The sequence below is a fragment of the Lolium perenne genome, chromosome 2, assembly GCF_019359855.2.
Source record: "Lolium perenne isolate Kyuss_39 chromosome 2, Kyuss_2.0, whole genome shotgun sequence".
In the NCBI taxonomy this organism is placed as follows: domain Eukaryota; kingdom Viridiplantae; phylum Streptophyta; class Magnoliopsida; order Poales; family Poaceae; genus Lolium; species Lolium perenne.
This window is the reverse complement of record NC_067245.2, coordinates 322,821,716-322,893,436: the sequence shown is the minus strand read 5'-3', so window position 1 is coordinate 322,893,436 and position 71,721 is coordinate 322,821,716. Positions and strand designations below refer to the sequence as shown.

General features: G+C 44.1%; 3 protein-coding genes across 3 annotated transcripts; 2 read left to right on the top strand and 1 right to left on the bottom strand.

The window, feature by feature from the left end:
* The first annotated feature begins 25,763 nt into the window (after positions 1–25,763).
* LOC127337105 (general transcription and DNA repair factor IIH subunit TFB2) lies at positions 25,764–31,059 on the top strand. The gene is made up of 16 exons (XM_051363982.2): positions 25,764–26,069; positions 26,763–26,886; positions 26,961–27,128; positions 27,657–27,725; positions 27,922–28,015; positions 28,182–28,282; positions 28,755–28,800; positions 28,879–28,938; positions 29,020–29,088; positions 29,465–29,548; positions 29,623–29,706; positions 29,852–29,937; positions 30,062–30,152; positions 30,230–30,310; positions 30,399–30,473; positions 30,569–31,059. Exons 2-16 carry the CDS (start codon positions 26,774–26,776, stop codon positions 30,701–30,703), a joined length of 1,356 nt encoding a protein of 451 aa, XP_051219942.1. The 5' UTR covers positions 25,764–26,069; positions 26,763–26,773; the 3' UTR covers positions 30,704–31,059.
* Positions 31,060–31,304: 245 nt separating this feature from the next.
* Positions 31,305–34,827, top strand: LOC127337106 (bystin). Its single transcript, XM_071826826.1, has 10 exons — positions 31,305–31,767; positions 31,850–31,976; positions 32,143–32,194; positions 32,294–32,621; positions 32,815–32,894; positions 32,975–33,022; positions 33,733–33,879; positions 34,183–34,255; positions 34,353–34,425; positions 34,557–34,827. The coding sequence occupies exons 1-10, from the start codon at positions 31,378–31,380 to the stop codon at positions 34,634–34,636; spliced, it is 1,398 nt and encodes a 465-aa protein (XP_071682927.1). The 5' UTR covers positions 31,305–31,377; the 3' UTR covers positions 34,637–34,827.
* Positions 34,828–35,226: 399 nt separating this feature from the next.
* Positions 35,227–37,984, bottom strand: LOC127323134 (uncharacterized). The gene is made up of 5 exons (XM_051351326.1): positions 37,706–37,984; positions 37,539–37,592; positions 36,827–36,930; positions 35,672–35,710; positions 35,227–35,543 (listed from the first exon to the last, which is right to left on the bottom strand). The coding sequence occupies exons 1-5, from the start codon at positions 37,779–37,781 to the stop codon at positions 35,400–35,402; spliced, it is 417 nt and encodes a 138-aa protein (XP_051207286.1). The 5' UTR covers positions 37,782–37,984; the 3' UTR covers positions 35,227–35,399.
* Between the last annotated feature and the right edge of the window lie 33,737 nt (positions 37,985–71,721).

Here is a 71,721-nt window from a genome sequence, read left to right as displayed (position 1 = left end):
ATTTGATATACATGTTATTGATGTCTATCTTATTGGTTCTCGTAGTAGTGCCTGGGTATTTGATACTGGTTCGGTTGCTCACATTTGTAACTCGAAACAGGAACTGCGGAATAGATGAAGCCTGGCAAGAGACGAGGTGACGATGCGCGTTGGAAATGGATCCAAAGTCGATGTGATCGCCGTCGGCACGCTCCCTCTACATCTACCTTCGGGATTAGTTTTAAACCTTAATAATTGTTATTTGGTACCTGTGTTGAGCATGAACATTATATCTGGATCTTGTTTAATGCAAGACGGTTATTCGTTTAAGTCTGAGAATAATGGTTGTTCGATTTATATGAGTAATGTCTTTTATGGCCATGCACCTGGGACGAATGGTTTATTCTTGTTAAATCTCGATAGTAGTGATACACATGTTCATAACATTGATGCTAAGCGAATTAAATTGTGTAAGGGTATATTGCCCCTATGTGTGGTTTTGGTAATTAATGACAACCTCTATGGACTAATGTTTTCATTGAGTTTATATGAAGGAATATTCCATAAGTACTACTTGCTCTCCATGTGTTGGATTCAAGTATGGATGCCATGAAGATAAAGATATACCTTGTGTATTGGCATCAAGATCATCGGTATGAAGATATATATGTGATATGATCAAGAAGAAGAAATGAAGATGGAGTTCTTATGTGGAACTCAATATTATCCATGCTCTATCTTAAGTGAGTATGAGAAGATACAAGGTTGAGTTGGGCAAGTTCAAGATGAGCATCTTGAGTGGATCACATGCTTGAAGCTTGCCGTCCATTTGGTGATAGTGGACATATGAAGATGTGCTTCAATGAAGCTTTCCCATCATAGTGTATGGGGGAGCATTTGTGAGTATACACGAAGCGACAAATGATCAAGTGATGGGATGCGCAAGGCAAAGGTATGACCTCGATAGGTTTTCCTTTTACCGGTCTCGTGGTGGTTGATGGGAGACCGGATTATAGGATAGATAGCCGCACTATTAAGAGGGGCTTTCGGTTGGGTAACTTGACCACATCGTCTTAGGGAGCTCAATCCTTTGCATATTTTGCATATCCTTATTGCTTCTTGGTGTTTCTCTATGTGAGGTTCTTGAGCTTGTTGCTAGCTTTACAACAAGCCCAAGTTCATCGAAAACGGAGTTCGCGTGCATCTTCTATTGCGTTTTCGAGGTTGGGTGATTTTACCGGTTATTCATGATATAAGGTTCTACCTTTTATATTCATGATAAAATCCCCTCCTACAGATTCTTGGGTTTTCACTTTCTATTAGATAGCATTCGTTGTTATCTTCCAAACAAAATTGGTTTCATGTTAATCGGAGTTCGGGAGCAATAGTTATTAAAGAAAAGGTAAAAGAAGAAAAAGAAAAAGAAAAGAAAAAAGGGGGACGGCTGCCCGGTCTCCGACCGGTCGACCGGGCCACACACCGGCCCACCCGGGACAGCCCCGGTCTCCGACCGGCCAACCGGCCCAGACGCTGGCCAGCCCAGCCGGCTCTCCGGTCCGACCGGACCGTGACTGGGCCACCGTCCCATCCAGCCCAGCGCCCGGCGCCCCACCGGGCCGCCCGGTGCTCACCGGCCCGACCAGGGCCTGCTCCGGACCGAGCGCCCCTCCCCTTACGCGCCACCCACGCGCGGTCCACGCGGCCGGCTCGCCCCGCCTGGGCACAGCGCCTCCACGCGGCCCATGTGCACCGCCCGGCGAGGCCGGTCCGACCGGACCGGCCACCGGCCTCCTCGGCGCTGGGCAGTCGGCCGGCTGGGCAACTTTCTAGAGCTGTTTTTGCCCGTTTTTCTTGTCTTTTTCCCCCCAACAGTTTTATTTGCTCCCATGCTATAAATAGCTCTTCTTCCACCTTGAGCAATTAGTTCTTCCCATTCTCTCTCCTCCATTGCTACTATTTGAAGAACTTGCTCTCCCCCTTGAATCCTCCAACCATTCTTGCTCATATTTGAGGATTTGGGAGAGGGGATCTAGATCTACACTTCCACCGATCGATTTCTTCTCTAAGTGAGGGAAACTCTTGGGATCTAGATCTTGGAGTCTTTGGTTGACTTTCCCCCTTGTTCTTCCTCTCCAATCTCATCCTAGCATTCGTTGCTTTGGTGGGATTTGAGTGTGAAGGACTTGAACACCTCCGGTGTTCTTGCTTTGCATCATTGCATAGTGTTGAGCTCTCCACCACGATTTGTTCGAGTGAGAGACCGTGAGCTTGTTACTCTTGAAGGGTGACCTCCTAGTTGGCTTGGTGATTGGTGCTCCGGTGATCTCTTCAAGAAGATTGTGAAGAGGCCGGGCTTCTCCTTCGTGGAGCTTGTGAAGTGGTTGTGGAGCTTGCCATCTCCGGAGCGGAGGAAAAGCTAACCATAAGGAAAGGGCCATTATCCTTCGTGGGTGTGGTTCGGAGAATAGGGTGAGCCTTCGTGGCGCGGGGAATCCTTCGTGGGACCTCCACTCCTCCAAACGTGACGTACCTTGTTGCAAAGCAAGGGAACACGGGAATACATCCTCGTCTCCGCGTGCCTCGGTTATTTCTATACCCGAGCTCTCTTTCCTTGTGATAGCCATCGTGCTTGAAGTACATATATCTTGCTATCACTTGTGCTACATATATCTTGTGCCTATCTTGCTTAGCTCTAGTTGCTATTGTTACACTTAGTTGAGCTTAGCATATTTAGGGTTTGTGCTTGTAAACTAAACGATAGCTTAATTCCGCATTCATACAAGACAAATCCGCAAGAGTTTGTAATTGCCTATTCACCCCCCTCTAGGCGACATCTCGATCTTTCAATTGGTATCGAGCAAGGGCTCTCCGTGTTTTAGGCTTCACCGCCTTGAGAGTAAAGATGTCGGCTAGTAATTTAGTGCACAATGACACAATTATCTTTGTTGGCACAAATTATCATTTGTGGCGAAATTGCTTGCTTTGTAAGCTTCGGACCTTGTGTCCACATATAGAGCAATTTCTAGATGTCGGTTTTTCTCCTCCGATGGATTCTCAAAATCTATCTTTAGAGGATGAGAAAAACTTACATCTTGAAGCTCAAGTATCTAATGAGCTTTTATTCTCTTTGAGACCCGATTTTCGTAGGTTCTTGATATATATAAAGCGAAAATCGTCTCATGAGATGTGGATCAAGCTTAAGGAAATGTTTGGTGGATCCACTTCTCAATTGGTCGGTGGTGTCTCCGAGGAGCTCTCTTCCCCTTCACATCATGAAGAGCTCCAAGTTGCTTCCACCTCCGGTCGTGATGATATATCATCTTCTTCCACTTCACCAACGTGTTGCAAGACACAAGGTAATGATATGGTGAGTGGTGAGGGAAATTGCAATGTTGATATTGTGCTCAATAGTGATGACTCTTCATCTCTATCTCATTGCAATGTTTCCTCTTTGGACTTAAACACATCTAGCATTGAAAATGACCTACATGCTTGTGTTGTTAGTCCTTGCATATCATGTGTAAATTGCTTACATAGATCTCATGAAGATATGCTTACCTTGTCTTGCCCCCATAATCAAAATGCTTATATTTCCTCTAGTTGTTTGTTGACTAACAATGTAGAGGAAACCGAACACTATATGGATCAAGACATGTTTTCAAATGAGGATTCAAGAATATCTTCATCTTCATTCTCCGGTATGCACATGTGCCTTATGGCAAATGGATCAAAGGTATCTCCTACTTTGACTCCTAACACTTCCTCTAATGATGAGAGTGATGATGATGATAATGATGAAGAATATAATACCTTGGTGCATAATATGGCAATGATATATGCTTCTCTTCATGGTAATAAAGAAGCTCGTGCTAATCTCGAATACTCTATGGATATCTTGAATAAATATAAGGAAACCATAGTGAAGTTGGAGTCCCATGTTGAAAATGAGGAAATGAGATTCACTCTCCTCAAGCATGAGCTAAAAGATGAGAAGCATGCTAATTTCATGCTTACACAAAAAGTTGAATCCTATATGCATGAAAATGAGAAAACTATTGTTGATGCTTGTGCTACTAACTCTAATTCTTGTGAAGCATCGACCTTAAAGGAGAATGTTGAGCTAAGGGCTCAACTTGAGTTGCTAACTAGCAATTATAGGGAATTGGAAGAAAGTCATAAAAAGCTCTCAAGCTCTCATGATGAACTTCTAATTTCCTATGATGGGCTAAAGTTAGCTCATGAGGCTAGTATCACTAAGGTAACATCTTGTGAGCCTCATGTGGACATTAGCACAATCTCTACTACAAATGCTATATCTTCATGTGCTAGTCCTTGTAATCCATCTAGTCAAACTAGTGATACACCTTGTGTTGGATTACTCACTTTGCCTTGTTGCTCTAACAATGAAGCTTCTACTTCCTCTAGTACTTGTATTTCTACTAACCATGTAGAGGAAATAAAAGAGCTCGAGGCCCAAGTCCTTTCTTTGAAGAAAGACTTGGAAAAGCGTCATGAAGGGAAATCCGCACTTGACAAGATGCTAAGTGTGCAACAATCCCCCAATGACAAGAGTGGACTTGGATTCAACTCCAATAACAAGAACAAGTCCAAGAGCAAGAGCAACAAGAAGAAGGGCCAAGACAAAGTCAAGGATTCGGCCAAGTTGGTTTGTTTCAAGTGCAAGGTTGAAGGGCATCATGTTAGATCATGCCCATTGAAGAAGAAGAAGAAGCACTTGAGTGAGAAACAACAAGGGAAACGGCCACAAGGTAAAGGTCAAGCTCATGCTCAACCTCAAGTTGAAGATAGGCCACTTCCCAAGAAGAATCAAGATATTGTTCCCCAAGAGAAGAAATCAATAAAGAAGAAAAAGGGGAACACTTGCTATTTATGCCGTGAGAAGGGGCACTTTGCTTCTTCTTGCTTAGGTGGTACCTTATCTAACCCTATAGTTGTTGATAATGATTATTCTCTAGGGAAGGATAAGGATGGCAATATGTTTGCCAAGTTTGTTGGAACTCAAAGTGGTTTCAAGAAAAGAACCATTTGGGTTGCCAAGCCTATTGTGACTAATCTCTTAGGACCCAACTTGGTTGGGGACCAACAATCTCAAACTTGATCAATAGGTGCATATGGAGGGCATTGGAGATTTGGCTACTTCATGAAGAATTAAGGGATCTTCATATATTATATTTTGACCAAGCCAAGTTGTATGGATTATCATCTATATCTCATAATTCAATGTTCCTCCTTGCGGTAACTTATACTTCAACTCTTCATGTTTATTGTAAGTTACTTGCCCCTTTGCATGTTTGGTTTTGTACCAAATATGTATATGTATGTGTTGTGTCTTACTTGCTTATTTGTGTATTCAAGTATGTTTGTTTGACTCACCATATACTTGTGTATTGCTTTGAGCCTAATGCATCTTGATGATATTTTATTTGGCTCTCTTTGAAGTGATTAATGGAACATCCCATTTTGGGGGAGTGATATGCTTTGAGCATCTCTCTTTCTTTAAAAATGTGTACATGGGTACCACCACTTAGTATTGATATTGCAAGATTATCTAGTCACTATGTGGTGTGTCATACTCATGAGAAATTCAAATTCTTAAATATCCATTAATCATCTCTAGTTGAATTTTAGTTGCCTCTTATTTAGAAGAAATGTTTTATCACATTATGGGGGAGTAATATGTTTTGTACATATCACAAGCCTAGAAAATGTGAACATATGAGGTTATGCCACTTAGAGTTGATGCTCTTAATTATCTTGTTCCTAGGTGGCATGTTTGCTCAAACAAGCTCCATTCCTAATAAAGATATTTTATTACTCATCTTGTGGGCTTTTGTTTGAATATGAAATTCTTGGTGCGGTTTTTCCTCAAATACATATCTCTATATCTTATTTGGGACACCGTTTGCTTGAAGTTATTCTAATCATTGCCTTGCGTGATTGTGTGACTAGTTGAAGCTATCAAGAATCTTCATCCGTGCATAGTGCTCAATTCTATATACTTATCCTATGCCTTTTATTGTGAAGTTGATCCTTTCTAACATTGTCAATACTCCACCGGAAATTATTTCCAATATACTCATTGTCTTTGACAATTGATAACCTTGTATGTGGTTGAATTTTTGGATCATCTTCACCTTGGATTGTTTCTTATTGCCTTATTTTACTTCCAACAAATCTTTGTTGCTCCCATGTGTCTTCCTTGTCCCTTTGAAAAATGTTTTGATAAATTCTCTTGATTCATATCAAGTGTTTGTTTTGGAAGACAAACCTTTTCCTTACGGTACATTGTGCCATTGTGAAAAGTGTATAGGGTTTGGTTTATTTTGTTTGAACCTTGCTCTTTTGGGGAGTTTGCTATCTCATTCTTTCTTACATGATTTATTTGCTTGAATGAGATAAATCCTTGAGCATGTTTGCTTTATTTCATCCGTTATACTCAATGGTTTCTTCTTAGTTCATTTGTTGAATTTTGTTGAACAAATCTTTTGTGATTTGCTTCTTAGATATAACTTGGACAACAAATTTGTTTTGTGGCACCTCTATGCCTTATCTATTTCTTTTGGTGTTTTGTCCAAAGTATATCTTTCTTGGATCTTTAAAGGTTTTGGTGCATGCTTATATGTAATTTGTTTATACTTGTAGCATGCTTGCTTTCTTTTGATCCATTATGTAGGATATACTCCATCAAATCCTAAATGGCTAAGATGTGCATGAAATTCAAACTTCATCTAAATATGCACATGTTTATATGGAGTGTGTCCTATATATTGTGGTTAGTCTAACCATGTTGGACCCAATGAGTTTGGGGTCCAAGATGTACTTGAATAATGTTTTAGGGACATTGGAGATACAATGGAGGCTTGTCTCATCCATAAGGAAGGTGCTATCACCATATGAGAATTGGAGTCAAGCTAGGATGTTCAATGAACTCTTATCTACTACATCAAGTCATTGCTATCTCGGTAACAAGTATCTTATTCATGCACTCTCATATAGCATCCAACCTCTTGTAGGTTGTATCTTGGCATGAAATTATTTATTTCGAAAATATTGCGGTTCTTGAAAAACCCTTTTAAAGTAAAACTTCTTATTGAACATTTGAGTAATTTGAGAAGATGCATATGATAGGTTATATATATATATCATACTTTATGATTCACCTATCACAAATATGCCCTCTAGCAATTTATTGCATATCAATTCCTCAAAGAGCTCTTGTGTGCAATATTGATGAATGTGTGAAATAAATCCGTATTTGTGATACTTGTTGCCTTTCTCAAAACTCTCCAACTAGCTCTACTTCCCTTATTGTTAGTTGTGTTGTTTTTGAGGTTTAACTTGGTTGAAGTTCATTCATATACCATAAGTGAAAATTGAAGCCATAGGCTATATATGCTTCTTAAGCAAACATCTTTTGGTATATTTTATGACTTCATCTTGGATATCTCATCTTATCTATTTTGTTAACCTCTTGTGTGTGCATGTTTCTTTATGGATCACTTTGTCCACTTTAGAAACTCATATACATAAGAGCGTTAATCCATCATCTTGATATCCTTGTTCTTTGCCGACCATCTTTTACCCTTTTTGTTTTTAGTGGGTTGGTAAAGAAAATTTATGAGTGCTTGGTTTATCTATTTTCTTCATGTACTCATATCTCGTAATTGTTGGACTAAAGTTGTTCTTGATAAGCATACTCTCTTTATCTTAGTTGTGTTCTAAATGATATATAGGGAGTGAGGATTCCATGTTTGTGCATATTGTATTCAAATGCAAACATTATAAATTGTGCACGAACCTTGGGGAGCTTTCTTATTTTTAGAAGCAATATATCTCTCTTATCATGATATCTTTATTTGTCCAAATTGGATCTTTTGATTGCTTGCTTTATTTGTTGAAGCTCACTTCACCATGTTATCTTTATGCAATCTTTGATCCTCAATATAGTTTGACTTCCTTCAAGTATTCATCATTGGATATGTGCACTTGATTCCACTCAAATTATGAGAAGTGCACACTTTGGGGAGGAACTCACATTATATTGGCCTTCTAAATTTTTCACCCATTTTGACAATCGATGCCAATGGGGGAGAAGTTTAGAGGGTTTAAGGGAATGGTTTTATACTTAAGTTTGGTTTGTGCTTAAGTGTTTTGCCTCTCATGCATTCCATATTTATATGTCTTGCATGGTTGTATATATATAGTGGAAACTATCCCAAAGGTTAATCTTGACAATGTATGCAATGAATTCATGTTCATCACACGTGCATACATTGTGGGGGAGTTTTCTCTATATATATTGGTTCTACTCACATCCATTGCATTTGTTGTAGTTGTGTGAGTAGAGCCGGTTTTGATATGGGCTAGTAGCTTTGTGTTACTTGACCATATCAAATACAACCTCTTGTATACAACTTATTCTCGGATAAGTTGCGTACTTGTCACTAATATTCATTATATAAACCCTCTTATTGTGGTTGTCATCAATTACCAAAATGGGGGAGATTGTAAGGGTATATTGCCCCTATGTGTGGTTTTGGTAATTAATGACAACCTCTATGGACTAATGTTTTCATTGAGTTTATATGAAGGAATATTCCATAAGTACTACTTGCTCTCCATGTGTTGGATTCAAGTATGGATGCCATGAAGATAAAGATATACCTTGTGTATTGGCATCAAGATCATCGGTATGAAGATATATATGTGATATGATCAAGAAGAAGAAATGAAGATGGAGTTCTTATGTGGAACTCAATATTATCCATGCTCTATCTTAAGTGAGTATGAGAAGATACAAGGTTGAGTTGGGCAAGTTCAAGATGAGCATCTTGAGTGGATCACATGCTTGAAGCTTGCCGTCCATTTGGTGATAGTGGACATATGAAGATGTGCTTCAATGAAGCTTTCCCATCATAGTGTATGGGGGAGCATTTGTGAGTATACACGAAGCGACAAATGATCAAGTGATGGGATGCGCAAGGCAAAGGTATGACCTCGATAGGTTTTCCTTTTACCGGTCTCGTGGTGGTTGATGGGAGACCGGATTATAGGATAGATAGCCGCACTATTAAGAGGGGCTTTCGGTTGGGTAACTTGACCACATCGTCTTAGGGAGCTCAATCCTTTGCATATTTTGCATATCCTTATTGCTTCTTGGTGTTTCTCTATGTGAGGTTCTTGAGCTTGTTGCTAGCTTTACAACAAGCCCAAGTTCATCGAAAACGGAGTTCGCATGCATCTTCTATTGCGTTTTCGAGGTTGGGTGATTTTACCGGTTATTCATGATATAAGGTTCTACCTTTTATATTCATGATAAAATCCCCTCCTACAGATTCTTGGGTTTTCACTTTCTATTAGATAGCATTCGTTGTTATCTTCCAAACAAAATTGGTTTCATGTTAATCGGAGTTCGGGAGCAATAGTTATTAAAGAAAAGGTAAAAGAAGAAAAAGAAAAAGAAAAGAAAAAAGGGGGACGGCTGCCCGGTCTCCGACCGGTCGACAAGCCACACACCGGCCCACCGGGACAGCCCCGGTCTCCGACCGGCCAACCGGCCCAGACGCTGGCCAGCCCAGCCGGCTCTCGGTCCGACCGGACCGTGGCCCGGGCCACCGTCCCATCCAGCCCAGCGCCGGCGCCCCACCGGGCCGCCCGGTGCTCACCCGGCCCGACCGGGGCCTGCTCCGGACCGAGCGCCCCTCCCCTTACGCGCCACCCACGCGCGGTCCACGCGGCCGGCTCGCCCCGCTGGGCACAGCGCCTCCACGCGGCCCATGTGCACCGCCCGGCTGGCAGGCCGGTCCGACCGGACCGGCCACCGGCCTCCTCAGCGCCTGGGCCGGTCGGCCGGCTGGGCAACTTTCTAGAGCTGTTTTTTGCCCGTTTTTCTTGTCTTTTTCCCCCCAACAGTTTTATTTGCTCCCATGCTATAAATAGCTCTTCTTCCACCTTGAGCAATTAGTTCTTCCCATTCTCTCTCCTCCATTGCTACTATTTGAAGAACTTGCTCTCCCCCTTGAATCCTCCAACCATTCTTGCTCATATTTGAGGATTTGGGAGAGGGGATCTAGATCTACACTTCCACCGATCGATTTCTTCTCTAAGTGAGGGAAACTCTTGGGATCTAGATCTTGGAGTCTTTGGTTGACTTTCCCCTTGTTCTTCCTCTCCAATCTCATCCTAGCATTCGTTGCTTTGGTGGGATTTGAGTGTGAAGGACTTGAACACCTCCGGTGTTCTTGCTTTGCATCATTGCATAGTGTTGAGCTCTCCACCACGATTTGTTCGAGTGAGAGACCGTGAGCTTGTTACTCTTGGAGGGTGACCTCCTAGTTGGCTTGGTGATTGGTGCTCCGGTGATCTCTTCAAGAAGATTGTGAAGAGGCCCGGGCTTCTCCTTCGTGGAGCTTGTGAAGTGGTTGTGGAGCTTGCCATCTCCGGAGCGGAGGAAAAGCTAACCATAAGGAAAGGGCCATTATCCTTCGTGGGTGTGGTTCGGAGAATAGGGTGAGCCTTCGTGGCGCGGGGAATCCTTCGTGGGACCTCCACTCCTCCAAACGTGACGTACCTTGTTGCAAAGCAAGGGAACACGGGAATACATCCTCGTCTCCGCGTGCCTCGGTTATTTCTATACCCGAGCTCTCTTTCCTTGTGATAGCCATCGTGCTTGAAGTACATATATCTTGCTATCACTTGTGCTACATATATCTTGTGCCTATCTTGCTTAGCTCTAGTTGCTATTGTTACACTTAGTTGAGCTTAGCATATTTAGGGTTTGTGCTTGTAAACTAAACGATAGCTTAATTCCGCATTCATACAAGACAAATCCGCAAGAGTTTGTAATTGCCTATTCACCCCCCCCCCCTCTAGGCGACATCTCGATCTTTCAAATTGAATGATAATTCTACTTATATGTGGCACTGTCGTCTTGGTCATATTGGAGTGAAGCGCATGAAGAAACTCCATTCCGATGGACTTCTTGAGTCACTTGACTTTGAGTCACTTGACAGATGCGAAGCATGTCTAATGGGAAAAATGACTAAGACTCCATTTTCTGGTACAATGGAGCGAGCTACAGACTTATTGGAAATCATACATACCGATGTGTGCGGACCAATGAGTGTAGCATCGCGCGGTGGTTATCGTTATGTTCTAACCTTCACGGATGATCTGAGTAGATATGGATATATTTACTTTATGAAACATAAGTCCGAGACTTTTGAGAAGTTCAAGGAATTCCAAAGTGAAGTAGAAAATCAACGTAACAAGAAGATTAAGTTTCTGCATTCTGATCGCGGAGGCGAATATCTGAGTTATGAGTTTGGCATGCATTTAAAGAAATACGGAATACTTTCACAGTTGAATCCGCCGGGAACACCACAGCGTAATGGTGTGTCCGAACGTCGTAATCGAACTCTCTTAGATATGGTTCGATCTATGATGTCTCTTACCGATTTGCCGTTGTCGTTTTGGGGTTATGCATTAGAGACAGCCGCATTCACTTTAAATAGGGCACCATCTAAATCCATTGAAACGACACCGTATGAATTATGGTTTGGGAAGAAACCTAAGCTGTCGTTCCTGTTGCGGTCAAAACCCACCGGCGGGCTGCGACGGGAAACACAGTAGAGCCGGGAACAACTTAGGGCTGCGGCTGGCCCTGGTCCCTCCGAGCGACGGCCCGCAAAGCCTCTGGTACACACGTCCGATGCTGATGCAAGGGCGTGCCACCTGACCTATACCTGGTCAGGAAGGTGATGGAGATGCCTCGCTTAGTTTCCTGCATGGCATTCACGTAAACATTAAATACGAGCCTCGATCGGCTCTCAGGTTATCCTGTGAATCGGCTGAAGGAGCCGATCCACCCATGATTCGTACGAGGTGCACGAATATATGGTGGTCCTGCTTGATCAAGATAAAGCTAATGCGATCTACGACGATTTAGGGTTTTCACCGCATAATCGGATCATCCTACTCACGATTGGGCCTCGCGGCCACGCACGGTGATCGTAAGCCGATCCTAGACAAGGCCTAAAAACCAACACGAGGTTGATCCCCGGAACATCCTGTCTAGGACTAGCAAACGACACCCTACGTGCATTGGATCCTCCAACCCTTTGTAAGGCCTAACTATTGCAGATATTGAACTAATCCTTGAAGAACAAGGAGCAACCGTAACGGATCGGATCTACTAAATAATGATCAAGCGGGGTGCCGCCCCCACACCTGAGATAGGTGTGAGGGCGGCTAGATATGCAAGGGTTGCACTACGATAGCATGTAATACGAAGAACAATGCTAACCCTAACATATCTAAGATAACTACGTTGCTCGCCATCAAAAAGGCTTCAGTACGAGCAACGCATGAACAACGAGCATAAGCTTGTGCTGCCTAGATCGCAAGATGCGAGCTAGGCAGCATGATGCTTACCGGTAGAAACCCTCAAGACGAAGGAGTTGGCGATGCGCCGAGATTGATTTGTGGTTGAACGTTGGTTGTTGTTTATTTCATAAACCCTAGATACATATTTATAGTCCAGGGGACTTTCTAACGTGGGAATAATCCCCACCGTGTACGAGACAAACTCTAACTTTTAATCTAAGATGCAATCTACTATAATACAGATACACGGGCAAGCTAGCCCAAACTCTTCGTGCAAGGCCGCTTCAGAGATCTTCCACATATAATCTTCCAAGCCCATCTCCCTTACGGCCCACCTCCTGATTTGGCCAAAATCCGGTGATAACACATGCCCCCCTGGTTTTGGTAATGATAATTTCAAAACTACTCTGTTTTTCCTTCGAAGGGTCATGTCGTAGCAGAGCAGAACCGTCGCAGTATTCTTCATCATGATGACTTGCCTCCTCACCTTCTCTGTGTGATTTGACAATTTTGGCTCTATCTCCTCGGAAACTGCAATGGCATTAAATCTCCGCCAGGCTCCTCTTTATTTAACCGTGCCGATTGATTAGCCCTCTTCATCCCCTTCCTCTGTTCTAGCTATCGGCACCAAAAAACCCTCTCCTTCCATAGCCATGTCGTCTTCTTCCTCCTCTTCAGTTTCCCTCCAATCCTCTTCCTCAAGCGAGTCAATTCCAGAGCACGACCAGATGGAGGCGTACAACCGTCGTGCCCCCAAGCATTGGGACAAGCGGGAGTGGGACTTCGATTTCGTGCCAGAGGGCGAGGACCTCGTCTGGTCAGATGGGGCCATGCCCCTAACCGACGGGGAAGATGACCTCCGGTACACAGTTGACGAACCTTTGGAGGCGGAGAGCGACGACGACGACCCTCCCTTCCGGGGTAAATTCACCTCCGTCACCAAAGAAGAAGAGGATGACGAAGACGAAGACATCTCCTCCGACATGAAGAAGGAACAGGAGGACGATACCTCCTCTGACGAACCGCCGCCAAAGCGCATACGTGGCTGGGCTTGGTCAGACGAGGACGATGATGATGACGAGGAAGAAGCGTCCGCTGAAGGTCACAGTAGCAGCACCGAGGGATTCGTCGACAGCAGCAATGAGGGCAGCTACCCCAGCGACGGCGAAGACGGCAACAGCCCTTAGAATAGGGACCTACTAGTATAGGATTAGCAGTAGCAATCTGTCCCTTTTGCTGTACAATCGGCTTCTCTTTGTAAGAAATCTTATTATCAATGAAAAATTTCCTTTGATTTTGCCGATGTTCTTTATGCTGATTTAGCCGATTTGTCCCCTTAGCCAATGCTTCATGAGCCGATAGCAACGCATCGGCCCTTTAAAATCCACCCTTCGATTCTTCAACTGATGATCCTAAGATCTGGTGGATAATGTGGAATCTTCAAGAGAGCCCTTAAATTTCTCCCACCAGTTTCAGCGATCCTCTTCTGCCTGCACTCATCATTCTGTGAAGAAGGTTGCCACGAAGGATGAGCCGATGACATATCAATCGGCTCCTAAACAGAGCATCTACCGGGCCAGCTGCCCCCCGAGCCTCAACCAAGGCGAGAATACTGATGAGGATGCATAGATCAGACCAAAGGTTTGGAACTCAGATAATTCTGAGGTAGCCACCTTGCCGAGTCAGCCGCTCTCGACCCCATCGATTGCCTCTTCCCCTGTTGAACCGATGTTGTACGCCAACATTGACCTCTGATAGTACCGTTGCAATCGGCTCATTGCAGCTAAGGAAGCTCCCATTGTTTGCCCCCTCGAGGAAGCAGAAGTTCTTAGCCTTGAGCACATAGCCGGCAGGTCTTGGTCTTGTGTAATTGTACTAGAGTCGATGACTGTGCATCGGCTTTGTTCCTTAGTTCTAATTTTTTTTTTTACTGGCCGATTTTTCATCGGCCCCCAATGTCTCACTGTACACATGTTCATCTGATTAGGTGCCCCCCGAGCCGAATCTGTAAGGGAACTGCAGATATCGGCTCTGTAGTCTAGCCAAGGCACCGTATTTGCACGTCGGCTTTGGTAGGACCAATATTGATTTTCCCGGACTCATCAGCCGACGTAAACCGCTGCCCATTAGAGCGACGTTGCATATAAGCAGAACACGTGGTGAGGATAATTTTGGCCGATTGCTGGAATCGGCCTCCACATTGATTGAAGCGCTTCAATGAAGGTTTTGTAATGTTCCTTCATAGATCTTTGGGGCCGATCCAAAGGATCGGCCTCGCCATGTTCGTGCATAAGTTGGTTCTTGCTACTCGATCAGGCCGGTGGCTCTGTTGAGATCTCGAAAATCTATAGCCACACGCCATCGGCCGTCCTTCTTCTCCACCGGTACGATGCTTGAGGGTGCTTCATCTGATCCTGGAGCACCAAACTCCGCTGGAAGGATGAACACCATGTTTGTGCCAGCCGATGTTTCATCATCGGCTTTCCTTTGCTTGGGGCGCCACTCCATTTTCCGTGGTCGACCCTCTTCATCCAGGGTCCGCTGGACCTTGGCGGCCAGATCAGGCCGCACTTTCCTTAGCGTGTGCAGGTATAGCCTTTCGGCTTCCTCCAAGCCACGCAGTCGCTGAACCCTGCGCTTTTGAGAACGGCTGAGTCCATCAGGGCACCACCTTGGACGATGGTACCTATCTTCTTCTTCTTCTCCCTCGTCTTCTGAATCCTCGAGATCTTCCAAACGAGGGGACTCAGCGCGTTCGTTTTGTGTTGGGAGAGGCCCTAGGCGTTTGAACACGGACACGTTGGCTGCCTCCTTCTTCTTCTGGTTGCATTCTGGGCAATTGCCGATTGTGGGCAATCGGCTCATTCCTGAATCCCAGCAGTGTCTGAAGAAGGGGCAGTCCCAGTGCCTATCGTTGTCGTCTTGCTCCCTTGATTTTCCTTTGGCACGGCGCTCGTGCTCCTCCTCATCGCGATCATGCCGACGATGTCTTCTGGCTTCTCTAGCCAGACGATCTCTTTCATTATCATCGCTGGATCGTCGGCGTTGGTCATACTGACTCACATACTTGTTGAGGAGGTGATCAGAGAGGGGTCGCTGATATCTCATGTTGTTCACTTCTCCCTCTGTGACGTAGCGCTTGCCATCATGACGGAGCCGATCGCGTGGAGCGGCCTCCTCTGTGTCCTTGCTACGAGAGCAGCTGCCCTCGTCTCCATCCTTGCCAGCGTGGTGTCCAAGTCCTACCATGTTGATGCTGAACGAGGATCCTGGCTGGCAACCTTCAGGGTAAGTGCATTCCACCATGTTAACGGCGGGGAAGGGGTGAGTGTCGACCTTCATGGCGTACTGGTTGAAAATCAGACGTCCTTGTTCTATCGCCATTTGGATCTGCTGACGCCACACCCTGCAGTCGTTGGTGGCATGGGAGAGCGAGTTATGCCATTTGCAGTATGGCTTTCCATTCAGCTCTTGTACCGTGGGGAATTTGAGACCTTCGGGTATCTTCAACTGCTTCTCCTTGAGCAGGAGGTCGAAAATTTGCTCAGTTTTGGTCACATCAAAATCAAAACCCCTGGGCGGACCTGGTGGCTTAACCCATTTGTAGGACACGGGGGTTGCCCCCCGAGTCCATTCAGCCACTGCTACCTCTTGATCTCCCGCAGAAACCTCGTCTTCCTCTGCCTCGACCAGGACTACTGCACGCTTGAATTTGTCCTGGTACAAGTCCGGGTGGCGCTGTTCATATGCCGACAGTTTCTGAACCATGTGCGCCAGTGAGGGGTAGTGATGCAGGAGGCCATGTCCTTGAGCGGTGCGCAAGGCCCGCTACTGCCAACTCGGCTGCTTCCTTTTCGGTCACACGAACCGAATAACATCGGTTCCTAAGATTCTGAAGCGGCTGGATGTATTCTGTCACGGTTTCTCCACGCTTCGACGTATTTGTGCTAGATCGGCAAGGCCGGACTCGGAAGCCTCGAGTGGTGCTGCGTATGGAACTGTTCTTCCAAGCTGCTTCCAAGTCCGGAGCGAGTCTGGTGGCACCGAGGTGTACCACCCGAAAGCCGATCCCGTGAGGGACTGTGAGAAGAGCCTCACGCGTAGTGGATCCGACACTGAGGCCGTTCCTAGCTGTGCCAAATATCGGCTCACATGCTCGATGGAGCTGGAACCATCTGATCCACTGAATTTGGAGAAATCAGGGAGCCGATATTTAGGTGGCAGCGGGATCAACTCGTACTCGTCGGGGTACGACTTGGAATAGCCGATTGCCCTCCTCTTCGGCACCATGCCGAACTGGTCTCTCAGTATGGTACTGATTTGATCCGCTGTGCTGGCTGCAGGAGTTGAACTCTGAAGATTCGCCGGGGTGGCGTACTTAGCCAGCCATGCTTGCTTTTCCAGCTCTGAGCCAACTGCAGGAGCTGAGCTCTGGAGGTTCGTCGGGGTGGCATATTTAGTTAGCCACGTCTGCTTCTCAAGATCTGTTGCTGACGTTCCTCCTGCTTTCCCAGAAGTCCCTGATGTCGCGGCCTGGTTTGTGAGCGCCCAGTTACCGCAATCTGGCACATACGTGCACATGTACCCATGAGGGATCTCCTTAGGCGCCTCATGCAAGAACTGGCAGTCACTAGGGTCACCACCGATCTTGTAGACGACGAATGCCGGTGAATTCGGCACTTCTGGTGCTGCCAACGCAAATGGCAGTGGTGGACGGGACTGGAGTGGCAACTCTCCTTGATGCGTCCCGAGAGCTGGTCCTGACGGCGAGTACTGGTGCCTCATGATCTCCTGGATCACCCGAAGAGCGACACGCTCCAACGTGTTTACCAGGTTCTCAGAGCGGCGGTGTAGCGAGTGAGCCACCAAGTAGTTGATCTCCTGCCGCAGGGACCTGGTGCGTTCTTCTGACGGGGCAGAGAGGTCTATCCCATCGAGTGCACCATCGGGCGTGAACCCCTTCCACGATGCCATGTGAACGGGTTACTGTGGAAAGAGCCGATGAGGTCGGCTTCGAGGATTGCTTTGACCTCGTCATACTTCTTCTTGAGCTCGTCGGTCGGATCCTCGTACGTGGTGAGTGCCGTCCGCCATCTCAGATGTAGATGGCGATGTGGTTGATGAAGAAGCTTGTCCCACCGGGCGTGCCAGAATGTGTTGCGGTCAAAACCCACCGGCGGGCCGCGACGGGCAACACAGTAGAGCCGGGAACAACTTAGGGCTGCGGCTGGCCCTGGTCCCTCCGAGCGACGGCCCGCAAAGCCTCTGGTACACACGTCCGATGCTGATGCAAGGGCGTGCCACCTGACCTATACCTGGTCAGGAAGGTGATGGAGATGCCTCGCTTAGTTTCCTGCATGGCATTCACGTAAACATTAAATACGAGCCTCGATCGGCTCTCAGGTTATCCTGTGAATCGGCTGAAGGAGCCGATCCACCCATGATTCGTACGAGGTGCACGAATATATGTTGGTCCTGCTTGATCAAGATAAAGCTAATGCGATCTACGACGATTTAGGGTTTTCACCGCATAATCGGATCATCCTACTCACGATTGGGCCTCGCGGCCACGCACGGTGATCGTAAGCCGATCCTAGATAAGGCCTAAAAACCAACACGAGGTTGATCCCCGGAACATCCTGTCTAGGACTAGCAAACGACACCCTACGTGCCGCTGGATCCTCCAACCCTTTGTAAGGCCTAACTATTGCAGATATTGAACTAATCCTTGAAGAACAAGGAGCAACCGTAACGGATCGGATCTACTAAATAATGATCAAGCGGGGTGCCGCCCCCACACCTGAGATAGGTGTGAGGGCGGCTAGATATGCAAGGGTTGCACTACGATAGCATGTAATACGAAGAACAATGCTAACCCTAACATATCTAAGATAACTACGTTGCTCGCCATCAAAAAGGCTTCAGTACGAGCAACACATGAACAACGAGCATAAGCTTGTGCTGCCTAGATCGCAAGATGCGAGCTAGGCAGCATGATGCTTACCGGTAGAAACCCTCGAGACGAAGGAGTTGGCAATGCGCCGAGATTGATTTGTGGTTGAACGTTGATTGTTGTTTATTTCATAAACCCTAGATACATATTTATAGTCCAGGGGACTTTCTAACGTGGGAATAATCCCCACCGTGTACGAGACAAACTCTAACTTTTAATCTAAGATGCAATCTACTATAATACAGATACACGGGCAAGCTAGCCCAAACTCTTCGTGCAAGGCCGCTTCAGAGATCTTCCACATGTAATCTTCCAAGCCCATCTCCCTTACGGCCCACCTCCTGATTTGGCCAAAATCCGGTGATAACAGTTCCTTAAAGTTTGGGGTTGCGAAGCTTATGTAAAGAAGTTACAACCTGACAAGCTAGAACCCAAAGCGGAGAAATGCGTCTTCATAGGATACCCTAAAGAAACAATTGGGTACACTTTCTATCACAGATCCGAAGGCAAAATCTTTGTTGCCAAAAACGGATCCTTTCTTGAGAAGGAGTTTCTCACTAAAGAAGTGACTGGAAGAAAAGTAGAACTCGATGAGGTTAATGAACCTTCTCTCATAGATCAGAGTAGCGCAGTGCCGGAAGAAGTTCCTGCGCAGCATACACCGATAGGAGAGGAAGCCAATGATGATGATCATGAAACTTCGAACGAGGAAGCTACTGAACCTCGCAGATCGACGAGGGAACGTACCACTCCTGATTGGTATGATCCCTGTCTAAATGTCATGATTGTGGACAACAATGATGAGGACCCTGCAACGTATGAAGAAGCAATGATGAGCCCAGATTCCAACAAATGGCAAGAAGCCATGAAATCCGAAATGGGATCCATGTATGATAACAAAGTATGGACTTTGGTAGACTTACCTGATAGCCGCAAGGCTGTCGAGAATAAATGGATCTTCAAGAGAAAAACAGATGTTGATGGTAATATTACTGTCTATAAAGCTCGACTTGTCGCAAAGGGTTTCCGACAAATTCAAGGAGTTGACTACGATGAGACTTTCTCACCTGTAGCGAAGCTAAAGTCTGTGAGGATTTTGTTAGCAATAGCTGCATTTTTTGATTATGAGATTTGGCAGATGGATGTCAAAACGGCGTTCCTTAATGGTGATATTGAGGAAGAGTTGTATATGGTACAACCCAAAGGTTTTGTCGATCCTGAAAATGCTGACAAGGTATGCAAACTTCAGCGTTCCATTTATGGACTGAAGCAAGCATCCCGGAGTTGGAACCTACGCTTTGATAGAGTGATCAAAGACTTCGGTTTTATACGGACTCATGGTGAGGCCTGTATTTACAAGAAAGTGAGTGGGAGCTCTGTATCGTTCCTGATATTATATGTAGATGACATATTATTGATTGGGAATGATATAGAACTATTAAGCAGTGTTAAAGGTTATTTGAATAAGTGTTTTTCAATGAAAGACCTTGGTGAAGCAGCATACATTTTAGGCATCAAGATTTATAGAGATAGATCAAGACGCCTAATAGGCCTTTCATGAGTACATACGGACAAGATTCTAAAGAAGTTTAGAATGGATGAAAGCAAGAAAGGGTTCTTGCCTATGTTGCCGAGGTAAGGTCTTGAGTAAGACTCAAGGTCCAGCTACGGCGAGATGAAAGAGAGAGGATGAGCAAGATCCCCTATGCTTCGGCGATAGGCTCTCTCATGTATGCCATGTTGTGTACTAGACCGGATATCGCACATGCTTTGTTAGTTTGACTAGCAGATATCAAAGTGATCCAGGAATGGAACAACTGGACGGCGGTCAAGAATATCCTGAAGTACTTGAAAAGGACTAAGGATATGTTTCTTTGTTATGGCGGTGACCAAGAGCTCGTTGTAACCGATTACACCGATGCAAGTTGGAACACCGATCCCGATGACTCTAAGTCTCGGTGCGGGTACGTGTTTATATTGAATGGTGCGGCGATGGCTGGAGCAGTTCCAAGCAGTGCACGGTGGCGAAATCTTCAACAGAATCTGAATATATAGCGGCTTCAGAGGCTTCATCAGAAGCGGTATGGATGAAGAGGTTCATTGTTGAGCTTGGTGTGGTTCCTAGTGCATTGGACCCGTTAGTCATTTATTGTGACAACACGGGTGCCATCGCCAATGCAAAGGAACCAAGGTCACACAAGAAGCTGAAACATATCAAGCTGCGTTTTCATTCGATTCGCGAGTACATCGAAGATGGTGAAGTAGAGATTTGCAAAGTACACACAGATCTGAATGTTGCAGATCCGTTGACTAAAGCTCTCCCTAGGGCAAAGCATGACCAACACCAGAATGCTATGGGTGTTAGGTACCTTACAATGTAATCTAGATTATTGACTCTAGTGCAAGTGGGAGACTGTTGGAGATATGCCCAAGAGGCAATAATAAAGTGGTTATTATAATATCTTTATGTTTATGATAAATGTTTGCATACCATGCTATAATTGTATTAACTGAAACATTGATACATGTGTGTTATGTAAACAACAAGGAGTCCCTAGTAAGCCTCTTGTATAACTAGCTTGTTGATTAATGGATGATCATGGTTTCGTGATCATGAACATTGGATGTTATTAATAACAAGGTTATGTCATTAGTTGAATGATATGATGGACACACACCCAAATGAGCGTAGCATAAGATCAAGTCATTAAGTTCAATTTGCTATAAGCTTTCGATACATAGTTGTTTTAGTCCTTCGACCATGAGATCATGTAAATCACTTACACCGGAAGGGTACTTTGATTACATCAAACGCCATTGCGTAAATGGGTGGTTATAAAGATGGGATTAAGTATTTAGAAAGTGTGAGTTGAGGCATATGGATCAATAGTGGGATTTGTCCATCCTGATGACGGATAGATATACTCTGGGCCCTCTCGGTGGTATGTCGTCTAATTAGCTTGCAAGCATATGATTTGATCATAAGGGATGACATACCGCGGTACGAGTAAAGAGTACTTGTCAGTAACGAGGTTGAACAAGGTATGGAGATACCGATGATCAAACCTCGGATAAGTAAAATATCATGTGACAAAGGGAATTGACATCGTATGTAAATGGTTCAATTGATCACTAAGTCATCGTTGAATATGTGGGAGCCATTATGGATCTCCAGATCCCGCTATTGGTTATTGCTCGGAGAGGAGTCTCGACCATGTCTGCATAGTTCACGAACCGTAGGGTGACGCGCTTAAGGTTCGATGTCGCATAAGTAGATTCGGAATATGAGTTGGAGTCCGAAGTTTTTGTTCGGAGTCTCGGATGGGATCCAGGACATCACGAGGAGGTCCGGAATTGTCCGGAGAATAAGATTCATATATGGGAAGTCAATTTCCGGGGTTCGGGAAAAGTCCGGTGTTTTGACCGGAGCTTCTAGAAGGTTCTAGAGGGCCACCAGTGGGCCCACCACCCCGGGAGAGGCCACATAGGCGCCACATGGCATAGTGGGTCCAGCCCACCATGACATGTGGGCCCAGGCTGGCCCCCCCTTAGAGATAAGATCTATCTCTAATTTAAATGGTTTAAAATTATAGATAAGATCTATCTCCTAAAATAAATTGTTTAAATTAGGAGATAAAGGGGAAGACTTGGGGGAGGAGTTGCCCCCTCCCCATGCGCCGGCCAAGGGGGCAGGTGGGCCCTAGGGGAAACCCTAGGCCGACCCCCCACCTATATAAAGAGGGGAGGGGGTGGCCGGCCAAGGCCCCCCATCCATAACCCTGGCCGCCCCCCTCTCTCTTCCACCTCCATACGCTGTGCAGGCTTAGGCGAAGCCTGCGGCAACTCTTCTCCACCACCACCACCACGCCGTCGTCTTCTGGGATTCCGTGGAGATCTACCACACCTCCGCTGCCCGCTGGAACGGGAGAGGAAGGAGCTTCATCGACACCGTACGCGCGGCCAGAGTACGGAAGTCTTTGCCGAATTGCAGCACCGGGGACGATCGTCTACACCAACAACGAGATTAATCTCGTAGGCTTTGGAATCTTCGAGGGTTAGTCTCATCTCCATCTCGTTGCTTCGATCTTGTAGATTAGATCTTGGGTGTTCCATAGATTAGATCTTGGATTTATTCGTCTTTGCGGTAGTAAATTTTTGTTTTCTATGCTACGAACCCCATCAATCACCTCATGCATGGTCTTCAGCGACCATGTTCTTGCCGGGTGACGGACAATTGCCCACCGAGCTTGGAGCACACCAAATTCGCGCTCCACATCTTTCCTGCAAGCCTCTTGCATCTTGGCAAACCTCCTCGTCTTCTCGGAGTTTGGATTACGGATAGTCTTCACCAATGTGGCCCAGTCAGGGTAGATGCCATCATCAAGATAATATGGCTTGTCATATGCATTTTCATTGATCTGATAGCTCACCCGGAGAGCTTTGCCTTGCATGAGCCGGTTGAAAACCGGTGATCGGTGCAACACATTGATGTCATTGTTGGAACCGGCCATGCCAAAGAATGAATGCCAAATCCATAAATCCTGAGATATGACAGCTTCAAGAATGACAGTTCTTCCCTCCTCATGCCCGCTGTACGCACCCTGCCATCCAAATGGACAGTTTTTCCACTGTCAGTGCATGCAATCTATGCTGCCAATCATTCTTGGGAAGCCTCTAGACTCGTTGATAGACAGGAGGCGCCTTGTATCCTCAACAGTTGGCTCCCTACAGTAATACTCTCCGAACACGGCAATCACAGCTCGGAAAAACCTGTACATGGCCTCAAGACAGGTGCTCTCACCCATTCGAAGATACTCATCGAATATATCCGCAGCCATTCCATATGAGAGCATGCGAATAGCCGCGGAGCATTTTTGGTAGAAGGTGAAGCCTAACGCACATGTTGCATCGCGCCTGCATTGAAAGTAGGGGTCGTAGTTTCTGACGCCCCGTAGAATGACCAAGAACAGGTCCCTTGATATCCTGTATCGACGCCAGAACAGTTTTTCCGGGAAGATCGGATTGGTGAGGTGGAAGTAGTCCTTGTGGAGGCGGGCCTGCCCTTCCACTCTGTTGCGCGGCAGGTTTTTGGAGCGCCCCTTCACAGAGCCCCGGTGCTGCGGCCCCGGGTTAGAGGTGAACTCGTGGATCATGGAGGCCACAGTTGTTGCCAAAGTCTGCATCGACGCATCGGACTCCTCGTCGGAAGAGGAGTCGACGACCTCCGCGTGGAACTTGCCCAACATCTGCCACATGTCCATCTGCGTGGGTACAAACTGCGGATCAATGGCCGCGCACGATAGCGCCGAAAACACGAGTAGAAACCTACCGGCGCAATTGACTGAACAGGTCGTGGGCGGCGCAACCGTGATCGTTTCGCCCGAAAACAGCCGGTAGGTACGCGGCGGAGCCAAGCCCGAGTACGCTCCTGCTCTCCCGCGCGGCAATAACGCAGCCGGCGTCGACTACTGCGGCGCTGCGGCCGGACGGCGGCGGGTGGGGTTGGGGTGGTGGCGACACACTAGGGCAGCAAAGAAGGGGAAAAAGAAGCAAATCGAAGCGGTCGATTTCGCTGTCCCTGACATGCGGGACCGAGTAAGAAATGGAGGACGCTCGGCGCGACCGCCGAGCGTCCGTGCGCCAGGTTTGCGTCTCCGCGGACGGCCCGGTCACTTTGCGTCGCCCCGCTGGAGCAGGCCCCAGACGCATTTCCGGTCACGACGGACGAAAACGGTCGCTGAGCGTCCGTTTGCGTCGCGCCGCTGGAGATGCCCTAAGTTGACATGAAGTGCAAAGCACCCCAAACATATCCAAACATAACAGAAATTACCTCGAGATTCTTGGATCACCTAACAACCACTACTGCTGCGAGAGCGAGCCGTGGTGACATGGACATTGACAAGGGAGGAGGTGATGCAGCGGTGGTCGATGACGACGCTAGGGTGGCGGCTCAGTGACTACGGTTTGGGAGATGGGGGCGGTCGGCTTAGCCTTGGCCTGCCCCTCTCCTCCCCTCTAAATAGGAGGTCGGGCGGTCATGCCCTGCCCCCAAAACGACTTAGGAGGAGTCGGAGTTCAGATGGACTCCCCCCCCCCCTCAACAGACCTAGAGGGAGTTGGAGTCTAAACAGACTCCTCTAGACCTCCACCCAAACCGAGTCAAGGGGAAGAGTCCAACCCTTGGAATCTTCCCTCTCCCTTATGCGTTGACCATAGTGGGGCCCATGTGGCCAAGGCCATGGTGCCCCTCAGGACCTTTCCCTTTCGGACCCTTCAGACTCCGAAATACTCTATGCTCTTATGAAATCTTACGGAATAAATCTACATTCTTTGGGAACCTCTATATATAACCCAAACAAACCGTTCTGTATCACTCCCGGGCACTCTCCAGATTCTTCCGGAGTATTCCGAGACTCTACGAAAACCTTTTAGAACCACTTTCCTTCTTTATCTTCATTCACACTACGTTGTAAATGTCACTAAACCTTAAGTGTGTGACCCTATGGGTTCGGATATATCTGAACATGTTCGGAACAACCTTCCGTGACAATGATCGATGTAGAGCGCTTGATACCGCCAATGATCCCCATATATAACACGAAGATCTTTGTGGTGTTAACCTGTCGGATTGCTTATACAATACATGTCACATTGTTTCTCGATACATAACAACGACCGATGTGAAACTCTAGGTTATCCTCGTTTCCCGGCATGTTCTTTTTTACTCATTCCGCATCATCAATGTTCATGTAACTTAACAACTTATTCACATATCTGGCTAGATGATGAGGAACACCATAATGCATGAGTGGGAGCGGAGCGTATCTCTCCATCACCGAAGTAGAAGTTCCCCCAACCACATAAAATGACACCATGCCATATTATTCGAAATAAACGAAGACCATCTTTATTGTCACTCATTACGTGGTGACATTTGAAGGCCTTCTTCACTGTTATCAGCAGCAACACCAGTGGTTGCCGGTTGGGATTCATGCCCCCTAGCCCCCATAGGCCACCGCCACAACCCCTCCACCCACCGCCAAGGTCGTCTTCCTTCGCCTCGAGAGAGCGGGCGCCGTGCGGCTGCCCCCAACCCACACCACCACCAAACCTCTCCTCCGCTTGCGATTTCTTGGTGCTGAGGAGAGAGGGCGCGCGCGACAAGGTGGACGAGAGGATAACATTACCCGTCTTTCCGCCGGGCAGCTTCCCACCGACTTAAGATGTGATGTATGAGAGGTCATTCACAATGAGGGTGGAAGGAGTGGGGAATTTTGGTTGCTAGAACGAGAATTTTTTGCTACGTGGGATAACCCAGTACCGTGTGATCAAGATCGGACGGAGGAGATGTGGGAGCACTCTGTAAAATCATACGGTGACGGTGCCCACGCATATTAGATTTTGGGGGAAAAAAGGGTGCGTCCAGGGCCTCGAGGCGGCCGATTCCTTGCCCTGATTTCCCCCGCCGCCTCGCCTCATCTTGGCCGGCTGCCTCCCCTTGCCAGCTCGGCCGCTCCCTCTGCTCAGTCCCCACGAAGAAACGACCCTGCCAGCAGCCAGCCAGCCTCGGTCCCTCGCTGTCTCTGCCGCCGCCGCCGCTGCTGACTGCTAGCTGCGCGCCCGCGCCGCCACACCGGTGGTGCCCCATCTCCGCGCCGGAACCTGAACGCAGCGGGCCAGCAGCTGCGCCCCTCCAGTCCTGCCTCTCGCCGGCGACTGACCAAGCCCTAGAGTAATTCCCAACATATATCCACACCATTTTTTTCCTCTTGCAATTTGTATGTCTTGTAGACTTGGGCTGGACTACATTTTGTTATCAACTCCATGCTATACAAATAGATTGAAGGTGTTCAATCCACCAGTGCCACAGTAACCAGCCAGTCACCGGCTCCACAATATGGACGAATTTCGCAACTCCACAAACAGAACAACCGCTAACAAGAGCTCCTACATAGGAGCTTCGATCTACATTCATTAAGCATCGAGTTTAAGCTCCGCCTTTATTTATTTTTTACGCTTCGACTTTGAAGAGGTTTTTTTTGGGGTAGTTTGCAGGCTCTTAGTTTTTGGCCCGGGCCTTAATCCTGGTTCCACCTTCTAGAGTCCTAGTTCAAGTTTGCGGGGTGGATTTCTAGTTGTTCCACAGGTGATATCAGTCCAGCACATCTTAACATCTTTGATTTGTGATTTATAAGGTGCTTTCATGTAGTGTTGCTTGCTGATCTAGCTATTCTAATGCTGAATCTGATGGGTACTTTTATCTAGTTCTTATGCCAAGTTAGGCACTAGCTGATCTAGCAAATTCCAGTTTCAGAGCATTAAGAATGTGGCATTTGTACAACATATGCGTTACTGCTTTATCATTGTGTTCAATTTGGGTGCGAAATAACCTAGTCTTTTCACCTACCTCGCTTGTTCTCTGCAGGCGCTGCAAAGATGCCTCAGGTGATGGTGGTAGCGCGGAATTTCATGGACATGGTGGCCGCTCTGCCTGCCTCCAAACTCGACATGCTATATGATTCCGCCTTCATCTGTGAGGCTGTGCTCAGGTATCCGATCCACCAGCTATGCATCGCATTTTTCAGGTCTTGTTCCTGTCATTGGGACACCTTCACTTCTGCAGGTCGTTCCCACCGCTGGCAAAGAAGTATGTGCTTCAGATGCTGTACGTGTCGGCGCCGGTGCCTGCTGCAGCTATTGAGGAGTGGGTGCTGGATGAGTATGCCTCGAAGCACAAGGTTGCCATCGATAGGCTGGTCCAACTTAGGGTCTTTGTTGAAGTACGTGATAGGTAAGATCTCATCCGCCTCCATCCAGTGCTGGGTATTGATGGCTGAAACTTTCGAGCAGACCATTTAATCATCCTGGATTTGTCCAACTAGCAATGCACCAGATAATTTGACTCAGAAGCTAGGTAGAACTATGTTGTTTGTTTTACCTTACTGAGATAGTGGGTGCGATAGCACATGTTGTATTTTTTGGCAGACATGGGCGATTTGATCTGTTATGCATACCAAGTTTCTGAAACTTTTTCAGAACAGCGATTCTTCATTTCCCTCTTTATTGAAATAAAATCTAAATAGAGGTAGTAAATGATGTCGTGCCCCGTATTTTTTCAGTCTCCAGTGTTTTCCCTTGATATTTTAGGTCTCTATTAGTATGTATGTTTATAGGCACACTTACTAATAGGAATTCTTTTGTTTACAAAGTTTTTTTTGTTAAACTATGTATTTTTAGTTCACCTGCTGTTGTACTATTCGTTTGGTCTACAGAATGAACTATGTAATTACTAATTCACTTGGTTTTGCTGTGGATACAGAAGAAAGGAGGTGAGCTACAGGATGAACAATAAGTTCCAGGCGAACATGCAGAAGTATTTGGTAAGCGGGTAAGCTTTCTAAAATACTTTTTCGAGAACATCGACATGGTTGTTTGTTTAGTCAGGAAAATATCTACCATGGTATTACTGAGGCCAGTGATACTGTTCAAGGTTTACTACTATGGCTTTTGTCCTGTAAGTTCCTCCTATTGAGCATATGAAGTTATGATACAGTTGATCAAATTACTTTTTTATTTTGCTGCAGTGGAAGTTTACCAAGGGAACCGGTACCATCGAGTATTACTTCCAGATTGCCTACAGTAACAGAACTAGAAAACTATGCTCTTGAGCAATGGGAGGTTAGAACAACATAGCTTAACTCAAAATCATGTTATCGATGTATGTTCACATTGTAATTTTCCTTTTTGCTCATGGGATCACACTCTTCGAACAGTTGGAAGACTTTTTGTGTCTAGTTACCCTTGTAAAGACTTATACTCGTTGATCTATTTTATGGCAAAACAGTGTTTTTTGCTGCAATTGATCAACTCATCCCAAGTTGAGAAAGGGACAAGTTTCAGCTCGTCTATGATGAGAACGTTCCAGAGAGGTCTTCTGAGTTCAAGGTTGAATCTAATTACCTCCTTGCTTTGACCATGAATTATTGAGTTATGTATAAACTAGTGATAGTCAGATTTCCTTTCAATAACATGGCATCCAAGTTTAGCTCTTTCCCTTGCTGGTACATTTTGGTATTATATCCAGTGGCACTGTCGACATAGTACTGCCCTAACAAAAATTAGAAAGTAAATTTAAGACAGCAAAATGTTGTTGGTTTAGTTTGGTTGTGTTCATTTTTTCTTGTTGAAAATGGTAATTAACTACCGTTCCTAACAACCGATTGGTTTCAGCATCTTGAGATTTTGGTTTTTTAGTTCCATGTGGAACTTCTAAAAGCTAATACTTATTTTTTCTGCTGCATATTGCCATATTCTCTTGACTGGTTCTATATCTCTCACTTTTTTGGTATATTTATTTCACTGAATCCACAAGAAAGAATTCAATATCATGAGTTCCTAATTTGAATATATTTTGCAGGGATAATGAAGCTCCCAAGTTATCTGAGAATGGCTTCCAGTTTCTGGTGTGTGTTTGGCTCTCAGTAGATCCAGTTATCTGGCAGATTTTCATCTTTGGTTCTCATTCTTTTCTATTTAACCAGCTAATGGAGACAAATGCACAACTTTGGTACATAATGCGGGAATACATTTCATCAGCAGAGGTATTGGTATCATGCACTTTATAGAACTCTTTTGATTGGAATGAGTTTTATTTTGTACTGACTGTTTCTATTATTTAATAGGAACGTGGTGTTGACCCCACAGAGTTGATATCGTTTCTCTTGGAACTTAGTTTCCATACACTGGGAGATGTAAGAACCATTCGAAATAAACGTTACCAACCTGTATCTGCAATTATCATGACTTCCTATTTTTCACAGCACCGTTTTCTTCGACAACAGTAGTTTATATCTATGACATATGAAGTGAACCATCTCAAAGATACAACAAATTTGTTGTATTTGTGTTTGTCTATCTAGCAGGATAGGGACCAAAAGACCATCAATTTTTCATTCTGATTAAAGTGTTTAATTAGATATCATATTGTAGCGCTTGAAAGAAGTTAAAGGGCTGTAGGACTAAAGTAATCAGATTAGATTGGTTCTTTTGTGTTCATATTTTGCTGCCTGGTAAGCTTGGGTACAAATTAACAACAAATTTCATGTGTCCCATTTGGTCATGCTTCAGGCTTATAGCTTGAATACTCTGACCGATGTCCAAAGAATTGCCATTAGGGATCTGGCGGAGCTGGGGCTAGTCAAATTGCAGCAGGTAAGAATTTTTATCTATTTAATTTTCCCTGTTCAACATGATGAATGTGAATTTCAACAGTTAATCAATAACAGGGTCGAAAAGATAGCTGGTTCATACCTACAAAATTGGCTACAAACCTTTCATCGAGCTTGTCAGATTCATCTGCCAGCAAAGAGGTTTCATTACATCCCATGGCCTTTGCTATTCCTGTTTTATGCTCTTAAGATCATCATAAGTTCCATCTGCTTGTTATCTAAGCAGCATTTGATGAAGAGGATGTACTTTCTTCGTCAGAGTTCATACTGTATGTTGTTGTGGCAGGGCATTGTGGTGGTGGAGACAAACTTCAGGCTGTATGCCTACTCTGCTTCCAGATTGCACTGTGAAATTCTACGGCTTTTTTCGAGGTACATTACCTGTCAGATGAGTGAACCTAGCTCACCCCTTATTTTGGCTACTGCGTAGTAGTTTCTGTTGACCGTGTCTCCTTGCTCTTGTTTGTGGAATGCCTTAACGGTTACGTGTTCCTAGGGTGGAGTATCAACTTCCGAACCTCATCGTGGGAGCTATTACAAAAGAAAGTCTTTATGGTGCTTTTGACAACGGGATCACTGCTGAACAGGTATCAGCTGAATTATACACTTGTACAGGACTCATTACATAGACACACACAGTTACGCTTCTATTGTTTTCTGTCAGATAATCGCGTTCCTCCAGCAAAATGCCCACCCTCGTGTTATCGACAAGATACCTATAGTCCCAGAGAACGTCACAGATCAGGTAAGCAGCGACCCATCCCCCTCGTACATAGACCAGATATCATCTGTTCAAAAGATACAAAGTGAAGAACGCCAATTCTCCGGTGCAGATTAGGTTGTGGGAGAACGACCGTAACAGGGTCGAGATGGTCCTATCACATGCGTACGAAGATTTCCCGAGCAAGGTAAACCCTTCATTTTTCAAATTTGAGCAGTTCCATCCAAGCATATTCCTGAAAAATAGGGTAAGCATATATCTGGGCGCCGCTTCATTGCGCAGGACATGTTTGAGCAGTGCTGTGACTACGCAAGGGATAACGGGTTCTTGCTGTGGGAGGACGCAAAGAAGATGAGGCTGATAGTGCGAGGAGAGTTTCACGAAGAAATGCGGGTGTTCCTTCGGAGGCAGAGATGAATGCCTTGTTGATCCAAGGAATTAAAGAGAACGTTTGGAGAGAAGAAGTTGCATCTCTCTCTGTACAACACTTGACGGCTTGAATTCGTCAGACTACTCTTGAACGATGCTCAGTTGCAGCAGGCAGATGCAGATGTGGAGAGCACTGTGCTCAAGAGTCTCGAAGCAGTGTAATTTTATAGTGAGCTGTTAGGCTTAGTTTTTTGTTTTCTCTGTGCTTAGTTCGAAAGCTGGGATAGAAATAGTAGAAGATTTTTTTTTTCTGTTGGCTGAATCGAATTAAACACAGAGCAACTGTTTTGTCTAGAGTACTCTTCCTATGATTTATAGCAAAATGTCAGCAATAATTTTTTCTACTTGGAATAATCTCAAGATATATTTCTTCTGTGATTTGGATCAACTGAAAAACTGCCTGATTATTATTAAAAAACTGCCTGATTTGATCAAAGAAAACGAAAGGGAATCCAGCAGAAAGAAGAAAACCGGAACAAAACCCGTAAAAAAGCGGAAGAAAACCAGCTGCGCCGCTAACAGGGCCCATTAGTGTTTTGGAATGGGCCGGTATAACGCCCAAGAAGAAACCCCATCAAAACTGGCCCTAGGGTTTTACCTCGCAGCTCGCAGCCGTCTCCGCTCCGCCGTCTCCGACCCAGCCCCCCCCACTCGCCGACGCCATGGCCGGGAAGAAGCGCAAGTCCTCGGAGAAGCAGCCCAAGGGGAGCCGCCTCCCGCTCGGAGCCGACGCCGACGCGGTGGCCGACGCCGGGAAGCGCCGCCGCTCGGGCGCCGCCAAGCGGCACCAGGCCGAGGAGGAGGCCTCCGTGCCCTCCTCCATCAGCGCCAAGATCCTCCGCGAGGCGCTCAAGCAGCAGCACGAGGAGGGCCTCCCCGACTCCCGTGAGCTTCCCCCCTCCCACGCCCCATCAGCTGGCGCGACCGCGGCCCCGTCCACGTCGTCTTTCGTCCCCATCCCCGTCGACGGCGGCAACGACGATGACGACGAGGAGGAGGACGTCGACGAGTTCGACGGCTTCGACGCGCAGAGCGAGTACGACGGCGGCGTGGTGCGTGACAGTAAAACGGGACTCACAGTTTTTCGGGTGCGTGGCTTACGCGACTCTGATGATCCTTTTGTTGTATCTGCAGCCGGAGATTGACGAGGAGGACGAGAAGGCCCTCGCCGCCTTCATGTCCAAGGACACCTCTTCCAAGCAGTCTCTCGGTGACATCATTCTCCAGAAGATCAGAGACAAGGACGCGACCGTCTCAGCAGGTGGGCATCAACTCTTAATAACGTTGCTCGTTCTTACCTGATACTTGTGAACAGTAGTAGTATGTCGATCATGGCACCAACCTGAACCAGTTAATCGCATTACTCATCGAAAAAAGATAGAGCCAAGTTGATTATCCGATTACTGAGCCCGTGTATCCTTCTGCAGAAGGACGGCCTGCTGTCAAGTTGGACGACAGAATCGTCGAACTCTACAAAGAGTACGTGCCTCGCCTCTCACTCAACCCATGTACAGCGACAAAGCCTCCTCCACTCCTTCGTATGCAACGCTAGTCATTGTTGAGTTTTGCCATATGCAGGGTTGGCCAGCTCCTGAGGCGATACACCAGCGGGAAGATCCCCAAGGCGCTCAAGCGCATCCCGTCGCTCGAATGCTGGGCGCAGGTGCTGCAGCTGACCCAGCCCGAGCATTGGTCTCCCAACGCGGTGTACCAGGCGACGCGGCTCTTCTCTTCGAACATGAACGCCAAGAACGCCGTGAGGTTCTACGAAGCCATCCTGCTCCCGCGTATTCGCAACGATATAAAGTACAACAAGAGGCTCCATTTCGCGCTTTATCAGGCTATGAAGAAATCTCTCTACAAGCCTGCTGCCTTTTTCAAGGGGATTTTGCTGCCGCTCTGTCAGGTAGTAGCTCTCTTTAGAGTAGAGAATTTCCTAGAATGCATGGCGAGTTCATTGACATATGTGATTCTAAGGAGCTATATTGTTGACCATTCAACCATAAGCCACGTTTAATGCTAGTGATAGACTTGTATCTGCATTAACTGTTCCTTTTCTCTTCACTCTTATGATATAAGCCCAAATGTTATGGCTGTAGGAAGGAAATTGCAATCTGCGTGAAGCGGTAATTATTGGTAGTATTCTCGAGAAGTGTACCATTCCTCCACTCCATGCGAGGTTAGCTGAATATTGTATAAGATTCTTCTCTAAGATTGTTTTGCAGTTGATATCTTATCTCTACTTGACGTTGTATGCAGCGCGGCATTAATGAAACTAGCAGATATGGAGTACTGTGGCACAACTAGGTAAAGTGTGAAACCTTAGATCTTTTTTTTGTGTGTGCTTGCACATAGTATAAGAACTTCAACATTTTATTTTTGCCAATGAAGTTGCATTATATGATTAGTAGTTAAAATAACTAGTTAAATAACATTTCTTGGTATGTATATAAAATGTTGCTATAGTAGCAAAGATTATAGCTGGTCAGATATTACCCGGTGTAGAAACCAGCAGTACTTTTCCGTTACCTCTTGTAATTTTATGCAACAATTTTGGCTGAATGGTTTTGCGTAAGTTGGTGCTCACAATTACCCAAATAGAGGCCACAATGCCACAGTATTTTCATCCATTGCGCTCTTAAAATTTAGGAATATACTTGTATATGCTTCGGTTGAATCCTTGATGTAGCTATCTGGATGAGCATTCTAGCTTCTTAAGTATGGCTTTATGCCACGGGAGGGAGTGATCATTGTTGTTGTGGCAATGTTAAGATTTCAGTTATGTAGCCAAGTCCTGTCATGGAATATGATGGACTGAAATGTTCTATTACTTCCTAAGTTGCATAGTTCGAGTTATGTTTAGCTTGCAACTGCATTGAATGTGTAGCTCTTGTGTCTTGTAGTGTGGGTTAACTGGTACTATCTTCTTTTTATTTTATATAGATGTGGCATCTACCTGCAATTTCTTTAGTAGCTTATTACCTTGAACATGCTGTAACCTAATATACCTCTTGCAGTTACTTTATCAAGATATTTCTGGATAAGAAATATGCTTTGCCGTACCGTGTACTTGATGCAGTTTTTGCCCATTTCATGCGGTTTCTTGATGATGAGAGGAACATGCCTGTTATATGGCATCAGTCACTGCTTGCCTTTGTGGAAAGGTTAGTGATGGACGTGTAAAGTTCAAAGGCATATTTTGGTTAACCTGAAAGGCATCGCTCTTAATGCAGCAAACGCAACCACTATACTTGTAGTATAGCAAATAGTCTTTACCTGGTTTACTTCATGGTAAAACTTTTTCGTTAAACCTGAACCGTGGAAAGTGTGAAGTTTTGAGCAGTGACCAGCTTCTTTGCTATTTATAGCTCAGAGGCCTGATGATAGATATATTCTCATTATAAGTGTTTCCTTGGTAGTGTCCTTGAAAAGGTTTCACTTGCTCATTCAGTAATATTTTTTATCAGATATAAGAATGAGCTGGAGAAGAAAGATAAGGAAAAGCTTGCACGCTTGTTGGATCACCAGAAACATTATTTGGTATGATCCTGCCATTTCACCATTAGCATGTCTGCATGAATTTTCAAAAGGGTGCCATTTAACTGAAGTATGCTCGTCGCTATCTCTGTATGTACAGGTTACTCCAGAAATTCGCAGGGAACTTCGGAGTAGTACCAACAGGGGTGAAAAGGCGACTGATATGTCGATATATATCCTTTACAAACTGCATCTTTCATTTTCAGTCTTTTGATTTGCAATTTAGTATGCTATCAAGCAAACCATTTATTCTTCTGCAATCAAACTTTTTCTACAACACGGTTGTCCTTAACTTTCTTCCTACGTTCACTTGTTTCTGTGATCACCAAGCCAATCGAAGAAGACAGGTGGAATGTTCCAGAAGTACCTATGGAGGAGGATTAAGTGCTGCAGGAAACATTTTTAGTTACTGCGTGAACTACATCTGCACTCCAGTTTTGATCACAACTTCAGTTTTTCTGGGCAATTTGTACCTTTTCTTTTTTGTTGTTCTTGAGAAAGAGATATATACACTGGTTTGTAAGAACGGCTGGTATGGGAGTTCAATTATATTTAAAAATTATTCATGACTGTCATAGTTCAGAATGTTGCATCTCATAGATACTTATTATCTAAGTTGAACGTTGGGGATGTATATGAAGGCTGAAAGAATTTCATACAAGTGTTATTTGTTGTTGAGGAAGATATATGCCCTGGTTCGTAAGAACTACAGCTATGGAAATTAAGTTTGAACACAGTAGGTAATGGCATGAACGACCTGAAAAGAACTTTCAATATCATTTGAACACATTGACAACATGACGTCTTATGTTGTAGCTGTTCTCGTTTGGACATAGCATGGATCACGGATGTAATATATTCCTATGAATTGGACACTAAGTCTGACCTGGGTATCCAAGTAAGAACGGGTGGTACAAATCTTTCATCATCAAAACATGCACAATTGAACAAGATTAACCTCTTGATGTCATGAGTGGATCAGGGGCAACCCAAGAAACAGCAGATTGCAATGGGATTAAAACATTTTCTCCATGTGCCCTAGTTAGCATCTTAGTCCAGGATGAGTCGGACTAAATATTTGAAGCATACATCGCAACCTAGAAAATCAGTGATAATCTCAGGTTTACAAAATTTTGGGACCCATAAGCTACGCTGATGTCCCAGGCACATTGTCTTCGCCCTTCACCACAGGTTCTGAACCAGTAGCCTGTGCCTGTTCTACCACAGGAGGTGGTGGCTTGGAAGGTCTGTTCGGCTTGATTTGCCCGACTTTCTCCGCTGGTACATCAAACTGTCATACAGAAAAACAGTGCTGTTTATGAGATTTCTGGTATGATATGATTCATATCACAACAAACAAAGAGAAAGCTAGAATGGACACTCAAAACATAAGTTGTTATCGAGAAATCTGTTATTTACCCTGTATCCACATCCAGAAATACAAGCATTGAAGCACTCCTGATGAGAAGAAAATTCAAATTTAGTATGAAAGAAACACTGCCTCCTGAATTATTAGAAAAATCACAATAGAAATCATCGAGACAAACATGGCTGGCATTTCCATGTGCAATCACATCAACTAGCAAATAACTTCTTGTTTGACAGACTATTTATAGTCCAGAGAAAGCTTAATACTCCACGCCATGTTTTCAGCAGTAAGACAAAACTATACAAACATGCAAATACTGAAACTACCAGCTCTCCAGGAATTACAGTAAAAAAGCTTGCACATTAAACTGGTAGAAAAGTATGTATAATAGTGATCTCAACAAGTAACCAGCAAGATGGTACTGAGCAAACTATCTATGTCACATTAACACATGCATACACGGTTTTCTAAAATAATCAGCAAACCACACCATGGGCATTCTAACTTGACTGTAAGTAACAATTCAGAGTTATCTACCTGCTGACTTGCTTTATGCCTGTTAAGAAACAAACTGATGGTTCATTCTATTACTTAGCATAGGTTTTAAATATAAGGAAACCAAGGATTCAATGATAACATAAGATGCATACTTGCATATCAATCCTCAAGGTATGTATCTAAATGATACGATCATGAATTACTATGTGTTCCCAAGCAATAACCATAAGCAGGAGGGCAGTATTTTGATAATGTAGAAAAAAATTCTTCCACGGCACATACTATAGAATCAGGACTGTCCTATTGATGGTCTTAAGATGCAAAAGATATGAAATCCTAAAAGTATCCTAAATTTTACACATTTTCACATCACACTCCTATTCAATCGTACGCAGCTGATAGCAAAAATATGTAAAATTTAGGATAATAATGTACAGTCAAGTTGATTTTGTGAAACTATCTCACAGTTGCAGCGCAGCTTAGTGTCGAGGGTGGGCCCTACCAATACGAGTGTGCATAATTCTCACAAGTTACCTAGGAGTTATAGCACCAAGGGCAAGCATGACTGCATGAGTATAATCTGAACATGTATTGCTAACGGGTTTTCCCATATCAGATTTTGAACTTAAGAGCAGGAGTGTGCTGATGAGAAGACAAATGAACCAATTTAGAAGATGTTTGTTGCTACTAACAAATCAAGAACTCACCAAGGAGTAACTGTCCTCTCCTGGCGACCGATCGATGTAAGCGCTCCACTGGCGATCTTCCAACACTGGATCTTTGTAGCATATCTCGGTGCATTTGCCTATGCCTGAGGATTTTACAGCATGTGAGATAGCTTGCACATTCACCTAGTACTAGCAGAAAGACAACAATCTGCTACTTTACAGTCACCCAAAATCAAAATTTTGCACATAGGAGTAGTAAAGATGACCTTCCTGTGAAAAATGCTTCAATAACAGAAACAGGTTGTGTGAATAACAGAAATAAGTTTTCTCAATAATAGAGAATATACAATTTAATAAGCAAAACAAGGAACCAAATAATGTGTCCACTGAGCCTGATTACAACAACCGTTGACAAGAAGAGCCCAATTTGCGGTTATGTACGTTTACATTGTACGATAAGAAGCATGCCCTCGGAAATTTTCCTGTTAATCACGATTGTTATGTGTGGCGATTGCAGTAGCAACATTGGCGAACACTAGTAAACTCTGAACAATGCCAATTTAATCGCACATACATAAATAAATTATATTTCAATGGCAATCACGGATTATAGACAACAGCGTAACACATTTCGCCTCGTTTCTTGGATCAGATTCGAAACTCAGAAGGAACTGAACCACAAAAACTAACAAACCAGTGGATCAAGCAAACACCCTCCCAGGCATTCCATGGATGGTACAAAGACACTTACACTCCTCCCAGGTGTCTCCGTCCGCGTTGCACCCCTTCTTGCAGAACACCCTCCCTGCGTGGCGAAACGACGGCAACCAACCGAAACAAGAAAAGAAATCGTCAGTGTCGATCAAGCAGACAGAAATCCGCAATCGCGGGGACGAGTGCGCGAGAGAGGGAACCGACATGGGATTTGCACGAGAGTCGCGTACTTCTTGGTGCAGCAGCTGCCGCACGGCGGCGTCCAGTCGCCGGAGAACATCTCCTCGCCTTGCCCCTGCTCGTGGCGTCGCCGACTCCTCCGCTCCGGCGTGCGCACGGTTTGCGGATGGGAGGTAGGGGGAGGACGGAGGTGACGGCGCCGGTGACGGGAGGAGGATGAATGGGGGGTGGAGGCGGAGGGGGGAGCGGAGGCGGCGGAGGTCTGTGCGTTTTGAGGTTGTCTGGTGCGGAGGAAAATGGGGGGGGGGGGGGGGGGGGGGGGCACGCTCTGCTTGCTCCGGAGATTGTCGACAATGCCCCTCAAAACTTCTGTGTTCAGATCGACACCCTTGATTACCACCGGGGAAAAGGTGTACCAAGTTTAGTGCTTTTTATAGGGACTAGAACACAAATGTGCCTTACCTATTTTGTCAAGAGTTTATAGAACTAATTTTTTTTGACACATTTATAAAACTAATAAAAAGTATCGGAAGGAGTAGCTCAAACAACCTAGTGTAGCAACATCATTCTTTGGGGAAGATCCACTCAACCACCGGTTTATTCTTTGCGGAGAAGATGATGGCGGTTTGGATGAACTACGATTTGGGTGCTACTACCTTATACTACATATAAAGATATTCTGGTAAAACAACTGACTTTAAAGTAAAGGTGAATGAAAATATAGGAGTTTTGAGTATTGAAAATGCAATAAAGTAAAGTACATAAAAGTAAACAGCTATTTGAAAATGTAATGAGTTTCTGCAGATGAAAGATTAGACGCGGGGAGATTCAGTTCATGGTGATAGTGAATGTTCCTAGTGGAATATGATAAGTGAATATGGTTCTTTCTATTTATATCTGAGTAGGTAAGCAACTCAAAAGAGAGAAATACTCCTCTTGCTAGATTTCATCTTTCTCCAATGATCATTTTGCCTCTTACCAAAGCCATGGTAAACACATCTATTAAGGTGGTTAAATAGATCAAAGCTTTAACCTTGGTGGTTTCTTGTTTGTCGAGTATTGCTAGATCCTCTTTGATATCGGTCGTGTCACTCGGGGGTCGCCGATTCACTAGCAAACAAGTTCATGTCTATGAGTTCTTGAGATCATGTTACCCGGACCCTTAAATTAGATAACATCATTAGGTGCACATAGACATTCATTATCATGCATAATCATCTTAATCATAATTAACAAATGGATGAAATAGAATAGGCACAACCCATCTCACTAATCCCCTACATCTCCCACGCCTATGGGATCTACTCACACATGAGAGGAGAAAAGCACAATGATATCATAGCAATGTAAATGGAGTTCATCTTGATATTACCGTACCAAGACACAATAGTTGAAGATCAAATCAAATACAAACCGAGATGGAATAGAGGTTTCAATTCCTAATCTTACAATTATGAATCTCTGTCTCGGTACAAGTGGGATGTGATGGATGAGTGGATGATCTAGAGGGGGAAGATCTTCGCGAGAGTCGATGATGGTCTTCTCCTTCAGATCTGATCTCCTCTATTTTGATGCATATGGTGGTTCTCCTCTGCTTTTTTCGACCTATCTCCTTTACGAAAAGGGTTTGTATTGATATGGGAAAGGCGGCGCACAGTACGGACGTGTGGTACGGTAGACCCTGTCCGTACGGATGCCCGCTAAATACCTCTTGCGCCTTGATCAATTTGGCTTCAATAGGAAATCTTTATATTTTGTTGCAATCAACTCATAAATGCCATGTGATCTTCCAAAAGTGATGGTTTCCTGAAATACATAATTCAAAACAAGGTTTTACCTAGATTGTGATATTAACATTAGTTGAAACGCAAAATCTAATGAAACCAAATGATAAATAGTGAAGAATCCTCAGTAAAAAGCGTCAATATTTGGAGCTATCAAAAAAACTGCTGCATGGCGGCCTCTAGTCACTGGAGAACATCGCTTCGTCGCATACCCTTGCTTATCGCAGCGTCGCCGACTCCTCCGATCCACCGTGCACGCGGTTGGCACATTTGTGGGTGGGAGGGAGGGGTAGGTGATGGAAGGAAGTGGGGGCACCAGTGAAAGAAGGAGAAGGAATGGGGTGGAGCGGAAGTTTATGCCTTTTGAGGTTGACTAATATAGAGCAAATGGGCAAGGCACGGTCTACTTGCTCTAGAAAATATCGGGAAACCACCTATGAACTTTTATGTTCACATAAACACCCTTGATTACCACTACGAAAAAGTTTACCCAAGTTTGTGGTTTTTGCAGGGAGCAAATTATGAATGTGTCTTACGTCTTTAGTCAAGGTTTAGTTTTTTGAATGTTTAGCAGTTCATTTGGTACACATTGCTATTAATTTATGGTCATCCTTTTGGCAATGCAACTTTCAGCATGCTCTTTTAAAGCGCATGCATCTCTTTGTTATTAGGTGCATAGACCCCCCATGTGTGGTTTTGGTAACTAATGACAATCCCTATGGACTAATGTTTGCATTAAGTTATATGTGTAGGAGTTGTTCATTGGCAATGCTTGAACCATAACTAGGCTTCAAGGTTGCAATACAAAGAAATGAGGTGCAAGTTCAAGATGAGTCAACTCAAAGAGCTCACATGCTTGAAGCTTGCCATTCATATGTATTCATGGATATATGAAGTTGCATCGAAGAAGAAGCTCATCCATAGTGGAGTATGGGGGAGCAATCCGCAAGACCTCATCTTCATCAAGCAAGCACAATCAAGAACGGTGTTTCATCTTGTTGCGGTCAAGATCATAATCATCGAGCTCAAGTGGAAGGCACGAGTTTAAGTTTTGCTCTTGATAGGATTTCTTTCTTACCGGTCTCGTGATTTAGTTGGGAGACCGGTTTATAGGATAATGGTCGTACTATCAAGGGGCTCTCAAGTGAGTCACTCGATCGTATCTTTCGGAGTGCGGTCAAACATTTGCATCCTTGCATCATCCTTCTTGGTTGTTAATTGGATCTTATCCATGTTGTGTTTTAGAGCTTGTGGTTATTTCCATGACAAGCTCTTCATCGAAAATGGATTTCACGTATATCACTTGTTACGTTTTCGAGTTGTGTGATTTTCTCGGTTTCTTGTATTGAGGGGTTGTCCCTCTAAAATTCATAAAAAATCATCCCCCCCACTAGTTTCCATATTTTCAATAAAATTGGTTTCACTCGATTCGGAGCTCCCAATCTTAAGTTCTTGATTTTACAAAATTGTCGTATTTGGTTTAAATAGAGGTGTTTGGGCTGGCCGGTAGTACCGCCCTAGCTGGGCCGGTACCACCGTTGAGCCCAGCCCGGCACCACCGCCTGCGCTACCGCTTTCGCACGCATGCTCCCAGTAACCTCAAGACCATGGTCGGTACCGCGGCCGGTACCAACACCGGTGGTACCGACCCGGTCTGCCCGGTAGTACCGGCCACCAAGGGCCGGTAGTACCGGCCTTCCCAGCTCGCGCGCGCCTCGCTTGGCTGCAGCCCCGGTGGTACCGCCCGCGCGTGGCCGGTAGTACCAGCCACCACCCACCGGTACAACCGGCCCAACCGAGGCCATGCCCAACAGGTAGATTTCCCTTTTGCCTTTTAAGGCTCTTCTTCCCCCTCTAGTTTGAGTGGCTTTTTTCTTCTTCCTCTTGGCTCCCTCCATCGTTGACTTTTGGTGAGCTTGCAATCTCTCTCCCTCTCTAATGATTTGAGCATATTTTTGAGAGAAATATAGAGGAGATCTAGATCCACTCTTTGACAAAACCAAATCACCTCTTTGTGAGGGGAATTTCTTGGGTTCTAGATCTCCTTCTTGTTCTTCCTCTCTTATTCCCCCAATAGTTTTAGTAGCTTTGTTGGAATTTGAGAGTGAAGGATTTGGGTATCTTTGTGATGTTCTTGCTATTGCATTTGGTGCATCGGTTTGACTTCTCAGTGGTGATACGTGGAGGTGAAAGTTCGTGAGATATTATCTTCGGGAGCTTGTTCCTCTTGGGTCTTTGGACCCTAGACGGCTTAGTGGTCTTTGTGGTGTTCTTGGCGACTCCAATTAAGTTGTGGAGATTCTTCAAGGGCAAGGCCTTTGTGGCGATTTATTGAGTGCCTCCAATTAAGTTGTGGAGATAGCCCCAAGCTTTGTGCGGTTTCGGTGACCACCCTAAGGTTTCATAGTGGATCGAGGTCTTCCTCTTTGGTGGGAAGGGTCGATGAGCATAAGGTGAGGCCTTCTCGTTGCGTTTGGAGTGATTTGTGCTCCACGTCGCTCCAACGGAGACTAGCTCTCGCAAGAGTGTGAACTTCGGGATACATCGTCGTCTCCGCGTCACCTCGGTTATTCCTATACCCGAATTTTTTTACTTATGCACTTTACTTTGTGATAGCCTTCTTGCTTGAAGTTATATATCTTGCTATCTCATATTTGCTTGTATTGCTTAGCATAAGTTTTTGGTGCACATAGGTGAACCCTAGTTATATTGGTTTTGTGCTTGACAAATTAAACATTAGTTTTATTCCGCATTTGTTAAGCCATAATCATAAAAGTTTTAGACCGCCTATTCACCCACTCTCTAGGAGGCATCCGTGTCCTTTCAATTAGTGAACCGGCTCCTGTTCAGAATTCCATGTTTGTATAACGAAAATATCATCAGGCATACAAGTAACAACAATTTGGATGAAAATTGAATTGCAATTTCATTGACAACAAAAATTAAGTTGCATAGTCAAGAAAGAATTAACTTCTATAGTTTATTAAAATTCACCTGATCTTACAACCATAAACTTTAGGCACATGATCATATATAGTGTCCATCACTTCCTGCTTGGCATTGTCAATAAATTGAACAACAACAATTCCAATATGAACAATAGTCCTTCTTAGGGTTTTGACCCTTCTGGTAGCAAGTAAGCTTGCATTAATAATATGAGACTGGGCTTGGTAGAAGACATGTTAGAAAATCAATAGAATTGTCTTCCATAAAAATGATACCCACCCACAATAAATAGGTCACCCCCGGTAGAATTAACATATATAGTAAAAATTGCGCAAGTTACTCGAGATTTTCTAAATAACCTTGGAGTTCTCATATATTATATAAAATTGGACCCATCTAAAAAAGTGTACCTTTGTTTGACGTGGTCACATCACACGGCAATAAATTGGTAAGCATCATCAGAAGAACTGCCAAGCATTGAACCCTTATGTTATTATTGATAATTTACATTAGGAGTAGTTTCATATTTTATTTTGCTCCTACACCTCTATGTTCTTGAATATGTCTCAAATTATGACATTTACCTATTTAAGTTTGCCTTTGGGTACTACCTTTTGTGTCATACCTTATGCCATTTGTATCAAGACTGGACAAAAGATTATAAGGTATATCACCACTAATGTCATAGACATGCAGACTTACCCTATTGAACTTAGTAAACTCTATGTCCATGTATGCTATGTGTTCATTTAAAGTTCCTATCACTATATTTATTCACTTTGAAAATATTGGGTGACAGTTTCTATGGTCTGAGTAGGACAACAAGAAGAAGGGAAAATGTATTGCAAGTTGGGAATTGCTATGTACACCCAAGGAATAAGGAGGGATGGGTGTAGTTGACCTCTGAACACAGAATAAAGTTTTATTACAGAAAAATCTACACAAGTTCTATAATTATTAGGATTCCATGGTCATCTTATAGTAATGGCCATGTTCCTCATGTTGCCATCCCAAAGGGCTCATTTTGGTGGAGAGACTATTTCTCTTTATATTACATCTACATCGGATTCATATCATGATCTGTCAACAATGGAAAGTCAATCTTACTTTGGAAAGATAATTTGGATGACTATTAGAGAAGATGATTATCCACACCTCTTTCCTCTGCAAATGATAGAAAGTTATCCCAGAAAAGGCATAGACTGCAACAAACAATGACATTTATGAAATGTTCGAACTTCCTCTTGTCAACAATTGCATATGAGCAACTTTATGATGTACAAGATAAAATACAATCATTGAATATCAATGAGGCTCATGATAGATGGAACTTCGATGGGGGAAACTATTTCTCTACCTAAAAATTCTATAGAAGAATGATTGGAGAACATGAATCACCACAACCTATATTGGATATATGGAAGACATGCAATATACCTAGGAAAAAATTATTTGCCTGGCTCCTTCTGAAAGTTCAGAGATGGTAAACCTAGAGGGGGGTGAATAGGTTTCTACATATTTTAATTCTTTCTTTGCAATATTAGGCTTTGCGGAATATAAAGATGAGCCTAATGCAAACTAGGTGAAACAACCTATATGAGGATACAACTAACTCGAGCACGAAGGCTCTCACAGGCAGTTAAAACACAAGTAAGGAGTTCGGTTAGAGATAACCGATAGCACGCGGAGACGAGGATGTATTCCCGTGTTACCTTCCTTTGCAAGAAGGTACGCCACGTTTGGAGGGGTGGAGGTCCCACGAAGGATTCCCCACGCCACGAAGGCTCACCCTATTCTCCGGAGCCTATCCCACGAAGGAATAGCTCAGTCACTTGTGGTAGACTTTGAGGTAGCCTCCAAACCTTCACAATCTTGTCAGGAGCAAATCCACAGCCCGGATGCTTCCGGACCACTCTTGCCCACCTAGGGTTTCCAAGGAACCCTAGGAAGCAAGCTTCTTGATGAATACAAGGGGGAATGAGATTTGGCTTGGTAGAACAGTAGATCGGGTCCTCCTCTAATGTTTCCCCGGAGGGATTTGAGTTTGGGTGGAGGAGGAGGGAGATCTCAGGCTTTTGGTGTTTCTAGCAATGGAGTATGAGAGAGAGAGCTCAAGAACAGCTTGTAGTGTAGTGCCTAACATTTCAGAGGTAGGAGAAGGGCTATTTATAGTGTTCTTCGAAATCTGGCCGTTGCCCACTTGCCATGTCATCAGATTCCTCGAGGAACCCGGTCGACCGGATTTGGCGCCGGCCAGGCCGGCTGATACGTCTCCGACGTATCGATAATTTCTTATGTTCCATGCCACATTATTGATGATATCTACATGTTTTGTACACATTATATGTCATATTTATGCATTTTCTGGAACTAACCTATTAACAAGATGCCGAAGTGCCAGTTCCTGTTTTCTGCTGTTTTTGGTTTCAGAAATCCTAGTAACGAAATATTCTCGGAATCGGACGAAATCAACGCCCAAGTTCCTATTTTCACCGGAAGCATCCAGAACACCCGGGAAGGACCAGAGGGGGGCACTGGGCCCCCAGACCATAGGCCGGCGCGGCCCAGGCCCTGGCCGCGCCGCCCTATGGTGTCGTCGCCCCTTCGACCCTCCTGCGCCGCCTCTTCGCCTATATAAAGCCCCTGGATCGAAAACCCTGATACGTACGACGAAACCCACAGAAACCTTCCAGAGCCGCCGCCATCGCGAAGCCAAGATCTGGGGGACAGGAGTCTCTGTTCCGGCACCCTGCCGGAGCGGGGAAGTGCCCCCGGAAGGCTACTCCATCGACACCGCTGCCATCTCCACCGCCATCTTCATCACCGCTGCTGCTCCCATGAGGAGGGAGTAGTTCTCCATCGAGGCTCGGGGCTGTACCGGTAGCTATGTGGTTCATCTCTCTTCCATGTACCTCAATACAATAATCTCATGAGCTGCTTTACATGATTGAGATTCATATGAGTTTTGTATCACTACTATCTATGTGCTACTCTAGCAAAGTTATTAAAGTAGTTTTATTCCTCTTGCACGTGTGTAAAGGTGACAGTGTGTGCACCGTGTTAGTACTTGGTTTATGCTATGATCATGATCTCTTGTAGATTGCGAAGTTAACTATTGCTATGATAATATTGATGTGATCTATTCCTCCTACATATGCATGAAGGTGACAGTGTGCATGCTATGTTAGTACTTGGTTTAATCTGTTGATCTATCTTACACTATAAGGTTACTTAAATATGAACAAATTGTGGAGCTTGTTAACTCCGGCATTGAGGGTTCGTGTAATCCTACGCAATGCGTTCATCATCCAACAAAAGTGTAGAGTATGCATTTATCTATTCTGTTATGTGATCAATGTTGAGAGTGTCCACTAGTGAAAGTCTAATCCCTAGGCCTTGTTCCTAAATACTGCTGCGTTACTACTGCTTGTTTACTGTTTCACTGCGTTACTACTGCTGCAATACTACCACCATCAACTACACGCCAGCAAGCTATTTACTGGCACCGTTGCTACTGCTCATATATATTCATACCACCTGTATTTCACTATCTCTTCGCCGAACTAGTGCACCTATTAGGTGTGTTGGGGACACAAGAGACTTCTTGCTTTGTGGTTGCAGGGTTGCATGAGAGGGATATCTTTGACCTCTTCCTCCCTGAGTTCGATAAACCTTGGGTGATCCACTTAAGGGAAAACTTGCTGCTGTTCTACAAACCTCTGCTCTTGGAGGCCCAACACTGTCTACAGGAAAGGAGGGGGAACGTAGACATCAAGCTAATTTTAAAGCGCCGTTCTTGCAGTGAGGAAAGGTAAAAGGTACTCACACTCCGGACCTCGGCTACTAAGCTATTTTCCGGCGCCGTTGTAAGTACTCGAAGCTATTTCCTTTAGATCCTGCAATTGCAACTTTTTGTTTCTTGTTTACACTAGTAAGGCATAATGGACAACATCTGTGAACTTTTTATTCTATTTCCTGAGTCAAGACATGAATGGTTTAATGCGAAAATTAAAAAACCTATGGAATCTTATTTGCATGCTAGTAGCAATGATATTAGTATGAACGCTTTGAACACCATTGTTGCTAATGAGATGGAAAATTCTAAGCTTGGGGAAGCTGGTTTTGATGAGCATGATCTTTTTAGTCCCCCAAGCATTGAGGAGAAAATTTTCTTTGATGATACTTTGCCTCCTATTTATGATGATTATAATGATATTGGTCTTTTAGTGCCGCCTACTATGGAGAGTAATTTTTATGATGATAATACTATGCCTCCTACACTTGATGAGAATAATAATGATAGCTACTTTGTTGAATTTGCTCCTACTACAATTAATAAGAATAACTATGCTTATGTTGGGAGTAGTAATAATTTTATGCATGAGACTCATGATAAGAATGCTTTATGTGATAGTTATATTATTGAGTTTGCTCATGACACTACTGAAAGTTATTATGAGAGAGGAAAATACGGTTGTAGAAATTTTCATGTTACTAAAACACCTCTCTATGTGCTGAAATTTTTGAAGCTATACTTGTTTTATCTTCCTATGCTTGTTACTTTGCTTTTCATGAACTTGTTTATTTACAAGATTCCTATGCATAGGAAGCATGTTAGACTTAAATGTGTTTTGAATTTGCCTCTTGATGCTCTCTTTTGCCTCAAATACTATTTCTTGCGAGTGCATCATTAAAACTGCTGAGCCCATCTTAATGGCTATAAAGAAAAGAACTTCTTGGGAGATAACCCATGTGTTATTTTGCTACAGTACTTTATTTTATATTTGTGTCTTGGAAGTTGTTTACTACTGTAGCAACCTCTCCTTATCTTAGTTTTGTGTCTTGTTGTGCCAAGTAAAGTCTTTGATAGTAAAGTCAATACTAGATTTGGATTACTGCGCAGAAACTGTTTTCTTGCTGTCACGAATCTGGGCAAAATTCTCTGTAGGTAACTCAGAAAATTATGCCAATTTACGTGAGTGATCCTCAGATATGTACGCAACTTTCATTCAATTTGAGCATTTTCATCTGAGCAAGTCTGGTGCCCTTTTAAAATTCGTCTTTACGGACTGTTCTGTTTTGACAGATTCTGCCTTTTATTTCGCATTGCTTCTTTCGCTGTGTTGGGTGGATTTCTTTGTTCCATTACCTTCCAGTAGCTTTAGGCAATGTCCAGAAGTGTTAAGAATGATTGTGTCACCTCTGAACATGTGAGTTTTTGATTATGCACTAACCCTCTAATGAGTTTGTTTCGAGTTTGGTGTGAAGGAAGTTTTCAAGGGTCAAGAGAGGAGGATGATATACCATGATCAAGGAGAGTGAAAGCTCTAAGCTTGGGGATGCCCCGGTGGTTCATCCCTGCATATTTCAAGAAGACTCAAGCGTCTAAGCTTGGGGATGCCCAAGGCATCCCCTTCTTCATCGACAAATTATCAGGTTCCTTCTCTTGAAACTATATTTTTATTCGGTCACATCTTATGTACTTTACCTGGAGCGTCTGTATATTTCTTGTTTTTGTTTTGTTTGAATAAATGCTTGTGTGGGAGAGAGACACGCTCCGCTGGTTCGTATGAACACATGTGTTCTTAGCTCATAATTTTCATGGCGAAGTTTCTTCTTCGTTAAATTGTTATATGGTTGGAGTTGGAAAATGATACATGTAGTAATTGCTATAAATGTCTTGGGTAATGTGATACTTGGCAATTGTTGTGCTCATGTTTAAGCTCTTGCATCATATGCTTTGCACCCATTAATGAAGAAATACATAGAACATGCTAAAATTTGGTTTGCATATTTGGTCTCTCTAAGGTCTAGATAATTTCTAGTATTGAGTTTGAACAACAAGGAAGACAGTGTAGAGTCTTATAATGTTTACAATATGTCTTTTATGTGAGTTTTTCTGCACCAGTTCATCCTTGTGTTTGTTTCAAATAACCTTGCTAGCCTAAACCTTGTATCGAGAGGGAATACTTCTCATGCATCCAAAATCCTTGAGCCAACAACTATGCCATTTGTGTCCACCATACCTACCTACTACATGGTATTTTCTGCCATTCCAAAGTAAATTGCTTGAGTGCTACCTTTAAAATTCCATTCTCTACCTTTACAATATATAGCTCATGGGACAAATAGCTTAAAAACTATTGTGGTATTGAATATGTACTTATGCACTTTATCTCTTATTAAGTTGCTTGTTGTGCGATAACCATGTTTCTGGGGACGCCATCAACTATTTCTTTGTTGAATATCATGTGAGTTGCTATGCATGTTCGTCTTGTCTGAAGTAAGAGTGATTTATCATGATCAAATGGTTTGAGTATGCATATTGTTAGAGAAGAACATTGGGCCGCTAACTAAAGCCATGATCCATGGTGGAAGTTTCAGTTTGGACAACAAACCTCAATCTCTTATGAGAATATTATTTGTTGTTGAATGCTTATGCATTAAAGAGGAGTCCATTATCTGTTGTCTATGTTGTCCCGGTATGGATGCCTAAGTTGAGAATAATCAAAAGCGAGAAATCCAATGCGAGCTTTCTCCTTAGACCTTTGTACAGGCGGCATAGAGGTACCCCTTTGTGACACTTGGTTGAAACATGTGCTATGCTATGATAATCCATGTAAATCCAAGCTAATTAGGACAAGGTGCGGGCACTATTAGTATACTATGCATGAGGCTTGCAACTTGTAGGATATAATTTACATAACTCATATGCTTTATTACTACCGTTGACAAAATTGTTTCTTGTTTTCAAAATAAAAGCTCTAGCACAAATATAGCAATCGATGCTTTCCTCTTTGGAGGACCATTCTTTTACTTTTATTGTTGAGTCAGTTCACCTATTTCTCTCCACCTCAAGAAGCAAACACTTGTGTGAACTGTGCATTGATTCCTACATATTTGCATATTGCACTTGTTATATTACTCTATGTTGACAATATCCATGAGATATACATGTTAAAAGTTGAAAGCCACCGCTGAAACTTAATCTTCTTTTGTGTTGCTTCAATACCTTTACTTTAAATTATTGCTTTATGAGTTAACTCTTATGCAAGACTTATTGATGCTTGTCTTGAAGTACTATTCATGAAAAGTCTTTGCTTTATGATTCAATTGTTTACTCATGTCATTTACATTGTTTTGATCGCTGCATTCATTACATATGCTTACAATATTATGATCAAGGTTATGATGGCATGTCACTTCAGAAATTATCTTTGTTATCGTTTACCTGCTCGGGACGAGCAGGAACTAAGCTTGGGGATGCTGATACGTCTCCGACGTATCGATAATTTCTTATGTTCCATGCCACATTATTGATGATATCTACATGTTTTGTACACATTATATGTCATATTTATGCATTTTCTGGAACTAACCTATTAACAAGATGCTGAAGTGCCAGTTCCTGTTTTCTGCTGTTTTTGGTTTCAGAAATCCTAGTAACGAAATATTCTCGGAATCGGACGAAATCAACGCCCAAGTTCCTATTTTCACCGGAAGCATCCAGAACACCCGGGAAGGACCAGAGGGGGGCACTGGGCCCCCAGACCATAGGCCGGCGCGGCCCAGGCCCTGGCCGCACCGCCCTATGGTGTCGTCGCCCCTTCGACCCTCCTGCGCCGCCTCTTCGCCTATATAAAGCCCCTGGATCGAAAACCCTGATACGTACGACGAAACCCACAGAAACCTTCCAGAGCCGCCGCCATCGCGAAGCCAAGATCTGGGGGACAGGAGTCTCTGTTCCGGCACCCTGCCGGAGCGGGGAAGTGCCCCCGGAAGGCTTCTCCATCGACACCGCTGCCATCTCCACCGCCATCTTCATCACCGCTGCTGCTCCCATGAGGAGGGAGTAGTTCTCCATCGAGGCTCGGGGCTGTACCGGTAGCTATGTGGTTCATCTCTCTTCCATGTACCTCAATACAATAATCTCATGAGCTGCTTTACATGATTGAGATTCATATGAGTTTTGTATCACTACTATCTATGTGCTACTCTAGCAAAGTTATTAAAGTAGTTTTATTCCTCCTGCACGTGTGTAAAGGTGACAGTGTGTGCACCGTGTTAGTACTTGGTTTATGCTATGATCATGATCTCTTGTAGATTGCGAAGTTAACTATTTCTATGATAATATTGATGTGATCTATTCCTCCTACATATGCATGAAGGTGACAGTGTGCATGCTATGTTAGTACTTGGTTTAATCTGTTGATCTATCTTACACTATAAGGTTACTTAAATATGAACAAATTGTGGAGCTTGTTAACTCCGGCATTGAGGGTTCGTGTAATCCTACGCAATGCGTTCATCATCCAACAAAAGTGTAGAGTATGCATTTATCTATTCTGTTATGTGATCAATGTTGAGAGTGTCCACTAGTGAAAGTCTAATCCCTAGGCCTTGTTCCTAAATACTGCTGCGTTACTACTGCTTGTTTACTGTTTCACTGCGTTACTACTGCTGCAATACTACCACCATCAACTACACGCCAGCAAGCTATTTACTGGCACCGTTGCTACTGCTCATATATATTCATACCACCTGTATTTCACTATCTCTTCGCCGAACTAGTGCACCTATTAGGTGTGTTGGGGACACAAGAGACTTCTTGCTTTGTGGTTGCAGGGTTGCATGAGAGGGATATCTTTGACCTCTTCCTCCCTGAGTTCGATAAACCTTGGGTGATCCACTTAAGGGAAAACTTGCTGCTGTTCTACAAACCTCTGCTCTTGGAGGCCCAACACTGTCTACAGGAAAGGAGGGGGAACGTAGACATCACCGGCGCACAGGCCGGTTAGACCGGGCTGGTGACCGGACCGGCCGGTTTCCAACCGAAGCTAGGACCGGGTCTTGACCGGACAAGCTTCTGAGCTTACTGGATCACACCCGGATGGCACAAGCGCAAAGGCCGGTTGGGCGCCGGGGCAGCCGGTCTGGAACCCGGTCCGACCGGGCCAGGGATCGGATGGGCTGGTCCAAACTGGGTTGGCGACCAGACGCAGACCGGGAGCTCGCCCACCCTTACTGGAACCTGCCCGGATGGCACAAGCGTTGGGGCCGGTCCAAACCAGGCTGGCCGGTGCCAGGGCCGGTCCGACCGGGCCAGGGACTGGCCAGGCTCAGGAAAATCCATGTTGATTTTTCGTCGAAGTGGGGGGTCTCCTATTGCCTTCTTGTTCCATTGATACACCATTATACCTCTTTGGCTAATACCTGGGAATCATCTTGTAGACATGTATTAGTCCATATACACTAGCACGGTGTCATAGTTACCAAAATAATTGATAAGGGTAAAATACCCTTACAATCTCCCCCTTTTTGGTATACGATGACAAACCGAGCTAGAGTCACATATAGATATTATGATAAGCTTTAAACCTTGATTCCATATAAGATATTGAGACGGCTCCCCCATAAAGTGTGCACTTGTAGAATTTGCGTTTGAATGCAAAGTGCAACTTTTGTGGAACATGAGAAGCTCCCCCAATATCTTTAGGAAACAAGCATGGTATGGAGATGTGCATATCAAGATATATAAGCATATGCGGTGACCCAGCATACCACTGCATGTTGTAGTATACAAGTCGTTGATATGATCTTTGTGAAGGGGCTTCCTCACAAATTGCCATATCCCTCAGAGTGGTACAACAGAAACATTGCAGGTCAAAACACTCCATACTTTATTACAACATTGTCTTAACAAGTTGGTATTCTCACAGGTCCTATGAGAACACCCTAAGATACTACTTAAGTACGATTACAACTCATACTAAAGATGAAAAGAGCTCAACAACTTATTTAGGTAAGTTCTACGTTGCTCGGCTCTATGGTACTAGGGTATGTCACTACTCCTCCACCTCCATGTCATCTGGTCCGTAGACTATCCCATAGTCTACGCCTTCCACTCCGCCGGTAAGATCAGGTTCATCGTAGACCAGCTCGTAGCTTCCTTCTGGTGCTTCATCGTTGATAGCCTCCACTTCAGGATCACAGTCTAGCAAGGGTGTCGAAAGAAAGTGAGTACAGGGGTACTCAGCAAGTTCTAAAAGAATAAAAGGTGTTTGATGCACTAGCTACGACCATTGATCAGGAAATCGCAGGTCAATGCATGTTTTGAAAACATTTCTTCAAAAGGTTGCTTTTATTATGAAAACTATGCCCGTCAGTCTTCACAGGTTGACCAGAACTTCGTGGAGTTCCTTTCCTGCCGCGTTCGCAGTTCCCTTCCCGGAACAGGGAGTGACAGCCACAATTTGATACACTCTGTAGAGGTGCGTTACTTTTCCCACAAGAGATCTCACCCTTTTCGCCATCCGCAGGGACTTGCCCCCGTTCACACTTCCTTAGGTGTGAGGCCAGGTATAAAGATCCAAGCCCACACCGCCTTCTCCGCGACTGCAAACCCACCCTTTTGTCCGACCGTACACCTCCAGTAGACTTTCCCCCGATAATACGGCTTTACTCATGGTGTACTCCGGACAATCCCTCATAGATCGGAAGAGATTAACATCACCAATGGATGGGGATTTAAAAGGATTTCCCAACCTATTGCGGCAGTGTCTCCAGCACCCCACCGTCTCTCCGATCCGTTGGCGTGCAGAAGGGAAAAGATACAGCTGGCTTTTCCAGAGCCATTATAGATCTCATGGTCAACGCGGTTTGTACGGCGCTAGAATCACTGGACGGCATTGGTAATTAATCCTAGGGTGATATAATCCTTTGCAATGGAACCTCCACCATATCAACACATACCATGGTTCCATTGCCAGCCACATAGTCATATTCATAGTTGGAAAATAACATTTCATTTGCGATGCAGGAATGATAAGTATATAGCTTTGCATTAAAGTAGTAGAAAATAATCAAATTGACATGAGCAAGGGTGAACTTGCCTGTGGACTGCGAGATAGTGCAGTTCAATGCAGTTGATGGAACCTGGACCTCGGGTTCTGTAAGAAGCATCATTGTCCGGTAAGGACAATGTTATAAAAATCCAAATAATGCAATCATGGATGTATTATTTTATGTTGAATCCCTTTACCCCATTGAGTTATTACAAGTTAGGGTTGTATTTAAGATTTATGTCTTTGACGGTAATTTACAATTGATTTAAAAGTGGTAATCATAGTAATTCACACAAAGTACAACAATTTTCAAAGTAAAATGATTTTACTTGATAATTACCTTAGTCATTCCAAAATAATTTGAAATTATAGAGTTACCTCTATAGTTTTTGGAATAAAAAGAAATATAGTAGTTTTCTGGGAAAAATTCCCTTGTTCAAATGAAATGACTTGGAATAATAGAATCCCATTTTGAAATGTTGGAAAATAAGTATTTGAACTTATTTGAGATTTTTCCTTGAATTTTAAATACAAGGAAATAATAATTTAAAATTCCAAGTTATTATTTAAATTCTAAAAATTCATAATTTTGAATTTGTTCCATAATTTCATTTCATATTTTATTCTGGTTAAGATTTATTTTTCATTTATAAATCCAATTTTTATTGGATTTTTAGAGTTGTTTATGATTTATAAAAATTTGGTAAAGTTTTGGTCTTTTATTAATTGTAAAATGACCAAAATACCCCCTGGACCCTTATTGGGCCCAGCCCAATTAAACTAACCCAGGGACGGCCCAAATAGGCTGGCCCCCTTTTGGGTTCGGTGGCGCCGAAGTGGCCCACCTCACTCACTCTCACTCGGCCCTCTCCTCACTCGTCTAACCCTAGCCTCTGGCGATCCCGTGGCGATGGCGTCGCCGCCATGGCCGCCGCTCTGCTCCGGCCATCACCGGCCTCCTCCGCCGTAGCCACCTACCGATCTAGAACCGCCTCGAGCAGATCTATCGATCTGTCCGAGCAGTTTTCCTCTCTTCGTCTTCTCCTGGCGGATCGCCTCGATCTGGATCCACTGGAGAATCGCCTCGGGCGATTGTGAAGCTCCGACGAGCTCTCGCCCTCGCCATCGACGTGAGCGCCTCCGAGACCGACCTGGCGCGGGTGCTGCTCGCAGCGCCTGTGCCGTCGTCTCCGTCTTTGTCTTCTTTGTGGTGGTGTTCGTTGGCGTAACGCCGCCGACTACCCTGGCTTTGCAGCTGCTATGGCCGCGCGGGCACTGCCTCGCCATGCCATAGCTTCTGCCTCCAGGCGCGGGTAAGGTTCTCTGTTCCTCCTCCTACTCCTCTGTGCGCCTCCCCTTGTTACTGTGCTTCTTCCTCCTCATGCTATGTCACTCTCTGGTGATCTTGTGATCATCTAGAGTCATGCTACTGCTGCGCAATCTTGCTGTGCTTCGGTTTACTGCAAGCTTATGGTCAGATTACCAGTTATTGGTACTGGCACATGTCGATTTGCTTGCTGTTCATGTTATGCTTGCTTCTCTGCTACTCCTAGCTTGCTCTATACTTGCCATGCTATGCTGTGCTTGCTTATGGCTTGATATACCTTGCTGTTCATGCTTCTGGGCTTGCTATGCTTACTGGTTTATCATACTTGCTTGTCTAGGTGTACTTGTGTTGCATCTGTGACACTTGTGTGTGTGCCAGAGGTGCCTGTGATATGATTCAGTACTAATTCTGCAAGCCAATGATCCATTGGATCATTTCTTGCTTGTTGGCAAATCTCTCTGTGTAGCTTGGCTTGCTATGATTGATCAATTTGATCAATTGATTGTCAGTGATTGTTTACTGGCTAACACTGTGGCTATATGGTTCACTTATCTGGTGATGCTGATGCTCAAGCATCCCTGTGCTGTTGCATTTCTAGCTATCTAGACTTGCTCTAGTGGCTATGAATTAAGTTGTATGGCTTAACAGTATGCTGCTGTCATGCTTAGCATGGATCTGTGATAAATTCATGCTTGTATTACTTAAATTCTGATGAACTGCTTATGCAGTGATGATTTAAATGTCTTGCTTGTATATGAGTTTGCTGTTCATGATTCTTTTACAAGCAATTAAACTCTGAATCCATTTCTGGATAGTGATGTGATCTATTTGGCTTGCTCTTATTTGGTTGGGTCTTGTGGGCTACTCAACTTTGCTTGCATATTAGGGAATCATAGTAACTATGAATGCCAATATGCTTGCCTGTGAAGAATTCTAGGGTTTCTGATGGTTGCTTGCTTAGGATCTTCTGTGTAGTCTTAGCTGCTAATCTATGCTATCTACTGGTGCTATCTGTGCATATGATCTTGTTAGTGTGCATCTGTGCATGCTTTCTAGCTTCTGTGCACATGATTTGTATCTGGATGGTTTCTGTCTTAGTAGCTTTTGACTGGCAGTAATCCTTGGTGAAAACCAAGTGATGATCTACCCATATGAGCATCTGCTCATCCCATGCTTATGCATATGATGGATTAGATCCATTGGATCTCTTCCAGGAACTAGGTATACCTTGTTCCAGCTCCTAGAAAGTAATGCTTTGTTGATGCAGACTTGGTTTGTTCACAGCCCTTCACCTCCAGAGCTTGGATGATCTTCTAGGTCACCATGATCTCTGGTTGCTTAAGTGGTTGTGTGTGTTGGCTTTGTTCTTGCTCAAGAACTGGATGAACTGAGCTGCTCTTGCTTCACCCTTACCTGGTGATCTTATCTGGTCGACTGGTCACTGGTTTTAGGGTTTGTGCTCCTTTTATATGATCCCTACTTCTCTCCCTGCATTGACACACAAGCCTGGCATGCTTGGTGACTATGCTTTTGCATGGCCTTGCTGTTGCTGCCCAGCACACTTGAGCTGTGTGCTCTCATATGTTGAAACTTGAGCCCTGGTGTGTGCTCAGGTTTGGTCTGCTGCTGCCCTTATCTTGTGCTGTCCCTGGTTTTGGACAAGCACAAGTGTGCTGTGACTTGGTTCTGTCCAAACTGAATATTGTGTCACTTGCTAACTGTCTAAACTGAATCTTGAGCTAACACTTATATTCTGGCTAGTGTTGGTGCTTGATTATTGCAGGTTTGTGAAGATGGACATGGCCAGAAGACATTCTCCAAGTCATATAGTCTAGGTTTTAGTTTAGGGATAAACTTGTAATCTTCATTTTCATTTCTGTTTCTTATTTATCAATTCTTGTATCAAGAATATTGTAAAGACTTTGTAATCTGTGTTGTTATCAATAAAGCCCAAGTTTTTGTTTATGAGCTTGTGATTATGTGACATTTATATTCTGGAATAAATATTGTATTTGTGATTCACTTTGAAATTCAAAGTGATTTGAATTCATGAGTTGTGTTTTTAAATTATGAATTCCATTTTCATATTGTTCAATACTTATTGTTAAATGTATTGACACTTGTCAAATGAAATCAATTCCCCAAATCAACAAGATACAAAAGAGATCATGTCGAAATTTCCCTAACTCACAATGCCTAACCCTAAGTGCAAAATGAGAGAGAACCTCGATCCCTCTTAGGTTTAGTTGCAATAAGGCGCGAAAATTTCCCCCGTTTTGCGATGAAATGCACATCCCATTTCTAAACCTACCCTTCGTTGTTCCTATGTTCTGGGTTATTACAGCCTCTCCCCTTAACGTAAACTTCGTCCCAGTTAAGATTGGTACCTGAACATCTCGGGGTAAGACTTCCTGAGTTCTTCTTCCGTCTCCCAAGTGGCTTCTCGCTCGGGATGATGTTGCCATTGCACTTTACAATATTTGATTGCCACTGTTTCTTAACTTCTTCCATTGTACTTCTAAGATCTTTTCGTGCCTTTCCACATAGGTTAGATCAGATTGCAATTCAATTTCTTCATATGTGATAGGATCATCCGGTGCCTTCAAACACTTTACGAGTTGTGATACATGAAATACATTATGAACTTGACTTAGTTGTGCGGTAACTCCAACTCAAAAGCTGTTCCTCGATTCGACTGATTATCTTAAATGGTCCAATATATCGAGGACTTAACTTTCCTTTCACTCCGAACCTCTTAAGTCCTTTCATTGGGCTAACCTTCGGATAAACCATGTCTCCCACTTTTGGTTCCCAATCTCTTCTCTTTAAGTCGGCGTAACTCTTCGACGACTCGAGCTATCTTGAGTTTATCCCGGATCACCTCGATGACGTCTTGTCTCTCCTTGATGTAGTCTGGTGTAAACTCCTTGTTTTCTCCGGTTTCAAACCAACAAATTGGTGATCTACACTTCCTTCCGTACAATGCTTCGTACGGTGCCATCTGGATGCTACTCTGATAACTATTGTTATATGAGAACTCCGCTAAAGGTAAATGGTCCTCCCATGAGCCTCCAAAGTTAAGAGCACAAGCTCTAAGCATGTCTTCTAGTATCTGATTGGTTCTTTCGGTTTGTCCTCCGGTTTGTGGATGATATGCTGTACTGAAATCCAACTTGGATCCCAAAGATTCTTGTAGTTGTTTCCAGAATGCTGATGTGAAAATCGAACCTCTATACGAGACTATCTTCTTTGGTACTCCATGCTTACTCACAATTTCCTTCACATATATATCCACAAGCTTTTCTGCAGTATCTTTTGTGTTTACGGCTATGAAATGAGCACTCTTGGTAAGTCTGTCCACTATTACCCATATCATATCCTTCCTCTTACTAGTCATTGGTAAACCAGTAACAAAATCCATTCCGATTTCATCCCATTTCCATTCCGGTATCTCTAGTGGTTTGAGTAATCCCGCAGGACTCTGATGCTCTGCCTTCACTCGTTGACATGTATGACATTCCGAGACATATTGTGCTATTTCTCTTTTCATGTTGTTCCACCAGAACATCTCCTTCAAATCCATATACATCTTCGTACTTCCCGGGTGTATGGAATAAGGGGTTTCATGTGCTTCTTTTAATATGATTGACTTCACTTCTTGATCATCAGGTACACAGATCCTTTTCTGGAAGTATAATGAATCAAAATCCCCTAGATGGAATTCCGATGGTCTTCCTTCGCCAATCCTTTTTATCTCCTCTTGGATGAACAAATCATCCGCTTGCTTTCGGATAATCTCATATTTCAAGTCTGAGTACATCTCATCCATTATCCTCATGGTTGCTAAACTTCCTTTGACATCACCTTGAATAAACAAGATCTGAGCATCTTCTAACTCTTTCCGAAGTTCCTTTGGAATTTCCCATTCCGTAGGTTGATTCTCCGTACTCTTCCTACTTAAAGCATCTGCTACTACATTAGCTTTGCCTGGGGTATAGTTGATCTTAAGGTCGTAATCCTTAATCAACTCCAACCATCTCTTCTGTCTCATGCTTAATTCTTTCTGAGTGAAGAAATATTTCAAACTCTTGTGATCGGTGTATAACTCACACTTGGATCCATATAGAAATTGTCTCCAACTTTTCAAAGCATACACAACTGCCGCTAACTCGAGATCATGTACTGGGTAGTTGTGTTCATGTGGTTTCAACTGTCTTGATCCATAAGCTATTACCTTCCGATCTTGCATAAGAACACATCCAAGTCCATTCTTGGAAGCATCACAATACACCGTATAATCCTTTCTAGGTTCAGGAACTGCCAATACTGGTGCTGTGGTTAACTTATCTTTGAGTGTTTGGAAGCTGGCTTCACACTCATCAGTCCATACAAATGGAGTATTTTTCTTGAGTAACTTGGTCATTGGTCCTGCAATCTTCGAAAATCCCTCTATGAATCTCCGATAGTAACCTGCCATACCAAGAAATCCTCGTATCTCCTTAGCATTTTTAGGTGATTTCCATTCCAATACGGACTGAACCTTGCTTGGATTCACCGCTATGCCTTCTTTGGTTATCACATGGCCAAGAAATTCAACACTATCTAACCAAAACTTGCACTTGCTGAACTTCGCATATAGCTGATGTTCCCTCAAAGTTTGCAGAACTATCTTCAAATGTTTGGCATGTTCTTCTTTATCTTTGGAATAGATTAGAATATCATCTATGAACACTATCACAAACTTGTCCAAGTACTTCATGAATATCTTGTTCATCAAATTCATGAAAATTGCTGGTGCATTTGTTAGTCCAAATGGTACAACCAAGTATTCATGGTGTCCATACCTTGATACGAATGCTGTTTTTGGTACATCCTCCTTCTTAATCTTGATTTGATGGTATCCTGACCTTAAATCTATCTTCGAGAAGACTCCTGCTCCTTGAACTTGATCAAAAAGATCTTGAATTCTAGGTAAAGGATACTTGTTCTTGATAGTTACATTGTTCAAATTTCTGTAATCTCCACACATTCTCTTTCCTCCATCTCTTTTATCCACAAAAATAACTGGTGTACCCCATGGTGACACACTTTCTTGAATAAATCCCTTCTGTTCCAGTTCATCTATCTGAGCTTTTAGTTCCACTAACTCCTTTGGCCCCATCTTATATGGTGGTTGTGCTATTGGTGTCATGCTCGGAATCGGATCGATTGTGAATTCTATCTCTCTATCGGGTGGCATACCCGGTAGTTCCTTAGGAAATACATCCTTAAACTCATTTACTACAGGAATATCTTCAATTCTCACTTCCTTCAAGCTATTGAGTTCCAATCCAATCTCCAACTCACTGTACCTATCTCCTTGGAACACTATTCTACCTCCGATGGAGTTGCGAAGTGACACTGTTTTGTCTCCACAGTTAATCACCGCTCCATTTTCTGTCAACCAATCCATCCCTAAGATGACTGATATGTCTTTCATGGGTATGATGAATAGGTCCACGAAATACACACAGTCACATATGGTTAGGACTTGTGCTTCTTTCACGTGGGTTACTAAGATCGTTCCCCCCGCGGATAGGACAGTTATAGGGGTTTCTAACTTAGAACATCTAAGCCCGAATTTTTCCACAAACTCCAATGCAAGAAATGATGTGGTTGCTCCAGTATCAAATAATACTTTGCCAGGATGAGTAAGAATGCTTAGCGTACCTAAGACTGTTTGATCCGACTCTTCCGCTTGTTCCAAAGGTGTGCAATTCAGCTTTCCATAAGGCTTTCCCTTCTTGTTGTTGTAGTTGTAGTTGCGGTTGTTGTTGTTGTTGTTGCGGTTGTTGTTGTTGTTGTTGTTTCCACCTCGTCCTCCAGAGCTCTGTCCGCTCCAAGATGACTTGTTCGGACACTCCGGCTTGATGTGTCCTTCCTTCCCACAACCATAGCAGATGATTCTCGGGTTTCGACAGTCCTTCCGCAAATGCCCTCTCGAGCCACAACTCACAGGTGATGATCTGATTAATTGGGTTCTGACTCTGACCTCCCCGGTTGTATTGATTACCAGTAGTAGGTCGGTATCGGGGTTTGAAACTTCGATCAGGTAATGGTTTACTGATTGGGTACTTCCTTGGCTCTATACGAGCTCTCTTCCTCCTGTCCTCTTGGACTTGCATGTAGTCATCCTCGAAAGTGATTGCCGAGTCAATCAGTTCCTGGAATTCGGCAGTCCGTGCCAATCTCAGTTGCATCTTCATGTATGGATTCATGCCTTTCATAAACCGCTTCTTCCGCTTCTCCTCTGTATCTACATCCTCAGGTGCATACCTGGCTAACCTATTGAAATCCCGAACATACTGCATGATTGGTGCAAAGATTCTGCCTCAGTTCTTCAAACTCCCTCTTCTTCAGCTCCACCACGCTGTCCGGACATGAGCATCCCGAAACTTCTTCTTGAACTCCTCCTGTGTGAATACCTTATCCGCAGGGTGTACTGCTACGCATTCTCCCACCATGATGCTGCTTTAGTCCACGACAACAAATAAGTGGTGTATCTAATCTTCTCCTCATCGTTGCATCCAACGGTCTTCAACTTCCGTTCCGTATCCATGAGCCAATCTTCAGCGTCCATTGGTTCTGGAGCTGATGTAAATGGTAGTGGTCTTGCATTTTGGAAGTCCGATAGTGTTACTCCCTTGCCTTCATTACCCCTATCATTAATGACATGGGTAAAGAAATCCTGCATGTTTTTGCTCTGGCTTTCCTGGTAACGCCTCCTATCCTCCTCCATTGACCTCATATACTGTTGGAAGTCTGGGTGCAACATTGGGTGTGGTGGTGGTGGTGCGTTTTCTGCTCTAGCTGCTGCATCTGCTTCCTCTTTCTCTCTGGCTTCCCGCTCTCTGCGAGCCTCTTCGGTTTCTACTAACGCCATTTCCCCCTAGTCCTGTAACAAAGAGCGATTACTCATAATTACACCATGCAAATGCTTTCTGAGCTCAACTCAATGCCCAGAACTAGTCACACAATGAAATCAAGAAGCAAATCTAACACAAACATTTATTATGTATATACACCGTATAATACATAACACACTCACAAACTTATATTACATGTGGTACATATAAACCACTTATTTGGCTCAAAGCCCAAGCCAACGGAAATTTAAAATACGTTCTATTACAATACCACCTAGATTACTTTATTCTTCATTGGAACTCTACTCCTCATCGTCTTCATTCGCCTCCGCGTACATCCCTGGGGTCCATCCGGTACAACGGTCTGTCCTCCGAAGACCGTCCGGAATGAAAGTTCTTCCCGTAGGTATGTAGTCTGAATCGGACGAAGTGCCGAGACAGAGATCTGTCATGCCAAAGTAACTAGATAAAGACTCATACATATCCCCTGGAATACATCTCCTCTTCCCACCATCCATGGAGGATTCCTATTAACTTGACCCCTCATCTTCTTCTTCTTCTTTTTCTTTGTTCCAGAACTCTCACCTACGACGTACTGGGATGTTTTGGGTAATCCCATCTCCAAATCTAGAGAAATGGAGTTGGTGTCTTTCTCTTTCTGCTCAAAGCTTTGGTTAACATTCTGGTTAACCGCATCACTCTCATCTCCTGTATCACATGGAATTGGCTCCTCCTCATCACCGAAAGGTTCCCCGAAACGCCAACCCGTCGAGTTCTCGATCGGCGACTCCGAGCAGTTTATGTTCCATGAATGGTCTCCCCCGTATCCAGTATCATACGATGCTGACACGTGTGGATAGTGCGGGACAAAGTTAGGTGTAAGTGGATCTCTTGTAGGTAGATTTCTCTTGAACCACTGGTCACTCAAATCTACATCACTATCTGGGTTAAAGAAGGGTGTAGTATGTTGTGGTTGTGCCCTCAAATCACGCATCCGAGTTTGGACTTTATCAGGGTCCGTGAACTCAGCTAGCATGTGGTCAATCTCACCTCTCATCTTCATGTGTAAAAGGTACATCGTGGTCAATAAAGACTTACAACTATCCATGTGCCGTGTCTGCAGCTTCAGACTTCGTGTGCTAACACCAAATGATTCAGAGTGGGATCCTCATCTTCCTCGGCATGAGGTATATGAGAAAACTCTGAACATAGCAGTTCTACTGACTTGTGCTGCCTTATCTCAAGGATTGCCTTGAATAGACCCATATGGTAGGCTGTGGTGATAGTTTTTGCTTCTCCGTATGGCATTATACGACTCATCAGCAGTTTTTCCGGTAGTTGGACCGATACTCTGCACTTGGCTAGGATTTCCCCATCATAGTAAGTATACTTGATAACAGGTATCCGTGGATCGCAATGAAGTTCCTTCAGCATCCCACACAGGAGAGCTGTTATTGGTCCATCATAATCACCGAGCCAACCCTCAACTTTCCTCAAAGTCCTCTTAGGAAAAGTGTTCGCCATTATGGCTGTATACAAAAGCAGAATATTAGTGATGATAATGCATCATAATAGCTATAATAAAGAATTATCGCACTAAAATATATGGTTTTGCTATTCTCAAGTGAATAATCACCATACTTCTAGAGAATCCTTTACTATTTCTACTAGACTCCTACAGGTTCCTTCCCTATACTAGGTTTTTCCAACCTAAGGTCGCAACATTTGCTCTGATACCAGCTGCGGTGACCCAAAGATACCACTGCATGTTGTAGTATACAAGTCATTGATATGATCTTTGTGAAGGGGCTTCCTCACAAATTGCCATATCCCTCAGAGTGGTACAACAGAAACATTGCAGGTCAAAACACTCCATACTTTATTACAACATTGTCTTAACAAGTTGGTATTCTCACAGGTCCTATGAGAACACCCTAAGATACTACTTAAGTACGATTACAACTCATACTAAAGATGAAAAGAGCTCAACAACTTATTTAGGTAAGTTCTACGTTGCTCGGCTCTATGATACTAGGGTATGTCACTACTCCTCCACCTCCGTGTCATCTGGTCCGTAGACTATCCCATAGTCTACGCCTTCCACTCCGCCGGTAAGATCAGGTTCATCGTAGACCAGCTCGTAGCTTCCTTCTGGTGCTTCATCGTTGATAGCCTCCACTTCAGATCACGATCTAGCAAGGGTGTCGAAAGAAAGTGAGTACAGGTACTCAGCAAGTTCTAAAAGAATAAAAGGTGTTTGATGCACTAGCTACGACCATTGATCAGGAAATCGCAGGTCAATGCATGTTTTGAAAACATTTCTTCAAAAGGTTGCTTTTATTATGAAAACTATGCCCGTCAGTCTTCACAGGTTGACCAGAACTTCGTGGAGTTCCTTTCCTGCCGCGTTCGCAGTTCCCTTCCCGGAACAGGGAGTGACAGCCACAATTTGATACACTCTGCAGAGGTGCGTTACTTTTCCCACAAGAGATCTCACCCTTTTCGCCATCCGCAGGGACTTGCCCCCGTTCACACTTCCTTAGGTGTGAGGCCAGGTATAAAGATCCAAGCCCACACCGCCTTCTCCGCGACTGCAAACCCACCCTTTTGTCCGACCGTACACCTCCAGTAGACTTTCCCCCGATAATACGGCTTTACTCATGGTGTACTCCGGACAATCCCTCATAGATCGGAAGAGATTAACATCACCAATGGATGGGGATTTAAAAGGATTTCCCAACCTATTGCGGCAGTGCCTCCAGCACCCCACCGTCTCTCCGATCCGTTGGCGTGCAGAAGGGAAAAGATACAGCTGGCTTTTCCAGAGCCATTATAGATCTCATGGTCAACGCGGTTTGTACGGCGCTAGAATCACTGGACGGCATTGGTAATTAATCCTAGGGTGATATAACCCTTTGCAATGGAACCTCCACCATATCAACACATACCATGGTTCCATTGCCAGCCACATAGTCATATTCATAGTTGGAAAATAACATTTCATTTGCGATGCAGGAATGATAAGTATATAGCTTTGCATTAAAGTAGTAGAAAATAATCAAATTGACATGAGCAAGGGTGAACTTGCACGTGGACTCGCGAGATAGTGCGGTTCAATGCATTGATGGAACCTGGACCTCGGGTTACGTAAGAAGCATCATTGTCCGGTAAGGACAATGTTATAAAAATCCAAATAATGCAATCATGGATGTATTATTTTATGTTGAATCCCTTTACCCCATTGAGTTATTACAAGTTAGGGTTGTATTTAAGATTTATGTCTTTGACGGTAATTTACAATTGATTTAAAAGTGGTAATCATGGTAATTCACACAAAGTACAACAATTTTCAAAGTAAAATGATTTTACTTGATAATTACCTTAGTCATTCCAAAATAATTTGAAATTATAGAGTTACCTCTATAGTTTTTGGAATAAAAAGAAATATAGTAGTTTTCTGGGAAAAATTCCCTTGTTCAAATGAAATGACTTGGAATAATAGAATCCCATTTTGAAATGTTGGAAAATAAGTATTTGAACTTATTTGAGATTTTTCCTTGAATTTTAAATACAAGGAAATAATAATTTAAAATTCCAAGTTATTATTTAAATTCTAAAAATTCATAATTTTGAATTTGTTCCATAATTTCATTTCATATTTTATTCTGGTTAAGATTTATTTTTCATTTATAAATCCAATTTTTATTGGATTTTTAGAGTTGTTTATGATTTATAAAAATTTGGTAAAGTTTTGGTCTTTTATTAATTGTAAAATGACCAAAATACCCCCTGGACCCTTATTGGGCCCAGCCCAATTAAACTAACCCAGGGACGGCCCAAATAGGCTGGCCCCCTTTTGGGTTCGGTGGCGCGGCGGCCCACCTCACTCACTCTCACTCGGCCCTCTCCTCACTCGTCTAACCCTAGCCTCTCGGCGATCCCGTGGCGATGGCGTCGCCGCCATGGCCGCCGCTGCTCCGCCATCACCGGCCTCCTCCGCCGTAGCCACCTACCGATCTAGAACCGCCTCGAGCAGATCTATCGATCTGTCCGAGCAGTTTTCCTCTCTTCGTCTTCTCCTGGCGGATCGCCTCGATCTGGATCCACTGGAGAATCGCCTCGGGCGATTGTGAAGCTCCGACGAGCTCTCGCCCTCGCCATCGACGTGAGCGCCTCCGAGACCGACCTGGCGCGGGTGCTGCTCACAGCGCCTGTGCCGTCGTCTCCGTGCTGTGCTGCTGTGGTGGTGTTCGTTGGCGTAACGCCGGCGACTACCCTGGCTTTGCAGCTGCTATGGCCGCGCGGGCACTGCCTCGCCATGCCATAGCTTCTGCCTCCAGGCGCGGGTAAGGTTCTCTGTTCCTCCTCCTACTCCTCTGTGCGCCTCCCCTTGTTACTGTGCTTCTTCCTCCTCATGCTATGTCACTCTCTGGTGATCTTGTGATCATCTAGAGTCATGCTACTGCTGCGCAATCTTACTGTGCTTCGGTTTACTGCAAGCTTATGGTCAGATTACCAGTTATTGGTACTGGCACATGTCGATTTGCTTGCTGTTCATGTTATGCTTGCTTCTCTGCTACTCCTAGCTTGCTCTATACTTGCCATGCTATGCTGTGCTTGCTTATGGCTTGATATACCTTGCTGTTCATGCTTCTGGGCTTGCTATGCTTACTGGTTTATCATACTTGCTTGTCTAGGTGTACTTGTGTTGCATCTGTGACACTTGTGTGTGTGCCAGAGGTGCCTGTGATATGATTCAGTACTAATTCTGCAAGCCAATGATCCATTGGATCATTTCTTGCTTGTTGGCAAATCTCTCTGTGTAGCTTGGCTTGCTATGATTGATCAATTTGATCAATTGATTGTCGATGATTGTTCTTGGCTAACACCGTGGCTATATGGTTCACTTATCTCTGGTGATGCTGATGCTCAAGCATCCCTGTGCTGGTGCATTTCTAGCTATCTAGACTTGCTCTAGTGGCTATGAATTAAGTTGTATGGCTTAACAGTATGCTGCTGTCATGCTTAGCATGGATCTGTGATAAATTCATGCTTGTATTACTTAAATTCTGATGAACTGCTTATGCAGTGATGATTTAAATGTCTTGCTTGTATATGAGTTTGCTGTTCATGATTCTTTTACAAGCAATTAAACTCTGAATCCATTTCTGGATAGTGATGTGATCTATTTGGCTTGCTCTTATTTGGTTGGGTCTTGTGGGCTACTCAACTTTGCTTGCATATTAGGGAATCATAGTAACTATGAATGCCAATATGCTTGCCTGTGAAGAATTCTAGGGTTTCTGATGGTTGCTTGCTTAGGATCTTCTGTGTAGTCTTAGCTGCTAATCTATGCTATCTCTACCGGTGCTATCTCAGGCATATGATCTTGTTAGTGTGCATCTGTGCATGCTTTCTAGCTTCTGTGCACATGATTTGTATCTGGATGGTTTCTGTCTTAGTAGCTTTTGACTGGCAGTAATCCTTGGTGAAAACCAAGTGATGATCTACCCATATGAGCATCTGCTCATCCCATGCTTATGCATATGATGGATTAGATCCATTGGATCTCTTCCAGGAATTAGGTATACCTTGTTCCAGCTCCTAGAAAGTAATGCTTTGTTGATGCAGACTTGGTTTGTTCACAGCCCTTCACCTCCAGAGCTTGGATGATCTTCTAGGTCACCATGATCTCTGGTTGCTTAAGTGGTTGTGTGTGTTGGCTTTGTTCTTGCTCAAGAACTGGATGAACTGAGCTGCTCTTGCTTCACCCTTACCTGGTGATCTTATCTGGTCGACTGGTCACTGATTTTAGGGTTTGTGCTCCTTTTATATGATCCCTACTTCTCTCCCTGCATTGACACACAAGCCTGGCATGCTTGGTGACTATGCTTTTGCATGGCCTTCTTTGTTGCTGCCCAAGACACTAGAGCTGTGTGCTCTCATATGTTGAAACTTGAGCCCTGGTGTGTGCTCAGGTTTGGTCTGCTGCTGCCCTTATCTTGTGCTGTCCCTGGTTTTGGACAAGCACAAGTGTGCTGTGACTTGGTTCTGTCCAAACTGAATATTGTGTCACTTGCTAACTGTCTAAACTGAATCTTGAGCTAACACTTATATTCTGGCTAGTGTTGGTGCTTGATTATTGTAGGTTTGTGAAGATGGACATGGCCAGAAGACATTCTCCAAGTCATATAGTCTAGGTTTTAGTTTAGGGATAAACTTGTAATCTTCATTTTCATTTCTGTTTCTTATTTATCAATTCTTGTATCAAGAATATTGTAAAGACTTTGTAATCTGTGTTGTTATCAATAAAGCCCAAGTTTTTGTTTATGAGCTTGTGATTATGTGACATTTATATTCTGGAATAAATATTGTATTTGTGATTCACTTTGAAATTCAAAGTGATTTGAATTCATGAGTTGTGTTTTTAAATTATGAATTCCATTTTCATATTGTTCAATACTTATTGTTAAATGTATTGACACTTGTCAAATGAAATCAATTCCCCAAATCAACAAGATACAAAAGAGATCATGTCGAAATTTCCCTAACTCACAATGCCTAACCCTAAGTGCAAAATGAGAGAGAACCTCGATCCCTCTTAGGTTTAGTTGCAATAAGGCGCGAAAATTTCCCCCGTTTTGCGATGAAATGCACATCCCATTTCTAAACCTACCCTTCGTTGTTCCTATGTTCTGGGTTATTACAGCATAGCACACATAATCATCCTAACATAGAATAGCACACATAATAGAGTTTAAGCATAAAGGTACATGTCCATACATGAATAGCAAATGGTTCTTGGAACGATAAAAGCAAATAAGGACAAGCCATATAAGAATCAAATAAAGCAACACACATGGCTTGTGACAATCAAAGAACCCCGTGGTCCTAGACTCTACTCTCTACTCCCCCTTTGGCATCGGAACACCAAAAATGCGAAGAAAAGAGGAGAGGTGCTACCGCTCCCATCAGTAGAACTCATGCCCAGTGGAATATGAGCCCTCGCCATCATCATCCTCTTCCTCATCCGCATCACCTTCATCCTCATCAGCATCATCAACAGCAGGAACACGTGCAGGCATAGGAGGAGGACCACCAAAACCGTACCAGGTGGGATCAAAGTTCTGGAACATCTAATCAGAGATGGGAGGCATCTCCCAGTTAGGTGCATGAATGGGCTCCAACTCAGGGCCAGGAGGAGGAACATGAACATTCCTAGTAGTCATGAACTCATTTTGGCGCCTCCTCGTCTCTTGGTTCATAGCAAGACTTTGACGTGCAACATCATTAGTATTTTTGCACATCTGCCACATGGAGGATAAGAACCGAGAGACACCACGCTGTGGGCGCCTAGCGTAGCTGGAGCTAGCAGGGTCATGACGTTCCTTGGACCGGAGCTCAGAAGGCATCATCTCAGGGACGTCCGGTCTATCGCCTTGGATAGGTACCTTGAAGGCTTCCATCTTGACCCGTTCACCCTGCGTATTGAGAGGTGCTGGCACAACCTTGTTGATGAGTAGCTGAATGTACTGAGCATAGTTAGGAGTCATCCTTTCGTGAACACATCGCCTCAGCTCACAGTAGATGAGATCACAGCCATCAATGAGTTTCTGGTGCTCAGGATGGCAGTAGTACATCAAGTTCAGGTGATATCCACGGCACTCACTTGTATCGCCGGACTTTCTAATGAGAGTCTCACGGAAGAGCTTGGCAAGTAGAAGGTAGGAGTAGTACATGCCAGAGATAGTGGGAGGTCCAGCTGTGGGTTCCCGAGGATAGCAGAAGGCAATGTCTCCTTTGGTGAACTTCTGCTCATAGTATAGCTTGAAACCATGAGCATGACCTCCACCAAATCCCAGGGCTTCACAGAAATCAAGATAGTTGCAAGTGTATTGCTCTTTGCCTGTCATCCAAGTCATGGTCTGAGCTGCATCATCATGGAAAAACACGGTGCAGTGAAACTGCCTCACCAAGAGTGGACAATAGCTCTCATTAGTAGGCATCAGGCACATAAGCTCATACAACCCCATCCGCCTCAAGGTCTCAACCACAAAAAGAAACTTGGTGGCTTCATGCATTGCAAGAACATCCTTGATGGCCTTGGGCATAACAAAGGAACCATTCTTCATGTGCTCTTTGGTGTCGTAGTACTCTTCCCACATCACTTGTTGTGTCTTGGTCCAGAACATTTTATCTCCCCCTGTGTAAGTGCGTGCCTCAAAGCGATAGGGGTTGTCTTCTCTAAGTCTTCTCCATGCACCAACATGTACATCGCCAACATTAAATGTTGGCAAGATCTCATCATCTCCTTGTGCTGCATGTTTATCCTTCCTCTTACTGCCAGTTGTCTTGGTTCGTCCCCCAGATGAGCTGCCACCAGTAGTCTGAGGTGCACGACCACTAGGACGTCGTGGTGGAGGCCCTGTGTGCCTCCCTCGCTTGGCAGTAGTGGCACGATCCTCACCACTCCAATCTTCTGTGAATTAGCAAAATAGAGCGAGAAGAGCAGTGGGGTAAGTGTACATGTCATCAGTAAAGAGGGAGGCCAAAAAGCATAGCAAATATTCAAGTGTTTCGATGAGATTATGCAAAGAACTGGGCGATCCGGCGCACAGGACGGTCGGACCGGACGACAGACCGGACTAGCCGGTCATCAATCCGGTTGACCGGGCGGCACGCCGGGCCGGCCGGTTGACCGGGCTGTAAACCGGGTGCTGTTGACTTGTGATGTGTGCCCAGAAATTCAACCACAAAATCATGCAAAAACTCACAAACTTGAACATAGACTATAGCATTAGAGTGAACAATGTGCATAGGGGTGTGAGACACTCTAGATGGCATGAGGACTTACTAACCCTAACCCTAACCCTAACCCTAACTTCTCTCAACTTTCCTCAAAATTTGGCAATGGGGAGAGGAAAAGCAAGAGGGAGAGGGAATGGGAGGAAGATTTACCCGAAGACATCGTCCTCTTTGCCCAAGTGAGCAAAAAGAACACGTGAAGAGGGCTTGAGGACCAAATCCCCAAGATCTCCCAAAATAGCTTGAGAGGGACCAAATCCTTTGGTGAAGAGGCTTGAGAGTTCCCGATCTACGATTGGGTGAAGTTTGGGGAGAAACTAGTGGTGGGAAGGGCCTAGGACGTGGTGGAGATGGTGGAGGCGGCGGCCATGGAGGTTTTGGAGGTGGGGGATAATGAGGAAGAAGACCCCTGATGTATACGCACACTTCTATTCCTGTAGACAGTGTTGGGCCTCCAAGAGTAGAGGTTTGTAGAACAGCAGCAAGTTTCCCTTAAGTGAATCACCCAAGTTTTATCAAACTCAGGGAGGAAGAGGTCAAAGATATCCCTCTCAAGCAACCCTGCAATTAAGATACAAGAAGTCTCTTATGTCCCCAACACACCTAATACACTTGTCAGATGTATAGGTGCACTAGTTCGGCGAAGAGATAGTGAAATACAAGTAATATGGATGAATATGAGTGGTAATAGCAATCTGAATAAAATATGGCAGCAAGTAAACATGCAATATAACAGTAAACAAACGGAGATTCGATGTTCGGAAACAAGGCCTAAGGATCATACTTTCACTAGTGGACACTCTCAACACTGATCACATAACTGAAACTACTCTACACTCTCTTGTTGGATAACAAACACCATTCATTGTGTAGGGCTACAAGAGCACCTCAATGCCGGAGTTAACAAGCTCCACAACATCCGGAGTTCATATTTAAGTAACCTTAGAGTGCATGATAGACCATTGCAATTATACCGAGTACTAACATAGCATGCACACCATCACCGTCAGGCTATGAAAGGGGGGAATAGATCACATCAATACAATCATAGTAATAGTTAACTTCATAATCTACAAGAGATCACAATCATAGCTTATACCAAGTACTACATGATGCACACACTGTCAACGTTACATCATGGAGGAGGAATAGACTACTTTAATAACATCACTAGAGTAGCACATAGATGATATTCAACTAGATCACAAAGAGAGAGATGAACCACATAGCTACGATAGAGCCCTCAGCCTCGGGGGAGAACTACTCCCTCCTCATCATGGAAGTCAGCAACGGTGATGAAGATGGCGGTGGTGTCGATGGAGATGCCTTCCGGGGGCACTTCCCCGTCCCGGCGGCGTGCCGGAACAGAGACATCTGTCCCCCGATTCTTGGCTTCGCGATGGCGGCGGCTCTGGAACTTTTCTCGTGT

What these genes read in the sequence shown, in the direction of transcription:
- LOC127337105 (XM_051363982.2), top strand. Translation starts at nt 26,774, where the DNA reads ATGCCTCAGGTGATGGTGGTAGCGCGGAATTTCATGGACATGGTGGCC. An exon ending in ATCTGTGAGGCTGTGCTCAG is followed by an intron (nt 26,887 to 26,960) that starts GTATCCGATCCA and finishes TCACTTCTGCAG; the next exon opens with GTCGTTCCCACCGCTGGCAA. An exon ending in AATACATTTCATCAGCAGAG is followed by an intron (nt 28,939 to 29,019) that starts GTATTGGTATCA and finishes ATTATTTAATAG; the next exon opens with GAACGTGGTGTTGACCCCAC.
- LOC127337106 (XM_071826826.1), top strand. Translation starts at nt 31,378, where the DNA reads ATGGCCGGGAAGAAGCGCAAGTCCTCGGAGAAGCAGCCCAAGGGGAGC. An exon ending in TTTTGCTGCCGCTCTGTCAG is followed by an intron (nt 32,622 to 32,814) that starts GTAGTAGCTCTC and finishes TTATGGCTGTAG; the next exon opens with GAAGGAAATTGCAATCTGCG. An exon ending in ATTCCTCCACTCCATGCGAG is followed by an intron (nt 32,895 to 32,974) that starts GTTAGCTGAATA and finishes CGTTGTATGCAG; the next exon opens with CGCGGCATTAATGAAACTAG.
- LOC127323134 (XM_051351326.1), bottom strand. Translation starts at nt 37,781, where the DNA reads ATGTTCTCCGGCGACTGGACGCCGCCGTGCGGCAGCTGCTGCACCAAG. An exon ending in GAGAGGACAGTTACTCCTTG is followed by an intron (nt 35,711 to 36,826) that starts GTGAGTTCTTGA and finishes TCTTCTCATCAG; the next exon opens with GAGTGCTTCAATGCTTGTAT. An exon ending in TTTCTGGATGTGGATACAGG is followed by an intron (nt 35,544 to 35,671) that starts GTAAATAACAGA and finishes TCTGTATGACAG; the next exon opens with TTTGATGTACCAGCGGAGAA.